Genomic DNA, 60,948 nt, shown 5'->3' on the forward strand with positions numbered 1-60,948 from the left:
AACCAGAATCTGAATCGGTCTGAGTCACTCCGCTTGAACGTGTTAAGGTCACTTCCTTCACTCCAGCTCTCCACGCTCCAGCCTTCACGTCCCCCCTACAGGCACAGAGATAAAGAAAATACACTTTAAAATCATAGAAGTGGTTACAGGGTGCTAGCCCCAACTCTTGTGAATGCTCAGTGACATTTTAAGCGTGACCAACGCTGGCCCTCAGAATCTCTACAGAATTAGCAGCTCTTCGCTCATGCCGTTGGGTAGAGTATTCGTTCGGTAGGGTGGACATACAAAGTACTACAGTCTGGGTGGCTTCAACAACAGAACCGTATTTCCTGTCATTTCTGGAGGCTGAAAGTCCAAGATCAAGGTGCTAGCAGCATTTCTCTGGAGGCCTCTCTCCTTGGCTTGTAGATGGCCACCTTCTCTTCTAGTCCTCATACGGTCTTCCTTCTGTATGTATCTGTGTCCTAACCTCCTCTTCATATGAGGACACTAATCAGATTAGATTAGAACTCACCCTAATAGCCTCCTTTCAACTTAATCAGCTATTCGAAGACCCTGTCTCCAAATACAGTTACATCCTGAGGTGCTGAGGATTAAGTCTTCAACGTATGAATCTGGAAGGGGACATAATTCAGCCCATAACTGGTAACGTGTATTTCCATTCTCCCACACACCCATGCCATAGCTTCCTCCAGAGAGGATATTTTTGCCCTGGTCTTACTTACTTCACCCCCTCAAAATGCATCGCTCCTCGGTCCCTGTCTTTCAGTCCACGTTTTCTACTTTCAAGTATTATGTAGACAAATTATCTGATGTTAGAAACTGCGATTTGATTTTTTCAATTTGTAAGTATATCAGTCTCCCAGGTAACAGAAACCTAAGGATAATGGCCTGGTACTGAAAGAAAACAAAACAAAACAGGACTAGCATGGCAAGAATTTCAGGAATTCTAAAGCTGGAAATAGGAATGTGTGAGGGAAGGTGGAGATTTGTGCTTGGTTCCAGATAAAGGCATGCATGGAAGGTCCCAGTGCAGAGCCTAGCACACGGTGGGGTCTGAATCCTTATCACTTCTCTGCTGCACAGGGGCAGATGTCCATAGATCTGACAGCCACCCCTGTCCAGCCCACCATCATCCTTCTGGACCACCGCTGCAACCTCTTCCTATGCCTCTCCATTTTCTTCATGACGCCCCCACACTTGCTCTCCAGACAGTCTCCAAAGTGATTTTGTAAAATTCTGAATGAATCAATGTCACAAACACCTCTCCACATCCCCTTAAAGTCCTTCAGCAAATTCCAGTTGCTCTTAGGAAAAACCTCTGCTTCTCATTATGGTCTTTGAGCAGGAGTCAACAGACGACAGCCCGTGAGCCGAAGCTGGCCGCCACCTGTTTCAGAGAGCCCGTGGCGGAGAATGGATTTCCCATGTTTAAAAGGTCGAAAAACTCAAAAAGAAGGTTTCATGACACATGAGAATTACATGAAATTCAAATTACAGGGTTGAGAAATAAAATTTATGGAAACATAGCCAAGCTCATTTATTTATATCGAGTCTTCAGCTGCTCCTCATACAACAACAGAGTTGAAGAGTTACCATGAGATCGTATGGCCCACGAAACCTAAAATATTTAGTATCTCACCAAAGTTTGCCAACCCCTGCCTTACAAAACCTAGGTCATGTGACACCTTCTACACTCCATCCTCATCCTGGGTGCCTCTCCACCACTCACTGTGCTTTGGCCACAGGAACCATCCATCTGTTCCAGACAGGAGGAGCACATTTGCAACCCCAGGGCCTTTGAATGTGCTCTTTTCGCTGCCTAGAATGCTCTGGCTCAGCTCTTTATTGGCCAGCTTCTTTTACTTAGGAGTCAGCAAACCTATCGTTTCTTCCCAAAGACTTTCCCTGAAGACATTCTTTAAAAGTAGCTCCCCACACCATCTTTTCTGTTTTGTGTGAAATTAAATAATTTACCTCCATTTGCAAGGCATTAAACAAGTCTTAACATTTAGCTTGTTGAATAATAAAATGGATTAGCCCTAACTGTCAGCAAAAATTTAAGCAAAATTAAGTCACAATATTTTAAAACTTTATTATTTCCTAAAAGTGGTAAGTGCCTATTGCCGTGATTTTAGAAGCTATAGAAAAGTATACAGACGGAAATAAAAAATCACTCCAGAATGCCACCACCTTTAGATTATTACCTTTAGTATTTGATACATATCTTTCTTTCATTTTTTTATATAGTTCTGTTCATTTAAACTGAAGCCACATGGGGCGCTTGGGTGGCTCAGTCGGTTGAGCATCCGACTTTGGCTCAGGTCATGATCTCACGGTCTGTGAGTTCAAGCCCCGCGTCGGGCTCTGTGCTGACAGCTCAGAGCCAGGAGCCTGCTTCGGATTCTGTGTCTTCCTCTCTCTCTGCCCCTCCCCCACTCATGCTCTGTCTCTCTCTGTCAAAAATAAATAAACATTAAAAAAATTTTTTTTAAACTGAAGCCATATACCTAGCCTGTGACTAGATTTGCCTAAGGCAACTCTAAAATATGCAAGTTTGTTTGGTGCTAACACATACTAGAGAATAATAATAAATTAATTCATGAATTAAGATTCAGTTGAATTGCATTATAAGGAAGGGTCATGGCTGGACACATATATGGTGTCGAAACTGGATTCTGTACTGTGAAATGTAAATGTTAATGCTTCCCCTCCATGCTTAGAGATTCCAAAGGGACAGAAAGAGAGGTGGGGGGAAGGGAGAGAGGGGAGAAGGGAAGAAAGTGAGGAAGAAAGAAAGAAAAAGAGAGAGGGAGGAAGGAAGGAAGGATAGAGAGGAGGGGGAAGAGGAGCTTTTTCTTCCTGAGTTTAATTATATCTTTACAGAAAATTACATGCCCATCTCATTTCTATGTGTTCTCTTTAAAGACTGGTACTAATTAGCCTTTGAGCAAACATTTTGGAAACAATCTCATGCAAATTGCTAAGTGCCCTTGATCTGGCCTGTCATAGGCCTTCAGATTCGCTTCTTACCAGTGCCAGCACCATTTCCTTTTGCTTGCTGTGGCAATTGCCAAACACCGTGGCAAATTCTCTGGCACTCCTTCTACTGAGAGGTGTGGTCCACACCCCTCTCCTTGATTCTGGGCAGACCCATGACCGCTGCAGCCAACCCAGTATGGGGGAAATGTTGCTATATGATTTCTGAGGCAAGACCAAAAAAGGCCATGAAGCTGCTTCTTGGTTCTCAGGATTTGTTTTTTTTGTTTGTTTGGTTGGTTGGTATTTTTTTTCAGAGGGGGGGGGGGTGGAGGTAGACAACCATTAGGTAAGAAGTTCGACTGCTCTCAGACCACCACACTTAGGTGCTCTGGTCAACAACCCAGCCGAGCTCCTAGCTGACAGCCAGCCTCAACTGCCAGCATGTGAGTGAGCCATCTTAGACATTCAGCCCTGACTAGCTATTATGGGGTGAATAATAGACCCCAAAAAAGATTTGTTTAAGTCCTCATGTCTGGAACCCATGAGCGTGACCTTTTTGGGAAATACGGACTTTGCAGGTATAACCAAGTTGAGATGAAGTCATACTATGTTTGTGTGGTCCCTGATCTAATGACCAGCGTCCTTGCAAGAAGAGGGAAATTTGGACACCGTGACATACACAAAGAGAAGACGACCCTGCGAAGAGACGGAAAGAGCGCCATGTGACAACTAGGCAGAGATGGATGGGCTCCATCTACGAGCCAAGGATTGCCGGCATCCACCAGAAGCTGGGAAGAGGCAAGAAATAACCCTACCCTGGACTCTTCAGAGAAAGCACGGTCTTGCCTACACCTTGATGTTGGACTTCTAGCCCCCGAGATTTGTGAGAAGATATGTGTCTGTTGCTTCAAACCACAGAGTTTGTGCCACTTCATGATGGCAGCCCTCATAAGGCACTACGCTAGTCCTCGAATTTTTGCAGCCTGGTCAGCATCTAGCTGCAAACAGGAGAGACTCCAAGAACTGCCCACCAACCCTCCGATTTCCTGCCCCCCCCCAACTGTGAGCAAAAGGAATTGGTTATTTTGAGACTCCAAGGTTTGAGATACTTTGTTCCACAGCAGCCATAACTGGGGTACCTGGGTACTCCCATTCACCCTTCGGGTTTCCATTTAGCCATCGTCCTAGGACGCCTTCTCTGACCTACTCAAACCCCCCTCGGAACTCCCACAGTGTCTCTTTTTACTTGCTCTGCTTTTCATTCTGCGTTGTATGAACCCATACTGTCCCCCAAAACAAGCCTTTCCTTTCACCATATTCCGGCGATGATGCATGTTCGCCTCGAGACATTCATTAGCCCACCCGCTTTGCCTCAAAGAATTCTGGTGCATTGTTGATTTTACTAAAGCTTCTGTGCAGGAGATAAAAGAGAAAGATGGCAATACACACTCACAGAGCAGATAACTAACACACTCGCCCATAGATTTTTTTTTTTTTTTTTTTTTAATTTAGCCTGAAGTCCTCCAGGGGCATCTTTACCACATACATTCTTAGGACCCTTCATATGTCGATGACCTATTAGGAAGAAGAGGTTCTGAGGGTTTCCCAAACTTACAAAATGGCTGAAGTCTTTTTTATGGAGTAGTTTCAATGGCTTGGGATTTTCCTGAATTTGATTTAACTACCAAAACTCATCATCATTATAAATCCCGTTTTTTAATTAAATTTTTTAATGTTTATTTATTTTTGAGAGACACAGAGACAGAGCATGAGTGGGGGCAGGGCAAAGAGAGAGGGAGACACAGAATCTGAAGAAGGCTCCAGGCTCTGAGCTGTCAGCACAGAGCCCAATGCGGGGCTTGAACTCATGAACTGGGTGACCTGAGCCAAAGTCCGGCGCTTAACCGACTGAGCCACCCAGGCACCCCTAAATCCATTCTAAGATATTGCAATCTTTCCCCCAAAGCTTTGGACTCTCTGAAAAAAAAGAGCAGGACCCTGGGCATTTCACCCTGGCTTCTTTATCATCATTAATAAGTCCTAGAGAGAGTTTCCAGACAGACCCTTGAAGAGTCTTTACCCCTGTGACTCATGTTGACGTTCCTCATCCCGAGCGCATCACAGAACGACTGAAAAGTTCCCGCAAACTTTCCGACTGCCCAAAGCCAAATACGACACCATTTGGAGCGCACCGAATACTCAATGTTTCTGCTCACTGATCTCATTTCTTAGTTTCAGGCATAGTACTCGTAGGCTACTAAGAAGTTGACGACCCCTGTACGTGTGGCACAGAGAAGGTGTAATGGAGCCAGAAGGAGGGCCCGATGGAGCCTCAGACGCCTTCACGCACGGTTCTGTCTACCTCCCAAACGACTACCAGCCCTGAGCAACTGCCAGGAACGCCATAGGGTCTGCCAACGCGTTTTGTCTGTAGATGATAAAGCAAGTGAGGGTCATTCTCTAGCCCCTGGGAAGTGTGAGGGAACGACCGGTGCAGGACACGAACCCATTTAGGAGCCCTGCTCCAGTGCTGGGCGAAGCCCACGGCAGAGGAGGGCTCCCTCGGTTCTCCATCGCGTTTCCTGTTCCTGTGCGTTGAGGCTCTGTGTGTGCTCAGCTGACCTGCGGTCCTTACCGGTACGGTCCTCCTTACCCATAGAGCTTCATTTGCAAGGACTGCAGATTTAACCTCCTCTAGGGTGGAGAGAAAATCAAGCATGGTCTTTTAATAATTGAAATATTGTTAACTATGATACAGATTGTGATGTTGCACTGTAATCCTGGTTGGTAACAGTGAGGTCTCTCGATGCTTGTATTTCTTTAGGCTCAAAGTCATTCATCCCTAAGCTGAAAATATACCATGCTCACTTGCCAACACACTCACATTTTCTTGTACACACACACACACACACACCCACACACACACCTCGTGTAACTCTGACTCCTCTTACGACTACACTCCTTAGTCCCCTTTATTCTACCTGCCTGGTTTCCAAAATAAAACAGGAAGTCACCCTGGATTCATTCCTCCCCCTCTCCATCAGCACTGGGCAGCTACCATGAGCTGCAGTCTACCCCTTTCCAACCCTGAACTCCATCCACTTCTCTCCCTACCTGCCGCACCCAGCACTATGCAGTTTAATCACCAAAACCCTTAGCTGTCTTTTCCTTAAAGGCACAGACCTACCTTCACATCATCTTTGTGCCTTAGGCCCTGACAACATAGTGCCTGGCACCTAGCAGCTCTTCAATCACGTTTGCTAAATGGATGATTTTCTCATGCAACCTCTTCGTGCATTTGCTAGAACATATGGCCGCCCAGGCGGTAGGACTGGCAGGCAACCAAATGGAGTCCAGGAGCGGTTTGAACCTACCTCCCTCCCAACATGATATAATGCCAGAAATGTCCCCTGGCAGAAGAGACATAACTCCTGATCTGATGCATTATGTTTCCAGGAGGCCCGTGTTTAAAAATCAAACATGGCTCCCCTAAGACAAGAATTATCAAGTCATATCAACGTATTTGGTCAATCGGCAAGGTTCTGGATGGGACATGAGACAAATGAGTTTTGACAGCCGATTAGGTCAAGTGAGATCCATGGCATAAGATGTTACCCCTTGGAAGGACAGGATCTGAAAGAAAAATCACAGAAATAAAACCCGGCATTTAGGCGTTGCCTCTAGAATTAGATGGATCAAAAGAGAGAAAAGCCGATCGTTCATGTTTGAGTCAGAAATGGAAAAGCTGTACTTCCTGTGTCGGTTCATCGCCTAGATGCTCTGGTTCCACTTACAACGGTAATTCTGTCTCTAGACATGAATCTAATAAGGCCATGTGTCTGGATTTCCCAGAATTTTTCTGACTCTGAATATGGACTTGTTCCCAAAAACGTCCATGTCCCATCTGCCCTCATGAGTGGGTCATTTCCATGATGTCAGCCGAGGGAAGGCAGGGAGATGCCTGAAGCCTGCTCATTGCTGCCACGTTTGACAACAATGGCAGACGGAGACTTATCCTCACCAAGAGAAGTGAGGGCTGAATTCACCTTTTAATTTACTGCCTGAGTCAAAATAGCATGAAATGAGAGCTAATAAAATAACCCAGTTGGCTTGGAAGTGTTATCTAATTTCTAAGAGTTCTCTAAACCAGGTTGAATCATCTCAGGATCTACCAGATGTCACTGGTCATTAGAGTTCCTGCGAGTTCACTGGGCTTCTACCCCCTTCACTCCCCTCCCTCTCCTTCCCCTTTCCTTCCCTTTTCTTCTCCCTCCCTCTGCTCCTCCTCCTCCCTCAGCTCTTCCCCCTTGTCCCACTTCCTCACTCCCTCCACACCTCCTCCCTCTCTCCCTCCATCTCTACCTCCTTCTCTCTCTTCCTCCTTCCCTGTCCTCCTCCCTTTCTGTTTTCTTTCTCTTCCTTCCTTCCCTTCCTTTCCTCCTTTCCTCCCTTCCTTGCTTCTGTTCCTCCTTCCCTCTCTTCCTTCTTACTTTCTTTGCTTTCTTCATTTCCTCCCATCCCTCATTTATTCAACAAATACTTGTTGAGGGCTTACCTCAGGTCAGATGCTACAAAAAAGAATGAGATAATTGCACAAAATCCCTGTTACACACACTCACACACTCACTCACACTCAGTAGCACACTCCTATTTGGGGACTGCCCTTGGCAGTTTCTCCGATGGAAACCGGTGTTGGCAGTTGGTGGCCCTGCATGCCCAATGCTAAGAGGCAAGGCGTGCTAAAGATCAGGGCAGGATGGGGAGGCCAGGATGACTGGAGGACACCTGGGTTTGCCTCGGGACTCTGCTTGCGACTTCATGAATGACCTTGACCAGGGATCTGGGCTCTGAGATCCTCACTGAAGAAAGGAGGTGCCTGCTCAAGTTCTCTCAGTTTCAACTGGCTATAAGAACTGACAGATCAGCTCAGTGTGGGAAGGGCTCAAAGATAATGAGGAACCAAGTCTTCCAAGGTCAGAAATGGGAAAATGGAAGCCATGAGAAAAATAAGTAAAGACCTGGTTCTCTGAAACTCTTGTCTATCAAGGAATATATGACAGATGTAAGCGAGTCTTATTTCCCCTAGCATAAAATATTCAAGTCGCTTTTCTGGGTCAGGCCTTTGCAGGAGCGACTTGAATGAGAGAGAGGCTAGAGTGGATCATGAAAAATTTCTGCAGAGAAGCAGCGCCACCTGCTGCTGTTCAGTGGTGCTGCACTTGATAAATCTAAATCAGGACCAATCTCCAGTCTGGGGCCTTCCTGAGTATGGAATCAGGAGCGTCAGTCTTAATCAAAAGCTGAGGTTTTCGATTTTGACAAGATCATCAGACTGTGGAAAGATTTCTCCACAGGTTAATTTTAGCCATGTTTTAGATTTACCTTTGCCTCAAACTGTTCAGCCATGCTACTACGTATCTTTCTTTATAAATCAGCTTCAATGATATGTGCTATTAAAAGCCATTTAGTCAAAATCTGACATTCTAAGTAGGTGGCTAGGTTCAAAGGTCCCAAGTGTCCTTCAGTTCAGACTCCATTAATCAATCAACCAACCAGTCAGATCTCCAAATCTCCCTCCATCTCTAAAATTCAGCCTCCTGGAGAAAATAGTGTTATCTGTTGAGTTCTATTGAACATGGGGCATTTTGTATACTGAGGGGTAGAGGCATAGGATGCATTCCTGACCTGTCACTGTAGAGAATTGTTATGAAAATATACAAACATAAGTAGCAATTATAAAAAGTAAACAAGGATTCTGATCAACCCCTGTCCCAGGGTAGAATGGACCATAACTGCTTTGAGAACAAATGCTTCAGGCAGACAGCCAGTGGGGCTTTTAAGAGTTTCCCGATCCGCAGATGCAGAATTACTAGGATCTGGATAACATTCAGGGATGATGGAAAAAATGGAGCCAAGCACAAAACATGGAGGCAGAAAACATGTTTCGAAGTTTTGGGCTAAAAATAAATAAATAAATAAATAAATAAAATAAAATAAAATAAAGTGCAATGTGCTTGAGAAATACCAGAAAGATTAACTGAACCTGAGTAAGACTTTTTAGAATAGTATGAGATAAGACAGGAAAGGGAAATTGAGACATGATGAGATATTTCGTAAATGAAAGGATACGGAGTTTGAGCTTGTTCCTGTAAGCAATCGAAAAGCCCTGGAGATTTCCGGGAAAGAAAATAAAATGATCAGGAGTATGTGTTAAGACTCACCTGGCAATCAGACACAGAATGAAATGATTTTCAGATGTGAAAAGATGCCCTGAAAGTGTAAAAAAAAAAACCCACAGAGGTGAAAAAGGAAATTTTTCAAGGCCACAAGTGTGAACCTAAACGCAGAAAAGAAATCTGGCTCTGTGATATTTTTCTGTATCAAAGAATAACTTAAAATTATTCTGAATATCAAACCCGGTGGGTGCCCACTATGCAATAAGGAAGAAGAAAAGGAGGGACACACACACACAAGCCAGAAAGGAACTACTATAGAGGGAAAAGGATCCTGACCCACAGCTTGAGAGAAGCAGTTACGATGTTAAGGCCGCAGAAACATCTAGAAGGCTAAGAACTGGAAAAGCATTGGTTAGACATGGTTACACATTGTAGATAATGCATAAATAATGAATGAATTACCTGATCGGTTAACTGTTTAATGTTTTTTCATTAGACAGGTTTGGGCAAGAAGGAAACTTGGAAATTATCTGCCTCTCGACACAGTAACAATTTGTGCTACATCCTCCCAAACAGCTTTCCAGTATCCGTGTTGTGTCCGGTGACGTGCGCACCCTCCCGCGCTAGGTGGGCCAGCCTGAGACTTCTGCGAACACTCAAAGGCAGGCATCAGATCTTACTCCCACACCTCCCAACACCTGTTCTTTTCCCTAGATCACCGCGATCAGTCTGGACTATTTTGCCAATGTCTTTCTGGAGCACTGAGCACACTGGTGTAGAAATGCTCTAGAAATCAGAGCGCTATCGGGACAGCAGCATCACCCAGAGCCTGCGGTACACTCAGTTTGGGTCTGAGCTGGACTCATGGCTAGGATTGTTCATTAGCTACTCCTGGTGAGCAAGCTCACTTCATCCTGTACATGAGCACTTGATTGTGCTAAACCTATGGCATACATCATGTCATTTCCTATGAAGTTTTTTTCTTTAAAAAAATTTTTTAATGTTTATTTATTTTTGAGAGAGAGAGAGAGAGAGAGGGAGGGAGGGGCAGAGAGAGGGGGAGACCAGGCTCCAGGCTCTGAGTTGTCAGCACAGAGCCCAATGCGGGGCTCGAACCCACAAACTGTGAGATCATGACCTGAGCTGACGTTGGACGCTCAACCGACTGAGCCACCCGAGGGACCCCTTTATTTTCATTTTTTTAATGAAGTTTTTTTTTTTTTTTCCTTTTAGACAACATTTCAGCTCAGGTCTAGCACTAGAATTGGAACCTGGTAAATATTTAATAAATATTTAATGTTCCAATTTAGAATTTTAAGTTTGGCTGTGTTGCTACTCCACCAACAGCAAAACTTTTTCATTTCTTCCCCTTAGGTTCTAGCTCTATCTCCCCATAAAAATCTGAGTATGTTCAGGGCAATGATTATGTCTTATTATGCCCATTTCACCAAAACCTGGCGTAGCAATTGGCATGAGCTAATGAATTAATTTGAAAAGCGTTAGTGCACATTATAGATGGATTGGATAATGTATTATAAAATGAATGTTCTATTCCCGTTGGAAATAGTACCTCAGAAAGATATTCGTACGATGCTACTAAAATTTCAGCAGGTAGATTTTCTTCTTGTTTGTATCATTTATTGAAACTATACGTGTACTTAAGAGACAATCTACTTGTACATCCACACAATGGAATATAATTCAGCAGTTAAAGAAAAAAGAACAACAAACTACCGATATGTGCTGTGTCATGAATGAACTCCAAAAATACTGTGCTCACTAAAAAGCCAGACAAAAGAGACCGCGTGTTATGTGATTCCTGTATATACAAAATATCCACAAAAGGCAAAAAGTAGATTCATCGTGGCTGGGGAGGTTGTGGGGGGGGGGGGGTGGATGCTGGACAACGAAGATTAGCAGTAAATGCACATATTGGGGGTGATGAAAATGTACTAAAACAGATTGATGTTGAGGGCTGCACAACTTGGTAAATTTACTAAAAAAAACACACACACACAAAACTTGAAGGGGGTGAATATTTGATATGCAAAATATGCCTTGATAATTTTTTTTAAGCCAGTTTAGGTCTCTGAAAGTTTTTCAACATTCTTAAGAAGGCTGCGTCAAGTTCCAAGCACACGGGAAATTCTTTCACGGGCAAGGTAGTTTGCCCTTGAAACCATCAGTGGACCCTCCATGATACCTAGACTGAAATTTCCAACCAGTATCTGTAAAACTATAGAGACATTGTCTCCACAAGACCCACATAAAATGTGCTCTGGGTTTCTGCGTGCCCCCCAACACCCACCCCCTGCCCCGCAGACCTTCGTGTGAGCACATCAGACGGATTCCCGTGTCAGATTTGCTAGTTAATGCGGTGGGTCCTGAGGAATGAGAGACAGCGTTCTAATTTTGATGAAAGGTAAGTGCAACATTTACCAAAAAAAAACCCTAAAAACAGATCTTTCCGTCTGCCCAATGTCACTGCTTCTTAGCATAATTCTTACTTGTTCCCCCTTAGCATGCTTGAAAGACTCCCTCTTCCCGCTTTGAGCTCCATTAGGAGGACTCCCTTCTATTATGCGTTGTGTGTATCCTGCCTCCCCGGGGAGACAGACATGCTTCAGGAAGGGAAAACTGGGGAGGAAGACCCCAAATCATCGTGGCACTGATGAAGAAAACTTACGGTGTTCGCAGTGATTTGTTGCTTTTTTCTTTTTTTCTCATCACATCACAAACATCTTTCCTTGGATGAAGACTCATGTTTTGTGTTGCCGGTAGCTCTCCCGTCTGGAACTCACATCATGTTGCTATTCTGGCTGGAGAGGGGTGTGAGGTGCTTAGAGCCCCCCACCCTCAGCCTGCCCGAGATCAATGCCTGAGACCCCTGGGCTCTGAGGAACACGGTTGAAAGGGTGATCGTCACAACATCCACATTCGTGGCTAAGTAGCATTCTGTTTATGGATGAACCGTGCCTTTTCAAACATATTTCCTCTGTGGGACCTAGAGTTCATGTCCAGTTTTCCTTATTTAAAAATTTTTTTAACGTTTATTTAGTTTTGAGAGACAGAGAGACAGAACCCGAGTGGGAGCGGGGGGGAGGGTGGGGGCAGAGAGAGAGGGAGACACAGAATCCAAAGCAGGCTCCAGGCTCTGTGCTGTCCGCTCAGAGCCCAACGCGGGGCTCAAACTCACAAACTGTGAGGTCATGACCTAAGCCCAAGTTGGATGTTCAACCGACTGAGCTACCCAGGTACCTCCAGTTTTCCTTATTGTAAATAAGACTGTAGTATGGGGCACCTGGGTGGCTCAGTCGGTTAAGCGTCCAACTTCAGCTCAGGTCATGATCTCGCGGTCCGTGGGTTCGAGCCCCGCGTCGGTCTCTGTGCTGACAGCTCGGCGCCTGGAGCCTGTTTCGGATTCTGTGTCTCCCTCTTTCTCTGACCCTCCCCTGTTCATGCTCTCTCTCTGTCTCAAAAATAAATAAATGTTAAATAAATAAATAAATAAGACTGTAGTAGGCAGCGTGTAACTAAATCATTATGCTCATTTAGGATATTTTCTGAAATAAACTCCTAAAAGTGTTCCTGGTGGCTCACATAGATGCACCTATGTATACAGATGGAAAAAACACACTCTTAAAAATTTTGTTCTGATGAACTCTTAGCAGAAGAATATGAGAGTGTTTGCTTCCTTAGTCATTGGATCATGCCCTTTTTAAAATTTTTGTGAAAAAATAAAATAAATATACAATAAAATCCCTGTCAATTTGAAAGGTGGAAAATTATATTCATTGTTCAAACTTACAGTTATTTGAATACTCATGAGGCTGGATAATTTTTCTATATTTACTGGCCACGTGTGTTGTTATGTTACTCCGTCTTTAACTCTTGGGTTTTTTGTTTTGTTTTGTTTTTTTCTCAAAATCTTTGAGAAGAAAGCTTTAGCTCGCTTTCTGCTCTTGGAGTTCAGGCTCAAAGTAGAGTTCGGAACCCAAGGACCAGCGAGGAAAGCAAACCGGAGTGTTGTGTTTCAGGTCAGAGGCAGTTCTGGATCATTCTCCATCACTTTCAAGCACTCGACCAGCACTTGAAGCACAATCAAATTTCTTGGGTACAGATAGCCCTTGGACACATAATTTAATAGAAAACTTCAAATAGTTCTCTGTGTCATTTCTGAGGAGAAAGACCAGCTCGGAGGTCTTGGAGGCCATAATCAGACAAGTACCTCTCTACTGAACGAAACATCAGGCTTGCAATAGAATCTTTGCAAGATAAATTTAAGCCACGAAGAAGTCTTGTGTAGAGTTAAAGAAGAGTCTTGAGAATGTGACAGGGTGGCTCACCTCTGAACAGTCCTCAGGATTCTATTATCATTGATTAGTCAATTTCCTTCCCTCCTTCCTTCCTTGCTTCCTCGCTTCCTTCCTTCCTTTCTTCCTTCCCTCTTTACCTCTCCCCACCCCTTCCCTCCCTTTCCTCTTCCTTTCTGCCTTCAGCCTCCTATTTAGGAATACTTATACAAGGTATTGTGGGATTTCAAAACAAGAAATAGAACAAGCTGTGTTCCCAAGGTGTGCACAGGACATGCATTCAGAAAATAATTTTGAAAGTAGACCTTTTCTGGGGCGCCTGGGTGGCCCAATGGGTTAAGCGTCCGACTGACTCAGGTCACGATCTCACCGTCTGTGGGTCTGAGCCCCGCGTTGGGCTCTGGGAGCCTGGAACTGCTTTGGATTCGGTGTCTCCCTCTCTCTCTGCCCCTCACCTGTTCATGCTCTGTCTCTCTCTCGCAAAAATAAATATTTTTTTAAAAAGTTTAAAAAAGTAGACCTTTCTTCTTGAAAGAAAAATCTTTCAATGTTTTCATACCTGTACTTTCTACAACCTAGTAAAAAGATACCTGACAGTGAATTATTAATGTTTAAGTTTTTGTATACACAAAAGTAACAAACATTTGCTTTAAAAACTTAAGCAATACGGGACGCCTGGGTAGCTCAGTCGGTTAAGCATCCGACTTCAGCTCAGGTCATGATCTCATAGTCCGTGAGTTCGGGCCCCGCGTCAGGCTCTGTGCCGACAGCTCAGAGCCTGGAGCCTGTTTCAGATTCTGTCTCCCTCTCTCTCTGGCCCTCCCCTGCTCACGCTCTGTCTTTCTGTTTCTGAAAAAATGAATAAAGCTTAAAAAAAAATAAAAAAAAAAACTTAAACAATATAAAACCATATTAAGCAGAGTAAAGGTGGCCCCATGCATGGACAGTAACATGGAAAAAAAGTCACAGGTGTTCCATTCCCCCCAGAGTAACAGCATGAGTGTGCCCTTGCAGACGTGTTTCCATGCACACACGCAACGGTAACATATACGTCACAAAATGGGGCATGAGTCTTCTCCTTTAGTCTTGAAATCTTAGCTAAAGCTACCCAGCTGAGGCTCATCATCTCAACAAAGCCACGCCTTGTAAATAGGAGCTTCCCCAGTTCCCTTCAGCCTCATAGAGTTAACCAGACTGGTCCTTCTACCCTCATCCCACCACTCCATCCATCCTCCAGAAGCACAAGGTCAAGCTCAGGGAAGGAAAAAGGGAATCACCCAGATAGTGAGCTGCAAGCCTGGGGAAAGGTGCTTTGGCAGGATCGGGGATGCTGGGCTCCAGTCCCCAACCCAATCCATATAGGGAGGGTTCGGTGAGCCCCTGTCATAAGGAAAGAGAGTGCCAACCTGCATGTTTACTCAGCCACAGGACCGCATGAAAGAGCCTGCTCTGTGTCCCTCAGCCTACGAGCACACAAAGATGTGAATCTGCTTTTCACTGCTCACCTACTGCTGCTCAGGGCCCACGGAGGCTGAACAAGGAGAGAGGGCTGTGCCAGGGGAAGGGCCCACCCACCGTCAGCACAGCAGGGCCCACCCACCGTCAGCACAGCAGCAGTATGTGAGCTGAGTTGCCAGCGATTAGGAAAATACAGCCGCAAATACTGAGACACCGTCATTGGATGGGTTGGCAAAACAATTTTTTAATTCAGAAAATCTTGTGTCGACAAGAGTAGGTTGGAAAAGGACACTTGCAGATGTTATATCTAGAGCTGCAAGTGTAAATATCTTCCTTAGAGAAAAATTAGTAGGACCTATCAAAACGGTGGACATAATGCTTTTTCACCTAGTAATCCCACATTTAGCACTGCATCTTATAAAACAAGACAAAATTATCCTTCCAACGTTGTCGGGAGACTTTGAATCCATCCAGATAAGGACTTGGAACAGAGCATGGTGGTGAAAATGAAGGGGAGAAGGACGTGAGAGACAGTTGATAGGATTTAGAGGCTGCCGCAGAGTGAATTTTTTTTTCATGTTGATTTATTTATTTTGACAGAGAGAGAGAGAAGCAGGGGAGGGGCAGAGAGAGAGGGAGAGAGAATCCCAAGCAGGTTCCACACTGTCAGTAGTACAGAGCCCCACACAGGCCTTCATCTCACGAACCATGAGATCATTGACCTGAGCCGAACTCAAGAGTCAAATGCTTAACAGACTGAGTCACCCAGGCGCCCAGGCATTTTGTCCCTCAAAAAGATATATGAAAGTCCCCCAGAACCCAGGAATGTGACCTTATTTGGAAATAGTCTTATGGTAGATACAGTCAAGTTTAGGTAAGGTCACACTAATTTCGGTGAGTCCCAAGTCCGGTATGACTGGTGTCCTCATAAGAAGAGGAGAAGAGACACAGAAGCAGAGGAGAACATCATGTGATGCCAGAGACAGAGATTGGAGCATTTTATCTACAAGCCAAGAAATGTCAAGATTATCAGAAACTCAGAGAAAGGAATGGAACAGATCCTTCCCTAGAGCCTTCAGACAGAGCATGCCTCTGGTGACATCTTGATTCTGGACTTCTTCAGATCTGTAAGAGAATAAACCCTGTTAGTTTAAGGCACAAGGCTGTGGTAATTTAAGGCAGCCCTAGGAAGCTAAAACAGAGACCAATCAGTGCAGACATCAAGAAGAGGAAGAAATCCAATAATATGATTGGAGAAAATAGGATTCAGTAGGCAGAGAGGGAAAGATTAGGGCCTGAGGTCCCTGGGTGGGTAGAACACCTATTTGAGAACAATGCTGGGAGTGTCTGAGCACAGCAAACCCCCTCAGGCATGAGGTTCCTCTTAAGAATGTAACAGACCCCACCTTTGCCCCCTCAGGTTTCTCTTCAGGAATTTGACAAAAGACCTAAGTACAGCCATAGACCCCTCCCCCTCCTGCAATGGAAAAGAGCCCATCAGGAATGGACAACCCAGCACCCAGAGCTATCAAGCCAATAAGGGCAGAACCTGAGAAGAAACTGGGGGAAGGGTTGGGGGAGGGCTCGCCAGAACCTTATAAAACAAGGACCCTTACGTATAGCCCTCAGGCATTCACTTTCCAATGTCCCCTTCTGTAAGGAGAGCTTTCCTACTGTTCTTCCTTTCTAATCTTATATTCTAATAAACTTTGGCCTGCTGCTCATTTCGTGTCCACCTCTGCATTCTTCAAAACAGCAAGACAACAAATCCGGAGTATTGTGGTAAAAAATCCTGCAACATTGACTTAGATGTATTTGGCTTGGGCCACTAGGTAGATGTTAGTGCCATGGACCGTGGGAATGGATATAGAAAACATGCAAAGAGAAGCAGCTGGGGCAGGGTATGGCTTGAGTCATGAGGTCAGTGTCAGTCAAGGCAAGTCACGGCCCCCGAGGCCTACCTACTTGGATGCGCCCAGTCTGCCTTTATAAAGAGAAGCTGAGGAGATCAAAAATAGCCTGAAGGTACAGGTGAGCGAATCTTGAGAAATATCCATTTGTTTGATAAACATCTGTATTCAGACTGAAAAGGCTTCATTCCCTCTAAAGTGACTGGAGCTTTACACTATGGAGCAGATAGTAGGCTCTTGGAAGAAATACAGCCAGAACCAACATGGGGAGTTCTGGAAAACAGGCCCATTTCCCACCCAGCCTTGAGTTGACTTTCTAGAGCTGATGTGGGCCCACTCTGGCTCTCTGGGCCCGCATGGAAGCCAGACGGCAGGCACCCCAGAGGGTGCGGAACATCCTGCAGGAAGAGCAGGTGGCGGGATGGGTGTGAGTCTGCCCCTCATTAGGGGACAGCCCCCCGCCAGGGTGCTTACAACTCAGAACCTCCATTTCTCGCCGTGAAGCAGCAGCGGGATGGTACACAAAGGAATGTGAGAACCAAGCTGACCTCAGTCAGTTCAAGCAGTTTATTTTACAGAGAAGGAAAAGCGGACACAGAGAAGTTAAGTGATTTATTCAAGGTCACGGACAAATGGGTCTCAGAGCTAGAACTGGAAAGTGCTCTTTTCATTACAGCATTTCTAAGGTCTCTTTCAGCCTTTAGATCCTATGCTTATAAAAGCAATTTATAAATAGAATGGGGTGATAGAAGTTTCTAAGTAGCACCACACAGCAAACATTGCTATTTAAAGAGAGAACTAATTAGAATTCATCAATCTCACAATTCCAAGGTCCCATATTAATTTTGTGCATTGGAGCAAAACCTGTGTGGCAGATAATTTGAAACGCAGGAGGTCGGTCAGTCAGATAGATTGCTTCTTCAGATCTTCAAGAACGTTCAAGAACATTGTCAAAATCCTGTCATTACAACTGTTTTGCATGTTGGATTTTCACTGATGTTCCCTGTCCCACAGCAAGTGGGTTGGCTGAAAATTTTCCCCAACATGCCACCGCCCCCCCCCGGCTCAAAAAAGGAAAACAAATGTAGCAATAGCAGCCTTGCCCTAAAGTCAATACCTAGAAATTGTGAAAAAATAGCCACGGGTTGCTCTCGCAGGTGAGGTATTCCCTGAAAATGAGCTTCCCTCAGGTCAAACTGAAGCAGGCTCCAGAGTCCGAGCTGGACTTTGTGCCTGACAAAGGAAGACAAGGCACTAGAGAGGACATGTCTGAGGGTGCATGCACCTGTCAGCTGTCACCTCCAGATGTGATCACAGCTTGGCTCCTGCTGGAAGCCGCCAGCTGTAGGGCAGGAAGCTCATTTTTTTCCGGAGAGAACAGGACAGAGGAAGGCAGTATTCTCCCTATCCCCGCCCCTACTCCTTTTCCTCTCTTACTCTTTCTCTTAGACCATTCAATTTCCCCCTCCTTTGCCTTTTCTTTGTCTTCATTCTTATTCTTCCCTCTGCTCTTCTTTCTATCTCATTCATAGTTTTCCCTTTACCATAGGTCTTTCCAGAATCTTCAACCCCAGCTCTGGTCTATTACTGGATGCATGGAAATGAAGTCACTTAAATCAATATCAGTCAAACATTTCAATGCCTTAAAAAGACTAGTCCTGTGGTAATGAGTAGGGCCTGTCCTTTCCTCCTAAAAGGCTGTAGTGAGTCTAAATGGTCATAAGCTGTCTGCCAGGAGATCACCAGAGCAAGGAGATACCTGGTTCCATAAAGGCAGCACCGTCTGGCTTCCCTGGTCCATGGATGTCCAAGTATCAAAATCATCAGAACTTAGTAACAGAAATTTCCAACTCCTTTCTCAGTTGAGGTGGAAAACTGAGCATGCGTAGGAAGTACCCCTTCTACTTCCAACACAGAGGGTGCGGAACATCCTATAAGTTGATCAAGTTATAACTCCAGTGGACTCCCTCTGAAGGTTTTGATCTAGAGAAACGACAAAACCAGAGGAATCTTGCAATCAAACCTGTTTAATCCTGTTTTTTGCATCTCATGTTAGCAAATAAGTGGTTGGCATAGAAATTGACGATTGTCTTCTAAAGCCAAATCTTTGGAATTTTGCCTGAAATCAATCATTCTTTTATTTGCCCAAACCCTCTACCAGAAATAGGTCATAAGAATCCAACAGACACCCCTTCCTGGTTTTTATGGACATCAATTAACAGCTCCACCGTGGTCAAGCCATTTAGAGACTTTCCACTGGAAGTACCAGCTGCTTCATCGGTTAATATGTCTGAGACTTCCACGGAGGGCTGGGAAATCTTGATGGAGCAGCAACACAGAAGGATAATTCAGACCCATTTCGATCCTGTAGCCCCTATACGTATTTTTATTCTAACCTATCCTGCTCATATTTTTATCCTAACCCTTGCCTTCTGCCTGGGAATGCTGTCTCCAGAAAGCTTACTAACCTAAGAAAGTGATGGTCTCCACTTCTCCTCCAGGCCACTGAAATCTGGATTTACAAAGGGCTTTTCATCCCTTCCGATAGTAATGCTGTCCTCTGTGTAGAGTTTTATAAGTTCACAGAAATACTTTCACAAGATAACACGGTTCCTATGTGATAGATGATGGGACCAGGGTTTTTATCCACAAATGAGAAAAGGAGGCTCAGGGAGGCCTGGTGACTCTCTGAAGGTTACACAGAAGAACTGGGACTTGAGTCCGGGTTTCTGGTCCAACACCAGGTGCCTCGGAGGCCTTTCCTTCCCATGATCGTGACTTTCCATTCTCCCTGTCTTGACACTGCTTGATGTTGACTATCCTGCACTCTTTTTATTTTATTGTGGCAAAATTGACAAACCATAAAATTTATCATTTTAAGCATTTTTAGGTGCACAGTTCAGTAGCATTAACTATATTCACACTGTTGTGCACATCACCACCATCCACTTACAGAATTTTTCTCCATCCAGACTGAAACTCTGTCCCCATCAAACAAGCATTCCTCATTCCCACCCCCCCCACCCCTGGGCCCTGGCAACCATTAATCTACTTTCTGTATCTATGAATTAGACATAGGTACCTCATATAAGTAGAATCGCACACTATTTGCCATTCTGCCTCTGGCTTATGTCACTTAGCATGTTTTCAAGGTTCATCCGCATTGTATCAGAATTTTAATCATTTTAAAGCTGAATAATATTCCATTGTATGTATACACAACATTTTGTTCACTCGTTCCTCTGTTGACACTTCTCTGAACTCTTACTTCATGCTTTGGGGAAATAGCACTTTGATTATCCTTTGAGAAATTTCCTCCTCCCTTTGGGTAGAGTCTACTGGAAGCTTTAAGATGTTCTGGGCTGGGACCAACCCAAGCACATGATTCTCCTAGCATTGAAACCTAAGCAACATGATGAATAGAATACAAATGGGATGGCTTTTTAAAACACAGCTATACAGGTGCCTGAGTGGCTCAGTCAGTTAAGCATCCGACTCTTGATTTCGATTCGGGTCATGATCTCGTGTTTCATGAGATGGAGCCCTGCACTGAGCTCTGCACTGACAACATAGATCTGCTTGGGATTCTCTCTTTCCCTCTCTATCTTGTTCTCTCTCCCAAAATACATAAATAAACATTTAAAAAATTGAAACACACCTATAACCAAGCAAAACAACTAAGTAGTGGTTTTGACTACTAGAAATGGTTCAATTCATATTTATTCCCAAACCCAGGCTTTCAGCTTTCCCTTTGGTTCTATGATTTGCACAATAGCCAGTATTAGAGTCTGCTGCTAGAAATCAGAGAACTCTAACATTCATCAGAACCAAATGAAGGGTACCCCACTTCCACAGCCTCCATTCTGGCTGTGGGCATGAGTTATTTTCCCCTAAAAAAAAGGTGTTCAATGTGTTTTTTATATGTATATATTATTTATTTACATAGATCTGTGAACACAGGATACAAAGTAAGGGGTAGGGAGAACGGAAACTAGGCTAGGAGTTTGCTGCCATGTATTTGCCCAATAGATGAACTCAAACTTCCTTAAAGAATCTACTGATCTTCATTTTCACTTATTTTTATGTCAAAACCTGGGCCTATGGTATAAGGACTTAATCGTCAGTATCCAAAGGCTTGCAACTCCCTGCAATCTGGTATCCCCAGATGACTTGGGGGGCATTGATATGTGTTTACAGAATGGTCTATTTTCATCAGTGCTCTCCAATACCAAATACGACAGTCATACTTCTGTTATTGCCTACCTACAAAAGAAAAAATTCTTATTTCTCTCAAAATGTTCATTCATTCAACAAATAATCGTTCAATCCCTGAAATATACCTAGCACTGGGCTGGGTTCTAGGCATCCAGCAGCTAACAGGACATATTCTCTATTCTCGTAAAACTCACCTTCTAGTGGGAGACAGATCAAAGGTAATTAACTAATGAAGTGAAACTCTGTAAAATTCTAACTCAGCTAAGTGCTCTGAGAAACTTAGAAGGAGGATGTCACCTAGTCTGGGTTGCAGATAAGATTTCCCCAGGGAAAGGGTGACGGAAATGAATTTCAGAAGATAAATAGAATAAATAGGCGTTGCCTAAGTGGAGCAGCAGTGGGCTGAGGGTTTGCGCAGAGATGCTTGGAAACATCCTGGCATCTCTGTCTCAGGAAATTTCAGTTCTTTCATTCTCATTTTACCTAATAGTTTTCACATGGATTTCTGTTTCAGCGCTTTAATGCACCATATCTAACCTTGAATTCACAACAGCCATGTTAGACTGGTTTGGACTGGGTCCCAGCTTCTGCAGCCCATTTCTCCATCCACTTCCTTCCCTTCTTCCACGCACGCACGGACCATCCACTGGAACTTAATAAACAGGCACAGCCCAGCGGGGCTGAGCATCGCCTGCGCTGAAAAATAAGAGATTAAAGAGCTCCAGGCTCAAGTCCCCGTGCTGGCTCATTTAACCCTGACCTTGTGCCTCAGTGCTGATAACCAGGTCACTGAGATAAGACTATTTTGTCTGCAGGCCTAGTGACAGCTCCCGCTCTGGGTAACCTTCCTGATGCTCCCAGCACCGGCTAGCATCAGGGCTCTGTCTTGCTTTTCCCTATCTTCCTGTTGGGAATCAGAGCCCCACTTGTGAGTGCCAGCAGGCACTCACTCTCTTCAACAACATGTCCAGAGGCCACCCCCAGCTTGCCAGCGTTCGGGAACTTCTACTATTTCCAAGTATAACTTCAGCCCCTGGTAGGACAGGAGCTCTTTGGCTTCCAGCTGTTTGCAGTGACTGCCCCCTGGTGGTTATTGTCACAGTGGCACTGTCACTTCCCAGCCCAGCTCTCCTGGGCATCCTGGCCCAGGAGCACCTGCCCTATTCCTTTTGAGGGCATGTAGTGCAGGGGCCGGGCTCTTTCTCACCTTCTACAATTAACCAGGCCCTGCCCCAGTCATACCAGAGCCCAGACTGAACCACAGCAGGGTCACCAGCCTACCCTCTAATCCAGAACTCTTCGTACTCCATCCACATCCTATAACTAGTAAATAAAACGAGTTATGTTGACGAGGATTTGTGAACTCTGACTCATATGTAAAAAATAATTTGTGATTAGAGAAGGATTTTATTTTCATTACTTGAGGAGCACTATTATCATCAGATGCATTTCCTTGGCTGGTCAAGAAGCATCCGTAATGAAGCCATCTTCAACCTGACGTCATTCACACTGTCTGCAGATTGATGGACACCATGAGCCATAAACCAAGAGTCCAGGATCCCTGATGATTAGATCAGCGAATATAGATGGATCCCAGATCTCATGCACTTCCCTTCCCTGAAGTCTACCAGGATTCCAGTGGGGAGGGTTATAGATGGCTTCAGTTCTCTGCTCCGCACTCGGGGCACCTGTCTCCTGCCCCAGGCTCCCCCACCCCACGCACGGCACTGAGGGCAGCAGGGAGGAAAACAGCATCAATTGTTCCCAGTACAGAGCAACCCTGCGGAAGGAAACACCTAGCTCAAAAGGAGCCCGTATTTTCCCAGCCATCTTTGCGATCATTGTACCAGCAGAGCATTTCAGTGTTGGTTAGCTCACACACCAGGTCAATGCTAAGGGTGACTAGCCAAGCTGGACTTTTCCTCTGTTCCTGCTCCATGGCACGATTTGAAGGGAAGACGAGTGTTTCCTAACATGTCCCCATTCCCCGCCACCTGACCAGAACGAAACCACTCAGCCATTTCCTTGAAATCTGCACAGGTGGCAGAGGCCAAGCCCAGAAAATGTGCCAGGGAACATTAGTCGTCACCCCACCTCACATGATGTCTCAGAATCTGTAACCTAATACAATCCCCGTAATCTTAACACTTCATCTAACTTAGCAGTACTCAGTGACAGAGATGCCTGTACAGATCGCCAGGGAGCCCATGATATGAACTCTGAGTACGGGCTGTTCTGACCATATCTGGGAAATACTTAAGGGTGGGGGAGACGGAGGGAGGCGGAAAATGTTTGATGATGCAGATATTTAAAAAAAAATCTGGAGTTGGCACATTAATAATACATACCAAAAAATAAAAAGAAGAAGGAGAGGGAAGGAAAAGGAGGAGGGAAAGGAATGCAAATTAGACAAAGCAAGGAGCACCCCCCCCATCCCTCCTCTGGGGTGAAGTGCCCACATGGGCGCTACACTCACCATGACAGTTGTCACCGCAAGCCGTCTGGTTCCAAAGAGTTTAATAATGTTTTGTTTTTAAATAATCAACCCCCACCTGCTCAACTTTGGCAAGCAGATGGCAAGCTCTGGACGCAAAGACGGGAGCTGTGGTTTCTGTTTCACCCCATGGTTGCCCAGTGCAGCTCATTGATGTCCTTCCGACTGGGGAGGATTTGGGGCTGAGGATAGCTAATCCAGCTCGGGTTTGCATTTTCTCTTAAGCTTAAAGCTGCTTGCCAGTTGCTTCAGCAGTGCCCAGACCTTGGTAAAGGAAGTCCCTCTGAGCCACCATGGGTAGTCCCAGGAAGCCTCAATGGCAGCCCTTCCCATCCACCAGAAGGCAGCCAGCAGAGAACCCACTGTGTCTGCAAGGCCTGATAAAGATCAGATGGGATTTAGGCATGGCATGTGCGCCCCCAAATCTGGCCAGTTCAGATATGTGCATCGTTTCACAGCTCAAATCGTGGGTGGTAGCTTTAGAAATATTTGCATTTTAAAATCTCATGCTGACATTTTTAAAGTAAACCCTCCTGGAGAAATGTAACAGTTTGCAAACGTAGGCTATAAAGGATTTAAGAAGTTGTTAAAAGAAACTTTCTCTTATAAAATATATGCTTTCAGGGATGTGATCATTTCAACCAGGAAAGCTATACCCAATCAAAAATCAGTCAAGAATAATATAGCTGAGCGGGGAAAGTCCATGCTATAAAATACATATCTAATAGGGAATCTAAAGGTTAACAGGAGATCAGAAATTCCTGGAAAAAAGAAAATAGGGCTGTGAAATTCATCGTGAACTGTAGCTCCACAGAAGCGAGTGAGTGTTCCCAAATTAAACAGAGACTCACAGGACCAGAATGAATTGCCTCAGTTATCCAATCTCAGTGCACTTGGCCTCTGGACACAGTTCGTTCACAGCAACCTCGGATTCCACAAAGAGACACAAGATGTATCTGTTTAGGAGCAATTCTCTTTTGCAAGTGCTCAGAAAGTCACCTATTCCTGAAGGATGGAATCATCCTCCAGAAAAGGGTGACACAACCACAATAATGTTTTTATTAAAGCTCCTTCCATGCTCAGAAATACATTGCCTTTTCTAGAATCCCAGTCTGCCTCTTTCCCACCAGTCCACTGAACCCTGTGCTTTTTCAGACCTTCCCAACATTTCCCCATGAAGGAAATAACAACTCCTGGTAATTCCCACCTTGTTTTATATGTTATTTACTTATATGAGCGTGTGTTACTTAATTTTGCCTCCTTTCTTTGGGTGTTCTTCTCATTCTCCCTCACTTAGAAGCTCTGTGAAGCCACATGCACTCAGAATCTGCTTTTTTGTTCTCCATTGTATGATCCTACAAATACATGGGCATTGAAAATGCTCTCGTTGAATATTATACGTATGACACATTAAAAATGAAATGTTTGAGATCTTGGCTCTAAGTTATTATTGTAAAGATTCCTTTCAGATAACAAACTTTGAGAAAAATATGAAGACTGTCCATTCCGTTCTACACTCGTGACCTGAACTTCCTGTCCACGGGATCTGGATAGACCAATCGAAGAGTTGGTAGACTCCTGGTGGGTTAGATCAGCTCCTTTTCTACAGATCTTCTTAAAATGATAACCATACCCACTGGAACATAGCGTTTTCATTTCTTTTCTAGATTAATCCTGGAGCCCCAAAGTGGGAAATTTATCCTAGGACTTGCATTTATCCTCATTCATGCTGTTCTGTGAGGACATAGAATCTTGAAGATCGTCCTGGGGTTTAGAAACCCCAATTACTCACAGCATCTCTTTTCCACTGGATGTGTTTTTCTCCCAGAACATACTCACCCAAGCACACCATCCCGATATTTCCTCACTTAGACGTGAGTGGGTTTGTTTGTTTTTTCCTTTAAGTGGTGGGAAACATAGGCAGTGGAGGGTATCAGGATATGCCACCCAAAAAACACGACTTTGGAAGTCACGCAGTGTCCCTTTGGCTGCAATCACGGGCATGCTGGGATTCAAGGAAGGAAACATAGACCTCACAGTGGGCAGGACTCTAAGATGATCCCAATTATTCAATCAAACAGGAACCTAGGTACTGCTGTGAAGGGATTTTGGAGAAGTAATTAAAGTCTCTAATATGTTGGCCTTAAGACAGGGAGATTAGCCAAGGATAATCCAGAGTTTTCTCTGGCTGGTTATAGGAGAGCTACCCAGAGATCTGAAGCACAAGAAGACTTTGATGTGCCTTCACTGTCTTGAAGAGGGAAGAGGGTATGTGGCAAGGAAGGTGAGTGGCCTCTAGTTGCTGAGAGCCACCAAGGAAAGGGTGAAGTCAGTCGTCAGCTGCAAAGAACTGAATTTTTCCAAGAACAAAAGAGTTTGGAGACATGTTCCCTGTCCCCACACCAGCGTCTCCAGAGGAGAACTCAGCTGGGCTGACGCCTCGACTTCAGCCTTGCCCTACCCTTCAAAGAGAACACAGTCACACTTGTAGAGCTGTGAACCAATAAAGGGGTGCTGTTTTAAGCTTCCAAAAAAAAAATAGCACGTTGGTATAATGATTATTTTGAACTGAAAGCAACTGAGAAAAACCAGACACAGGAAGAGCTCTCTGCCCTCCTCCTATCTATCCAAAAGCAGAACATGAATTCCCCTTTTTTAGGTGTCCCCTGCCCTCTCCCATACCAGGAAAAGAGCCGCCCTTATCACCGGAAATGGAGACAGCACCTAAGTGAGTCTCCAAAAACAAACTTTACTAAATAACCCTTATCTAGCATTAGTTTTTCCAGAATGTTTACCCTCCCGTAATTTCTCACCCCTAGAAGCTCAAACCCCCTTTCCTTCATTTAGACACTTCTCCACAATCTATTGCCCTTTATTTGAATGGTATATAATTTCCCCAACCCCAGTCTAACTGCTACTTTGGGTTTTCATTTGTGGGGAGGGAAACCACCCCCATGCATGTAAAATTAAAAATAAAATGTTTATGCTTTTTCTCTTCTTAATCTGTCCTTTGTCAGTTTAATTTACAGGCCCCAGGAACAGAACAGAAGAAGGCAGAAGAAACATTTTCCTCCCTAACAGAAATAAGATGAAAAACATGTTCACCTAATTTTTATTTCTTGGGCGCGGATCAAATTGAAAATTTTACATTTGCCATAATAGAACCAATGTAGGAAAAAAGAAAAAAAAAAGTGAGGGATGGCTTCAGAGGTTTTAAGAACTAAAGGTAGAAGTTGTAGATGACATGGTTCAAGCACTGGCCCCAGAGACTTTCCTGGCACATCATGTCACCACCCCCTCATTAACTGGCCAGCTCCTCCTACTAGAAGGTGTCATTTTATAAGATATGAATTTATTGCTTTAGTGAGTTTAATCCAAAACACTTGAGTCAGTACATTTCTGATTTTAAACTCCTATAAAAATGTCAGTTCATGTTCCCCACTGACTTGTTTCTTTTTAGATTGCTTTATGGGCACCTACTGTGTCTCTCAAGTTTTCAACTGTGAAGTATTTTCTACTCCTGCAGATCCCAGGCACGTACTTTGGAGAGCATGACAAAAATTCTAGAAGGTATTCCAGCAGTTATAAGGTTATAAATGACCCAGTCGTGGCCTTCCAGTCACACAATGTGGTCTAGTTTTCTGGGGAGTGATGTTCAAGGGGGTCACATGTAATGAGCTCTGAATACACTGGAACAGTGGACGGGGCCAGGTCGCATCTGTCTGGGTAGTAGGCTGAGCCCTGAGCCCTCACCACTCGGGCTATAACCCTCAGCCAAGAAACAAGAACCTGACCTCAGACTTTGTACATCTGACGAGCCAGGACACCTGGCTTTTGTGTTCTGTTTTTTGGTTTTTGGGGGGTTTTTTGTTTGTTTTAGTTTTTAAGTTCTTCTTTAAATTCCAGTTAGTTAACATACAGTATAATATTAGATTCAGGTATACATTGTATTCTTGATTATGGGATGAATGTGCCTACTCAGAGATCAGTAGAGTGGCATAATTAATACCACTTGGTTTGGGCGTCCTCATAAATAAGCGTGCTATTTCCCCAGGACACAAGACTATTCAAATTATCATATAGTGATTTTTATATTTTTTAAGCTCAGAAGAGCAAACTTGTATTCAGTCTCCACTCTGTCTAAGGCACTGATCTGCCCTAGGGATAAAAGAAATGTTGGCATGACAAATATGAAAAACCAATCCCTAACTTCAAGGACCTGGAACTCTGGAGAACGGAAGGGTGTTGGAACTTATTTTCAGAGCACTTTATGTGAAGCATAGAGACGATGCTTATACAAGCATCAAAGTATGTCAATCACTAAAAAAGAAAAAGAAGACTGGGACACCTAATACCCTTCAGAGCTTAAAAACTTAAATGTTGCTTACTGTACGGTTGACCTCTAAGGCAATCAAAATAGGATGTAAAAAGCTATCTATTTGTGCCAAGATTTAAATCACTTTTCCGAAATGGATTTGCCAAAACAAAGAGAGGTGTTTTCTGTAGCAACATGCCGAACAGTCCCAAGTAATCATTTTTTTTAGTTTTTTTTTTAAGGTTTCGGTATCTATCTGCCCCTTTGCTTATGATAGCAAAGCGTAACGAACAGCCAAAAGGCAGAAATAGCAACACTCACCTTATCATGCCAAGGGATGTCACATTCTTTCTAGAAACAATACGGTGCAAAGGTTCAGGAAGAGTGAGAGATCTGACCTCCAGCGATTTTTCCACTACTCATCATTTTGGATAGTTACAAGAAACCAAGAGAAGGGATTTTCTTGTCTAATTATTTCTAACCTTAAGTTCAGGGAGTTAGTCTTTCGAAAGATTAGAACGCACTAAACACATCCTGAGGAAAGGGTGCAGTACATTTTCTGCAATACTGTCCGGGAGATGTGAACTCTCTCCCTTCATTTAGGATATCAGAGGAGGGAGCAGGGGAGAGGAGCAGGTTCAGCGAGCTCAGCTCAGGGTAAATGCTTCAGTAAGCGCTTTACGTTGCTTCCCGGGGAACAGGGCAATATCCATTCTGAGGATGGAGCTCAGTCTGACTGCGGACCACTTACAGCCCAAGTCCGAGCCGGTGGCCTCAGGATCCCAGAGAGTTACAAATCACCCCTCAGAACTGCTTTCTGGTGAGTTATTACTGCAAACTGAGAGAGTGCATTTCCCCGAAGATACCTCCAATTCAGGCAAAAAGGACTCAAGAAGCACGTATTGCGGGTGCGCTTCAAACATCAGAGAAATAGTTCCAAAGCCCCCCAAAGGGATAAATAATGCTGAGCTTCAAGGTTTTACCTATCTTGAAGATTCTCACGTGCTTTCCTTTCTCAAGGAGGTTACATGAAAGTCTGATTTCTCCTATTTAGGAATTTGTGCCCTCCTGAGGCTTATTTACCCGCGGCCGACCTTGTGATCCGACACGTGGACACCCTGATGAGATGCCTCAGTGACAACATTTGATGCGGGCACTGAAATTCCACTCGGGCTATTGGCATGGGATGCAGCGACCCCCCCCCCCAACGAAGGTGACACAGAACCTGGGGCTGTTCCCCTACCTCATTCCTCACACCCCCTCACGGGGGCCCCACCTGGGCTTGGAGCCCTCCGGAAAACGGGTTTCCACCCTCTTCCACCATTCACTATTTCTGAGCTCAAAACATCAAAATAAAGCACTTCTAATTTTACATATGAACTCAAACTGTAATTAAGAACCTTTTTTCCCCCTTTATCTTGTCCTCGGTGGATATAGAGGCCAGCTGCTTACTATCTGTGGGAAGGAAGTCCAAAATAGTTACTAGAATTTGCAATTATCTTTCATTGTCCTCAGAATACCCCTATCTCTTTGACGCTTGTATATTTCTGTACCTCCTGTTCCACTTGGAGGAACTATTTGCTGTAAGATTTTTGGCAAGTCAGTTAATCTCTTTGTGCCTCAACTGTCCATTGGGAAATGGGGAGCGACACAGGGTGACCTCAAGATCCCTGGCAATTCTGCCTCGCTGTGATTCAATGACCCCCAGGGGTCCGTAAGATTCCGAGGAGGAGTTTTCAGCGCGTCGTTGGAAACTGAGTCACACTGGCATGGCAATTGTAAGACAAGGCTGGAGTAGAATGACTCCTGAGGTAAGAAAGATTGGATGAGGAATGCCATGAGGTGTAGCGTGGGAAAGTGTAACTGGAGTGAGGCGACGACATATCCTCCGCTAACAGGCAAGATCAGGCGAATTCCTGATGCTTGATGGGTGGCCGGCCGCAATCGGAAACTGGGCTCTTCCCAGAAGGCTGCTTATCATTTCTTTGGCAGAAGCCTCAGAGAAGTGACTCTGATGCTTTGCACAGGCCCTGGGGTGAGTCAGCAGTGATTGGGGTGCTGACTAACGTGGCAGCAGATACGGACGATGTGAATGCTCCCACCTGGTGGGCTAATGACCACGAGGACACCTTCCAGAAAGCTTGCTTTAGACACCCGCGAACAAAACGTTTTCCTAAAACTATGTTTGAAACCCTCATCTGAAAAGCCCCAGTCTCGTCCCTGGGATATCCTAGGGATGTCCCCCTTCAATGTAGGTCACAGGCAGCCTCAGTAACCTCCAAAAAAAAAAGGACATGGGAAATTCCCAGCAGAGAAGCAAATCCAAAGCCAAGAAGGACCATAGGCTGTGGAGTTTTCTTTTTAAAGTCCCAGCTCAGGCTTAGGGGAAATCCAGCATGGATGGCCGGAGGCTGGTGAGTTATCCTGCACTGCCTCTCACCCTCCAAGTGCAGGCAGAAGGAAAAGAACAGGTGCAAGGGGAAGGAGGTTCTCCTGGGCGGTGACTCTCTGGAGCCCCCTGCTGAGCAGACCGGCCAGGCTAGGGACAGGGCACAGGAGACCAGGAGGTGTCTTCCTCCCCTCACCTGACCCGGGGCAGGCTTCCCAGATGCTCTGCAATCAGGCTGCGTCTCCCAGATACCCGGGGATCTCAGCTCTCTTATGGCAACCAGAGGTCAGAGGGCCGGAGGCTTAAGATACCCTGGAGCATAGAGTACATTCGTCCCAATTACCACATGCATAAAAAAGCATCACTGGGAGAGCTTTGAAATATATATGCTATTATTTATAAGACTGTTCATAGCACGTTAAAAAACATAAACTCAAAGGGTACCTCATGATTCACATGAAACTCTCTCCATTATACTAAACAACCCCTCGCCTGTCCTTGTTCAACTGAGAAGCAACCATTTTTAAACAGTTCTGGTTTTAGGTCTGTCTATACTACAGAACTAATCGGTATGTGTGTGCCTGTGTTTCTGGCCTTATCAACTTCGAATAATACATAATCTTCCCACGAGGAAAGGTGTGTGCACTTAATACGCTTTGTACTCTGAGTTCACCTGCATTCCACCTTCCAACTTTTATTAATTCCATTAACATTTTGAGATCTTGAATGGTTACGTGCATCCCTTTAAATAATCTGCCTCGATCCTTGCTTCTTGATTCATCAATTTGTGGCATCTTCAACCCACGCTCTGTTCTGTAAGAGGAAGAAAGTAGATCCCCGCGGCCTAGCCTTGGCCACACCCTTTCCTCTGTGCGACTCGTCAGCTGATTACTATGATCCAGGCTGGAACCTTTGTACTCTGTTCTGTCATTTTAAGTTAGTTTTCTGTACTTTGTCTACAGCTTGACTTTAAAAATTGAAAACCAGTGAGAGACATTCATAACATTAAGATCATATAAACACTCATTGCAGAACCCAGCAATATGTAAGGCCCATGAAGATGTAAATGCAATTTTATATTTACAAAAATGTCCATCCAAAAAATAAGGGAAAAATGGATTCCCTTTATTTACACCCTTTCTATTTTCCCAGGTCATGTCACACTTCGGTTCACTTCGTCTTATCATCACTTCTGAATAGTTGTTATTTCCTTTATTCTAACGGGGAGAAGAGACATACGTGGACATTTTTACACATCTAAGATCTTCCAGCTTGTTACACATGTTTTGTAATCAGTGTTCGTCAGTTACCATCTCCGGTCTACTCTGTTCTAATTTGGGCCAATTACTTTCTAGGCCTGTTTTACTGCTGATAATTTGACATTTCTTTTCATTTTGTTCCTCAGCAGTTCTTCTGTTTGTTGGATTTGTTTTTCTTTCTCCTAAGTTACATCCCAGGTCACACCCAGAAGAGTAAACAGGAGAAACACTCTGAGTCATTAGCTTATTTTGCTTGGATTCTTGAGTAACAGGTTAGCTGGCTATAACATGTAGGCTCAAAATAATGTTTCCTCAGAACTTTGAAATCTTGCTCTACTGTCTTCCAAAATCAGTATTTTATTTTTTTGAGAGAGAGAGAGAGAGAGAGCACAAGTGGGAGAGGGGCAGACGGGGGGCGGGGTGGGAATAGAGGATCTGAACCAGGCTCTGTGCTGACAACAGTGAGTCTGATGCGGGGCTCAAACTCATCAACTACAAGATTATGACCTGAGCTGAAGTCGGTGCTGACAGCAGAGAGCCCCTTGCAGTGCCTGAACTCACGAACTATGAGATCAGGACCTGAGCCAAAGTCTGAACTCACTGAGCCACCCAGGTATGCCCAAAGTCAGTATTATTAATGAAAAGCACATGATGACAATCCTATGCTTGTATTTTTGTTTTTGGGTTTTTTTTGTGTGCGTGTTTGTTTGTTGTGTTGTTGTTTGTTTTTTGGTGGGGGGGAGGTTTGTAGGTATCCTGGCAGGTCTCTCTGCAAGGCTTATGCTGAGAATTTTTAAATTTCAACAGAATAATCCTTAGCACATGGTGAGTGTTTTTCATCGGAAAGTTATTTTTTAATTATTTATTTGCTTCTCTACCTTTGTTCTCTCATCTTGGACTAATTACATTGACAGCTTTCTAGATCTCTGCTCCATCTTCTGTTTTTCCCTTTCTGTCATGCCCTCTATTCTGAGCAATTTTCTCAACTTTATCTTCCAGATCGGTACGTAGTTTTCAGCCAAACCAATGATTCAACTCTATTGATTTTTCATTTTACTTCATTTTATCGCCAACGTTTAATTCTTCGAGGCCTCTTCACGTCCGTTGCCCGCTCCTTGTCCGTAGTAGCCCGCTGCTGTGGACAAATGTGCTGTGCCCTCAGATCTCTCTGAGACGAATTCGGTGTTTCCCATCTTCTTTCTTGTATCTGTTTCTCCCACGGTTAATTGCTCTTTCCCACACCTTAGTATTTCTCTTTAACCAGATATTTGAGGATCCTTGATTGACTGGTGATAGCTCTTAATAAAAAGCATGCTGGTTGATTATTATAGGTAGTCGGCAAAGTTATTTTTTACGGTTTGGCGGAACATTTACCCCTAACACCTGTCACTGAATGGTGTTAACTAATTGGTGTTAATTAACTAACTACATTTCTGTGTAAGCGGGTCAGAGACAGGCTTCTTTTCAGGCTGTGAGGTCAGTTCAGTATGTGCCCTCCTATCAAAGGGAGGAGAACGGTACCCGGATGGTGAAATTCTTTGGTGGGTTTCTCTCTAGGTGTTGCCTTTCCTGTACCTCCTCTGGGCTGCGTGTGAAGGTCCTGAGTTGTCTCAGGCTCCGTGCCAACAAGCACGCTGGAGGCCTTCCCCAGGAAGGTCTACACTGGCGTTTGAGCACCTCCTTTGTGTCTGGGAGGGGCCAGATCCAGGAGGCAGCTGCTGCTGAGACGTGGGAAGGAGACCTGGGAGGAGGCTCAGAGTGAGAGCTTTTCTGAAGTGCCCTCTGATTCTTTGACACTCAAAGTGCAATCGGGCCCCACCCCGGACCATCTGAATCTGAATCTGCCTGTGAACCAGAGACCTCAGTGACTCAAAGGCACGGCTAGGCACACTCAGAAGTGCGGCTCTTCGAAGTCCTTGCTCCTGCCCCCTCATGTCCTGCTGTCATCCAGGCCACCTCCGTGAGCAGGAGCCTCTGGGGCCGTGCCAGAAGGAGTGGCCCTACGTCCCCTCAGCTTCCCCCGTGCGTGCTCCACTCTGTCCTTCACCACGATCCACTTTCCCTTTTCGGTATGTATTTCCTGTGTGTGCAATAGTGTAGCAAACACCCAAGCACCCGTCACCCAGCTCAGAAATAAAACTCAACAGATATAATTGAAACCCCTGTGCCTCCCCTTCCGGTGTTTTCATTATCAGTTCTGAACACAGCACACAGGGGAGCTGGCAGACACACAGCTGCAGAGTCACCCCTCTGGTGGGATTCTGTTGTGGGGCCAGCACAGACCCAAAGGGTGCCCTTAACTGATGTGGGGCCTGAGACAGTATAGGATGGTCTGGGAGGGGAAGGTCTTGGAGCTAAAGTGACCCGTGGTAGGCTAGAACGAATGAAAAAAGGCCCATCAGGTGCTAAGACATCATAGCCACTGGCGTTCACAACGGAGAACTGGGCCCGTGTTGGGGTGACAGAGAACAGCATCTGGTCAAATATGCATTAATGAGACTGCCTCATGAGCCCAGAAGAAGCTTCTAGAGATCCAAAGAGACCCAAAAGCTGGGAAATGACATCCAGAATGTCTGTCAGCAAGAAGCAGGACCCAGAGCCCTGACAAGATTTGGAATCAAGATGTGGCTTAGGTCTCAGAAATAAGGATGAGCTTGGGCTAGACCAGGTATAAGAACAAAACTGTGGGTTCTTCGAGACTGGAGCTGCTGAAATTCTTCCTGTTGATTCATGGGATTGGTCCTAGACTTAACCAATGAAGACGCCGGGGCCTGAGCTGGAGAACAGGGCAGGTGAGAAAAGGGGAGGCGAGGGGAGGTGGAAGCTGGGAACCAGATATCCCACACCATCGCTTGACCTCAAAGGCGTTTATGTTTTCCAGCATTTGTGAACACGCTGACATATCCAAAAAACTACACAAAATGGTAAAGACTATTCTGTCCCCTGGCCCTGACCCAACCCCCACCCCCATACACGATGAAACAAACACCCCAGAGTATCAGGAAGACCTTCACTGCATTCCTGGAAATTGTTTCGAGCACCTTCTGTGTGCCAGGCACTGTGTTCGGATCGAGACTTCAGTGGAAAGTCGCACCTGCAGTGGCACCTGCCTGGGCTTTCAGCAATTATCTGGGCGGTCAGATATGCAAACAAGTGGTTTCAGTCTGTACAGGAAGGGCTGTGCTGGAGGAGTTCCTGGGTCACATGGCCTAGTGGGGCCAGGGAGGGGCAGGGGGAGGGAGACATGGAAAGGAGACACAATGCGATGTTTTCCATGAGCCATAAGTATGTGGCTGTTTCCAAAGCAGAACCCAAGACAAGTGTGAGATGGTCAAAGATCATGGCTTTGGAGACTGACAGCCCTGGGTTCGAATCCTTCCTCTGCCCCTTACCATATGTATGACCTTGAGCATGCTACTTTAATCTCTGTAAAGCTCGGTTTTCCCCTCTGATCATTAGGGGATCCAGAAAAAAAGGCACTAGAAATACCTTTATTACTTTGTATAAAGTCCATACCCCTAAGAGGATGAGGATAAGGAAGAATAAAGGACAATTCAAGAAAAAGGTATATGTCATACTGTCTACTAAAATTGCTTACCATTTATTCTTTTAGGATTAGTAGTTTGTAAATCTAATGAGATGCATACATGAAGAACTGTAATCAATTAGACACTACAGTAGAAATGGATCAAACTATTTCCTCTTCTTGTTCCAAATTCCCTCCAAAAGCAGTCATTATGTTATTTTTCTTTGTCCTTATATAGATGTATTTAGTGGGACCTACCATATAAGCCTGCTCTGACAAAATTCCATATTATGCTTATCATCAACGTTGGCTTCATCGATATTGATGTTGGTGCCTGGGTGGTTCAGTTGCCTGAGCATCTATCTGACTCTTGATTTCAGCTCAAGTCATGATTCCAGGGTCATGGGATGGAGCCCTGCATCAGGCTCCATGCTAAGCATGGAACCAGTTTAAGATTCTCTCTCTCTCTCTCTCCCTCTGGCCCTCTCCCCCACTTCTGCTCATTCTCTCTCTCTCTCTCTCTCTCTCTCTCTGTCTGTCTCTCTCTCTCCCTCTCAAATTAAAAAAAAAGAAGCAAAAAAAAAAAAAAGATTGTCTCTAAATTACCAAGAATTCAATCAAAACAATGAAAAAAAAAAGTGAAGACACAACATAGAGGAAACCTGACAATCCCTTGGCTCCCTTTTTGTGCCTTCCTGTTCAGAAGTCTTCTCTTCTTTGACTCCACAGTGAAAATAGACAGCATCTCTTTGACAGCAGATAAAAATACTAACTACCGAGGATAAGGTAGAGAAAATCCGCTAAGTCAAGATGTGGCTAGAATTCATGCTGGTGAGTCTGCTCACCACGTTGGATGACTGATTCTCTACAGCCGAGCATTGACCGTAACAGCTTTCTCTGCTGGCCAAGGTCAGTGCTTAATGGTGATTGTTTTGACTTCAGTGAAAAATTCGTAAGAGTCTTTGGCTCCCTCTCTGCCTATCCCGGAACTCTTCATCCCCCCGAAAGGGAGGTTCAGCTCTCTGATGAGCCAGCAGTTGGTCCAGACCAAGCCCGACTGCAGCTTCTTAGCCACTCGGTGGACACGGCCCACGTTGCTTGACCACACAGTTGCTGCCAACCCGTATTTAACACTGTTCGCTCTTTGAATCACTTCCTCCTCACTATCGAAGGGGACGACACATGTCACTGGACCAAATATCTCTTCCTTCATGCAGCAGGATTCATCCTTAATGTCTGTTATGACTGTGGGAAGCATAAAATATCCTGCTTGATTCTTGGGGGGGAGACTCAACATATCCACCCCTTCACCACACAGAATTCGGGCCCCTTCGGCACGGGCTTTCTTGACATAACTTCTGACCTAAGTGGGTAGAAACCATGATTAGCAGCACCTTACCATTTGGTTTTACACAAAGCAGCAGAAAATTCAATATTTTTGAATCATCTACATAAAACGTGTAAGGTCATTGCTAAGAACTCTAAAGCTGAGGGGCACCTGGGTGGCTCAGTCGGTTAAGCGTCCGACTTCGGCTCAGGTCACAATCTCACGGTTTGTGAATTCAAGCCCCACATCGGGCTCTGTGCCGACAGCTAGGAGCCTGAAGCCTGCTTCAATTCTGTGTCTCCTTCTCTCTCTGCCCCTCCCCCACTGTGCTCTGTCTCTCTCTGTCAAAAATAAATAAATGTATAAAAAATTTAAAAAAAAAAGAACTCTAAAGTTGACTACCTTATTGCTCAGCTGCTAAGCCTGAGGGCAGAAGTGCTCTGACCATCATTTGGGCATCCAGCCCTCATACGTTAGAGGAGAGGAGTCATTTATTTAATGTATACGTGCTGGGCACATGGATAAATGCTTTTCAGACATTCTCACTTAATTCTCTCAAAACTCTATTAGCTATGTATTATTATCCCCTCTTTGCTGACAAAATTGAGCGTCAAAAAGGGTAGATGGTCCATACAACGAATAAACAGGAAAGCCAGAATCCACACTCCGGTATAATCGGTAGTTAAATACACAAAAGAATAGTTGCTCACTTTAGGGAGGGACTGTGTCCACTGCAGAATATGGGAAGTTGAAGGGTGTATAAGATTTCATTAATAGCCAAGATAGCTAGGCTTCCAGAACAAATAATTTCTAACTTCTAGTCTCATTACCAATTATATTCTAAAAATATATCTAGGCAATAAAGTATAGCTAACTATAATGGGAAATAAATTATGTAATAAGTAAACCCAGTGACTCGGGGACAATGACAGATGTTTACTAATAATGGTTGTAGAAATGACTTATTATAAAATGATACGTATGGTTATGTCTGGAAGGGTTGTTGCGGTCACAACATTATCCTGCCCCTGAAGGGTATGATAAGCATAGAAGCCGTAGAAAAATAATCCCCCAAATTAAAAGCGTAGAACAGCAGTGAGGTGGTCCATCAAAGGCTGGGTACGTTGAAATCATACTTTGGCTTCTTACTTATCACCTATCTATCTGAGCATTTTGCCCCAGTATCAGATTAATATTTCATCGTAGAACTGTATTCAACATAGAGCTATGTGTTCGCTCTGTAAAAATAAAAAGGTAATGTTGTTCTATGATTCGTTTCGCTCTAGTTTATGGAACACTTAATAAGCCATGAAGTCAAACACTTTCAAAAAATAGAACATTTGGAGCAGCTCTGCATTCCAAGCTGCTACACCATTCCCCCCCCAACCCGTGCAGGGATCTCAGTGTTCTTCCTGAAAAGCTCTAGTCTAGTTTGCGGGTGGAGACTAAATGAGGTCTGGACTTCTCCTTCCTCCTTCCCGTATTCTCTTACTCCCCTTGAAGCAACCCACCCAGATTAACTAAAACGTGTCAAAGGTTGCATCCTGCGTGAACAGGAGAAGTTGAGGCAAAGGTCCCCAGGGGCCCCTGCTGGTCACAGGACCAGAACTTTCTTCAGTGATTCAAACTCAGAGCGTTCTGGCTTTAGATTGTCTTCTCTACCCAGAATTTCATGATTATCTATCTCTTAGAGGTTCTTGGGTCTAAAACGTGAAAGCGTCGGTTTTCAAACTGTGAACTTTTCAAGATATTTAATGTATAAGATGACTCACACTAAACTGAATTTATTTTCTGGGGAAAGTATTACTGGATGATAGACTATCTATACTAGAAGCTCAGGAACTGAGATTTTCAGTAAAATCTGAAAAAAGAAAACAACATTGTGACTGGTAATATGCCATAAAATGTAATAGACTATTATTACGAAACTTTTTTGAGAACAGAGAGTAGTTATTACTTCATAGCTTTGCATGTAAATCAGAGCACAGAGGGCAGATGGGTGTGCTGGGGAGCCCAAGTGTTCAAATCCCAGGGCCTCCACTTACTCGCAGAGAGATTTCAAATGCTCTGTGCCTCAGTTTCCCCTCTGAAAAATAAGATTAACATTCCCACCCATTCCTAGGATTCGAGAAAATCATGCATGTGAAATATTTAGCGTGACGCCCAGTACGCAGTAAGTCTTATGGATGCCAGCTGCTCTCGGTGCTGTTGGTGAAGAAGGAGATGGTGTAACACACGATCTGATGCTTACTGGCTAAGAGATTCAGAGATGCTCCCACCCTGCAGGTCGGGTTTTTTTAACCTGACAAAAGAAGACAGGAAACTGCCAAAGTGGACCTTTGTTAGGCCTGAAGCCTGGCCCTGTCGGGGGAGGGCACCAGCCAGGATCCCCTGCGCTTCCCCCAGCCTCACTGTCAACACTCAACAATTCCGTCTCCAATTACCCGCACCTTTGGGGAGGCTGGCATATAGCCAGATTCTCCAGACAGTCAAGTGGAAAAGAATTCAAGGGGGTAAAAAGAAAAACAAAAGTGAAAACAAAAAGCAACACCGTGCAATAGGCGAAGAGCCTTTTCTTCACACCTGGAGGACAGAGTCGCCTGCAGCTACCTATGCATCCCCTGGGTCTCTGGGAACCTGAAAAGTCACAGGTCCTCTTAGGAGCATGCTGTGTCTCTGTGGGTTCTGAGTCCTTTGCCATTACAGGACAACCTCGACATGTTCTAATGGGATTCTTCTGTCCCTGAATCGCCACCTATCGCGACAGCCACATAGAAGTAAGATGGACACAGACGCTGCGGGGCTAATTTGCAGGGGACAAAGACCCCAGACGCTGCAGGGCTAATTTGATTCGGAGAAGATATAGACAAACTGCAGAAGAAAACAAAGATGGCAGCCAGACCTTCCTTAGCACGCAGCCCCCCAGGCTTTCCAGTGAGAGGCGAGGAAAGATGCCCACCAGTGGAACGTGTCCGCTGCCTCCTCCGTCCCGGAGGGTTTGGCATACTGGACTGAAAAGAGTCCCACCGGAAAGGCCACATTTACACTTCCCTAGCTGCTCCCGTGAGCTCCCCGTCAAGGGCAGAGGTTACCCAGGGCCTTCGCACAAGAAGTGATCTGAAAGCACCTGTCAAGGGTCCACCTGGTGGGAGAGTCAGAGAGGGACACTGTGATTCCTTGCATCTGGGCACACTTGCTCCACGTGGAGCAGCGACGATGGCAGACATCCAGGAACCCTCTGAGCCCCCGCAGGATTGCCCTAAGGGTTCACAAGGGGAGGAAACGTAAGTCCACCTGAGGGGCGCTCTACACGAGGAAGGAGGGACCACAAACACGAGAGACTCCATAGACAGCAGCAGGTCGATACGTGGTGGGGTAATGGGAATAACATCTTTAGTGTGCTTCCCTAGAGAAATGAAAATAAAATAAATTGGCCAATGATAAAAAACTATTTTTTTTAATTTTTTAAGTGTTTATTTTTGAGAGAAAGAGAGAGAGAGAGAGAGAGAGAGAGAGAGCGCGGGGGAGGGGCAGAGAGAATCTGAAGCAGGCTCCAGGCTCTGGGCTGTCAACACAGAGTCCGACGTGGGGCTCAAACTCACAGACTGCAAGATCATGACCTGAGCCGAAGTTGGGCACTTAACTGAGCCACCCAGGGACCCCTTTTTAAAAACTTTTTAACTGTGTGTACAAAATCTTTCTCCTTAAAAGCAGTAGGGTCATGGAACTTTCTAAAATGAGTGCAAAGTAATTAACTTTATTTTATTTTAATAAGGAAAGTAGCTAAGAAATTATTTTCTCTAAGGATCGAGGAGAAAATTAAGAGACGTTGGCTGAAAAGTCTGCAGTTTGGCTAACGGTAATGTGCTAACGTCAGTTTCTTGGTGTGGACAGTTGCACCGTGGACATGTAAGACGGTAACAAAGGGAAAGCTGTGTGAGTGGATATAGAAACCATCTGCCTTCTCTTCGAGATTTTTCTATAAATCTTAAGTTATTCCAAAATAGAAAGTTTATTTTTTTTTCTTAGTTATTTGACGGAGATAGAAAACATTCATGAGGGTAAAAATATTCGGGAGTGTTCGAAAACTTCTGTTTGAAAGATAAATACGTGCTTATGTTTGAATGCGGTCAGGAAAAAACTGGTAACTGTACCCGTCACCATTCTCAGGGTTATTCATGGAACCTCAGTAACTACCTTGAAATGATAGTAAGAAAACAAAATCCAACTGCCACGTTAAATAAATGCCCGTCTTGCCAGCATAATTTGGTTTCACAGAAGATGGCATTTCTGGGCGGCCATACTGGGCCTAAAACCTTGTCAGTGGCTCAAGTCTTGAAAACAAACTAAAGATCATGTATGCCTTAGGTTAGGGTTCTTGCCCTTTGTCCACAGCTTCTGTGGCTACGCTAGAAGCCATGGGGATCTCTCCCGCAGAACCATTTCACACATTCTCCCCTCCTCACCCTGCTTCCTGCTTCCCTGGAGAAAATAGAAGAAATAAGAAGAGACCCTCAAGCTACTACACCCTCCATTATGTGCATCTCTGCTTCACAATATTGTAAAAGTCAAAGTTAAAATGCAGTTAATCTGCCACATCTGTGCAATGTCAAAGATTTCCAGAAACTTAGGTAAAGGCCCTGTCCCTCAGAGGCTAACTGATGGGAGCGTATCTTCCTTGGTGGCCCTCAGTCACCACAGCTGAAAACAAGGTCCCCTAGCCCCCAAATTCTATGACTTCTTTTGGGAGTCACATCAAGTAATAAGTTAAAATGACCTTAAAGACCTAAATTCCACAAACCACCCAAAGACCATCGATGGCTTCTCCCACATGGACCACCACTCACCTTACCAATTACGAACCACCTAATTAGGATCATGCATGCTGGCCCTTCCAGAATTCCATCTGCTGTAAGCCAGAGGCAGAATCCTTTCCACTGGGAACTTTTATCTATGGAAACTCCTGCCTCCCTTAGTCTACATCATTCTTATTAGTGACCCTTATGTTTTGAAATTTGACTTCCTCACTCTTGATTCTATCTCCATGCTGACTTCCTAGATTCATTCATTCCGTGTAGATGCTGCTTTAACTTGGACTACATTTGTGTATTCATATCTAATATTTCAGAGACCATTTCCTATACAGGTCCGAATGCTTGAAGAATAAGGCAGTAATTAACAACATTTCAAACCATGGATGTGTGCTGTGTCCTACACTGAGCTTATGCCCAAACTCACATTGCACAGATGTACTTACTTTTTCCAAATGAGCTTTACTTATCAGAGCTCCCATGTTGGCCGATGGATCGGAGGGAATGCCAACTTTCCACATTCTGGTAGCTGCTACAAACTTCTTCAAAAATTCACTATAGATGCTCTTCTGGACAAAGATTCTGCTGGTACAGAGGCAGATTTCACCCTGCCAAGAATGACATATGAGGACAATGACAAGACACCCTCCTTCGTGGATAGGTCAACGCGGCAATTGTGAGCACCTGGCAGTGGCCAGGCACTGGTCTAGGCAACGGGAGATGGTGACAAACCAGACAAAGTCCCACCATGAGGACCACAGAGTCTTGTGTGGAAGACAGACAAGAGCACAAGTAAATGAGCTCAATCAGTAATATAATTTCAGGTCACGACCAAAGCAATACAAGAAAACTAAGCAGAGGCTAGGAAGAGAAATTAATGGAAAAATACAGCTCTTTTACTCCCTTTTAGTAGAGGGAGTCCTAAAAGGCTCTTATGAAGAGGGAGTATTTGAATTCACACTGACTGGGGTGAAGGAGCTGGCTGGGGCTGGATGTTGAGGAAGACAGTTCCCAGCAGGAAGTGTAGAGGGGCTGCTGGATGCAGGAGTGAGCTTACAGTGGTGCGGTGTGCGAGGCAAGGCAAGACAGTGAGCGTGAGCAGGGCTGAGCGGGAGTATAGGCAGGAATGGGGTCGGGGAGGGTAGGAAATGAGGGCAGGAGGTGAGGAGCAAGGCAGTATCATGCAGTCTCACAGGCTCACAAGGAGCTTGCACCTTGCTCCTGGCATCATGAAAAGACCGTGGAAGCCTTTGAGCTTTAAGCAGCAGGATGATGTGATGGGGTTCACGTTGTGAAAGGATCCTCCCAGCAGCTGTGTGGAGAATAGAATGGAAGGGAATTCGAGCAGGATCAGAGTAGAATTAAGAGAGTGTTCCAGAAGTCCAGATAAGTGGACGTAGCTCGGACCAGGGCAGGCCCAGTGGACATGAGAGAAGTGGTAGGCGTCCACTGACGTTCCCAGACTCGAAAAGGGACATGGGACCCCAAAAGTGCAAGGAAACTGGTATAGATCCTCTGCAGAACAGACAGGTTTCAGGATGTATCCTAATAATTGCGGGGCGCCTGGGTGGCTCAGTCGGTTAAGCGTCCAGCTTCAGCTCAGGTCATGATCTCTCGGTTCACGAGTTTGAGCCCCACGCCTGGAGCTCAGAGCCTGGACAGCTGTACTGACAGCTCAGAGCCTGGAGCCTGCTTTTATTCTGTGTCTCTGCCTCCCTCTGTCTCCCTCCCTCTGTCTCTGCCTCTCCCTCATTTATGCTCTGTCTCTCCCTCAAAAACCAAAACCAAAACCAAAACCAAACAAAAACATTTAAAAAAAAAACAACTGAACCGACAAGACTGGTTGATGGGTTATTGAGACAGAAGGAAAAGGAAGGGTAAGAATCAGGGTGGCTCCCAGGTTTTTGATGGAGCCGCAGAGCAGATGGTAGTGCTCTTCCCTGGGAAGGCGAGCCCACGGCAGGGAGAAGATCAGCACTGCAGGGAAAGGAGAGGGAGGGAAACCGGAAGTTCTGCTTCGCACAGGTAAGGCTCAGACGCCTAATCGTCACCCAAGCAGAGGCACTGAGCGTCCTGGGCTGAGGTGCTAACAGGTGCCTGAATGAAAAGTCATCCTTACTCTCATTTGGCTACGCCATGCAATCGTTCGCAAACACCATTCTAGACACATCAAAGCATTATATAGGTTTGACAAGTACACATACGCATGAACAACTATTTTTGTCACATTTATATTTGTTTGACCTTCACAACAATCCTAACAATAGAACGTTTCTAATTATCTCGCTGGTTGTGCAAAGATGCACTGTCCAAATTAAACACTCACTGTTTGGGAGCAATAAATTCTCTCTGCCAGCCAGGATCACGGTTGGAACCATCTGCCCACCTGGCTTGGGAAATCTCCCAACACGAATGCCCTCCGCCATGTGCGGGAGGCAGGGGAGGGAGTGGTAAAGAGATCTGAGGGGTTAACCAGTCAGGGTTTTCCTGACTACTTAGTGCCGGGAAAGCATAGGTGAGACTAGCGTCCCTAATGGCATGACTTGAGAGGAAATAAGAGAAGGGAAATCTTATTGATTGGGTGCCCATTGTGCCCCAGGCACAGCGCGGGATGCTTTCCTCATGATACTCCTGTGGTGTACTAGCTTTTCCAGTTCAGAATTAGGAAATGAAGTTTGACCAAACACAGGCCCAAGGCCCCCAGGCACAGGAAGTTTCAACTTCAGTTTGAGTGATGTTGAAGTCCGCGTTCGTTTCTTCCGAGTCCCACGGCGTGTCTTAAGTATGAGTGTGCCCCACTCCAAAGGGGAGTACACACAGTGGAGGTGTTTCGAAGGAGCCCGTTGTGTCCAGTTGAGGAGGAAGTGCTCACTATGTGGGACTCATCTCTCGGCCAAGGAAAAAGAAATCAGCCCCTCTATTTTGCCTAAAGTCTATTTGTTGTCTCGAATTAGCCAGTTGGGTTCATGTCCTTTCCCACTGGCATTTAAAATACACGCCCCCCCCTTCCCCCCAAGAGGAAGGCTGTCTGAGCACTTCAAATTCTTGCACAGTCCTTCTGTGCACTGGGAGTGCATTTGCCACCATGCAGAGGCCACTGAACACCCCCTCAACTATGTCTCAGGCCACGGTTTGTCCCCCCACTGCACTGTTGTCACTAAGCCACCCAAATGCTCGATTTCATTGTTCGTTTTGATCCTTGTTTGTTTTAATGATTAAAATAGCTGTATCATAAAATTGCAAGTCTATTTTCTCAAATCTGAAGTTGAAGTCTATTGATTCAGAAACACTCTATACACACGGATATATCTGTATATAGAGGTGCGGACAGAGATACGTAATCAAACCACTTTCTCTAAGAATTACTGCGAGAGAAATCATTACAATTGTAATGATCCTGAAAAACCACCGTCAAGAATGTTTTTCGCTCGACACTCATGAAAACCCTACTAGAAGTCATCATTCTTGCTTCCGTGATTTTACAGGTAAAGAAACAAAGGTTCAAAAGGCTTTGCAGTTTATTCAAGTTAAATAAAGATCTATCTCATTCTACTCATCCTTCTATGACAGTCCTCTTTCATTAATTCTTTGCCCTCTGCTAATTTTTTTTTTTTAAAACAGACCCTTTGGAGAGGGGCGCCTGGGTGGCTCAGTCGGTTGAGCGTCCGACTTCGGCTCAGGTCATGATCTCGCAGCTCGTGAGTTCGAGCCCCGCGTCGGGCTCTGTGCTGACACCTCAGAGCCTGGAGCCTGCTTCTGCTTCTGTGTCTCCCTCTCTCTCTGCCCCTAACCCACTCGCATTCTGACTCTGTCTCTCTCAAAAATAAATAACCATTAAAAAAAATAATAAAAATAAAAATAAAATAAAAACAGACCCTTTGGAGAAAATCATTCAGTATTTTCGTATACCTGTTGAAGGTCAAGTGTGCCCCCAAAGCAGGTACAGGTGTCCTCTTCGTGATGCTTCCAGTCTGGTCTGTCTGGGCTGGTTTTCCTAACCCTTTGGGATGCCATCGAAGAATTTGCTAAAAACCGTCGCCTCCAGAAAAACAACTGCTTACACAATTTCAGGAGATGAAAAGTTGCCACGACTCCATGACACCCATGACTCCAACATAAGAAAGGTGCTGTAGGCTTGGTTTAGGCATTTATTTCTAAGTGTGTGGTGCATTTAGGATGCTTTGGGGGAGCAAAGGTTCACTGGGGATAGGACATTGAGACAGCGAGAAGAGAATGAGAGTGACTCTATGAATTAAGGGAGAGAAAAGCTTGGAGAAACAAAAAATCAATCATTTTGCCCATGGCCAGTACCTGACAAAAAGCTGTGACTCAGAGAGAGGAGCTTGCTAAACAGAAGCTGTGACTGTACAAGACCACAGATGGACATCGAGATAAAACAGACAGCGGAATAACACAATGTAACAACCTCTTCTCACTGAAATAGCACCAGACTGACCCGCTCACTCCTGGCTTTGTACTGTGATGAAAGAGATCCTGTCTGACAGGGTCACAGAGTTTAAAAATAAACAAACCAAAAATGAAACGAGACCAAATAAAAACAAACAGAGCAACCCAGAGGACGTACCTGGTTGGCAAAGCTGGACCTGACGGTCGTGGGAATGCACTCCTCCAGGTTGGCGTCCTCAAAGATGATGGCGGGGTTCTTGCCCCCCAGCTCCAGGGACAGCTTCTTGCAATGGGGAGCACTCAGCTGAGCGATCCGCTCGGCGGTGGGCTGGCTCCCCGTGAAGGAAATCAGGGGTACCTCTGGATGGGACACCAGGGCCTCGCCTACCTTGGGCCCCGTTCCAAACACAATATTTACCACACCTGGTGGAACACCTGGATGGGACACAGTGACAGTTACACTAATTCTTCTCGGTATGTTGAGAACTTCTGTTACACAGACATTCTCTTGGAAAGTCCAATAGCTTGAATGGGTGGGAGGAAATGTCTACGGCCGCCTCTAGTTTAATAACAAAGCTCCATGCGCTTTGCCGTAGAAAAACGAAGAGTAGAACATTCTCTCTCTCTCTTTTTTTTAATGTTTATTTATTTATTTTGAGAGAGAGAGAGCCAGCCAGTATAGAGAACCCCAAGAAGTCTCTGCACTGTCAGCGCAGAACCCCATGCAAGGCTTGATTTCCCAGACCGTGAGATCTTGACTGGAGCCGAAATCAAGAGCGGGACGCTTAACTGACTGAGCCACCCAGGCGCCCCGAAGATTAGAACATTCTAATTAATTCATTCCATAATATTGACCAGGCATCAGGGCCTGAGGACGCAGAGATATCCCCAGGCAGGTCAGGCCCTCTAAGGTAGAGAAGCCCTGCTCTTAGCTGGCATCCAGAAGTCACAACGCAGTGTGAACACGTTAAGTAGAGGGAAGAAGAGATTAGACTATCCTGGCCCAGGGACGTGAGGGAGGCTCCTCTGGGAAGGTGAGTATTGAGTTAAAGGTCCTGTGTCTCATAATATGGACATACCATTACACTCCTGGACTGACGTAAAACACCAAGGACACCCGAACACGGGTGCCCCAATCTTTCTATCATGAGACCCTACCTTCCTACATTTGCGTGTATTTTTTTTTTTTATGTGTTTATGGCTTTCCTTGTTTATTACCTATCCAACACTGGAAGGCACACTAAGGGCAGAAATGGTGTCTGTGTTTTGCTCCCCACTCTGTTCCCCGTGCCATGGCCTAGTTTGCCATATAGATTAACACTGCTAAATGCTCACATTCACTGCGGGTCAGTTATTGCTGCAAGTGATTTACATCCATCCCATCTCCCAACAACTGATGATGCAGGTAGGATTTAATATCCTCACCTCACCCAAACTGAGGCAAAGTGAGGTTAAACGGCAACCATTACGAGGCAAAACCGGGTGTGGAAGATTAATAAGCAATTAAGTGAATGAATGAACAAATACTTAGCATACATTATCCAAATCCAAATATCTTTACTTTGTTTGAAAGCTTTAAGTGCCCAGAAAGAAAATCTGTGTGCAATTGTGATGTGTCCAGGAAGCTCTTAGGTTTGCTTGGAGGTAGCTGAATGTATTGCCTGTATTTCTTCAGCCTTGAAATGCAACAGAGGCAGAAAACCTCCAACGTGTAAGGTTCTTGAACTACCCTGCTGCTAGGATCTTTTTCCGTCCAGGTTGGCCATTCTCTCCTTCATAGAAACATACTCCATGGGATTACAACCATCTCTTCAAGAATATGCTTTTAAAGTATAAATAATAAGTTCTCATCAATGATCCATTATCATCGCGAACACCTTCCCGTAGAGCCAGAGTCTTAGATCACTTGAGGGGACAAACGAGGCCCCATTCAGGTGAGCCTCAGGGACAGGTGTGAAGAATCAACGTGGCATCTGACAAAGCATCACCTCTAATGGCCCCACCGTTACAGTCATGTGCACACTTATCGAAACCTAGTCTGGCTCGATCCTGGATCACAGGTCACTGCCACAGAGGGCAGACCCAGGGCCAGACACCGTGTGAATGCAGGTGAGCCCTGCGTTGGGACAAAGAGGAGGTTCAGGAGGGGGGACCCCATGGAGGCTGATGGGAGAGAAACAAGGACAGGTTCCCCATCGTTTGCAGGAAGGGGTCTTAATCTCCATCAATTATTACTGGGCATGTGAATATTTGCCCAATATTTTCTTTCTTTTTTCTTTTGAAATGTTTATTTATTTATTTTGAGTGACAGACGAGACAGCATGAGCCGAGGAGAGACACAGAGAGAGGGACGCAGAATGCAAAGCGGGCTCCAGGCTCTGAGCTGTCAACACAGAGCCCGACGCGGGGCTCGAAGCCACGAACCCACGAGATCATGACCTGAATCGAAGTCAGACACTTAACTGACGTATCCACCCAGGCGCCCCTGCCCGATGTTTTCTGATTGGAGTTTGGGGGCAAGAGAAGGTGGGCTGTTGGTCAGGCTTTATAAATCCTGAAGGCAAAAATGGATCAAATCCCTTCTAACGTTTACAATAGCATTTTAACGAAGAGTGAAGAAAACTTAGAAACACCACACATTTATAACCCAGGAAAGTGGGCTCATTTCTTCCAGGCCAATTGCCTTCTACACAACGGCGCGAACACTTTACATTTCCTTGAGCTCTGGTGTTAATATGTTAAGAGCTACATACTGGCCATTATTTCTCAGTACCAATTTGCCATTCGATGGAGGCAGTAATGAAATTTTTCTAGGGACACCCGCCCTCTACCCTTAAGATATTCTGGTTATCAAAGGAAGAAGGCAGCCAAGTCGGCAAATATCAATTCGAGAAACCTCAGAGTAGGTGGCTAACGGACAAGAAAGGGCACAAGGTCCCTCCCATGCTAGGATGTGGCAGGGTGGCAACAAGCTTAAATTGGGCAGAACAAAAATAGGAAGGCCAGGGGCGCCTGGGTGGCTCAGTCGGTTGAGTGACCGACTTCAGCTCAGGTCATGATCTCACGGTCTGTGAGTTCGAGCCCCGCGTCGGGCTCTGTGCTGACAGCTCACAGCCTGGAGCCTGCTTCGGATTCTGTGTCTCCCTCTCTCACTCTGCCCCTCCCCCGCTCGTGCTCTGTCTCTCTCTGTCTCAGAAATAAATAAACATTAAAAAAAAAAAAAAAAAAAAATAGGAAGGCCAGAAATCCACTTTCAGTAGACCCTCCAACAATGAGGGCAAACATTTGGTGCCCCCAAGAAGAAGCGAATACTCTAGGACTTGCAAAGAGTTACTCGCTGCGTGCTTTTTTAAATGATTGCACTTCACAGGAAGGTCATCTGCCAAGTCTGTTTGAAGTCTCAGGACTAGAGGACTGACTCTTTAAATATCCAGAATGCACCAGCAGGTCATTTTAGCTTTCTTTTTCTTACACCATTAAAAGTGTCTCTTACATAGTCTCAGTGGAGAAACTGAGGGCTTAAGGCAGGTGCAATTTGAGGGGCGCCTGTGTGGCTCAGTCGGTTAAGCATCCAACTCTTGATGTAGGCTCAGGTCATGATCCCAGGGTCATGGGATCGAGCCCCGTATCGGGCTCCGCGCTGCACATGAAGCCTGCTTAAGATTCTCTTTTTCCCTCCCTCTTCCCATCTCCCCTGCTTGTGTCCTCTCTTTCTCTCTAAAATAATTTTTTTTAAGGTGATGTTTGAGCCTTATGCTCTCAGTGGGCCAGAGGAGGGAAGTTCAGCAAAGCCAGCCCCGGCTGGGAAGGAGAGAAGGACCACGTTGGTATAATCAGCTTATTTGTTCACAAGAAAGAAGATCAATGCTGTGCAAATACATGGATACATAAACCTCTCATGCAGACCAGGTTCTGGGTGTATGGAAGGGAAGAGTACTGAGGGAAAGGAATCATCCTAGATCAAGACGTAGTTGACTTCAAGAGAGCACAGTTCTGGGAACACAGCTCTGTGGCCCACTCCCCCTCCATGCGTTCCCTCCCCGACATGGATCACAGCAGAGCCTAGGTCCCACTTCTGTTCACCCGGGGGACCTACAGTCAACAGGCAGGGAAGAACTGCCTTGGACGCCCGCAGACACTAGGCACTTAGTTTTGCAAAGAAGGGCATTAGAATGTGATCCCTCGTGGAAGGAAGGAATGACAGACAGGTGGGGCGTGGGAGAGGTCGCCATCTTTCTATCACACACCCTCCAGGAGCCTAGGGCATCCATAAATGTCACCTCAAAGACTGAGGATGGAGGGCCTCATTCCTCTGTACAATACAAGGGAAATGGGCAGCTAGATTAGGGTCATAAGGCCACAGTTCAACCTGCCATCTAAACCTTGGAGTCAAGAACTGGCTCAACTTTAGAAGCCAATATGTATATTTTTGCTTGGAGAGATGAGATATCCAGAAGGGGGAGGGATGGGCTCTTTCCAACCACCTACTTTACAGATATGGGTGAGCCCAGCTACCTTCTCTGTGGGCTTGAAGGACGTATGCACAGCGGAGACTGACAGAAAGACAGACTGTTTCCCACCATCACCCATCATCCCAGCCCAGAGTGTGTATGGAGACCTGAGATGAAGGACCTAATAGCGAGGGGCTTTCCTGTGGGTTACAAGCTGGGGCCTCCCGATGGTTCCCCTCTAACCCTGTGCCCACGCTGAGTTTACCCCAGAAGGTAACCAGGAACATACCTTGAATGTGACCATTACATTATTCACAAAAAGAGGGCAACGAGGGGCACCTGGGTGGCTCAGTTGGTTGAGTGTCAGATTTCAGCTCAGGTCATGATCTCACAGTTCATGGGTCTGAGCCCCACATTGGGCTCTGTGCTGACAGCTCAGAGCCTGAAGCCTGCTTTGGATTCTGTGTCTCCCTCTCTCTGTGTGTCCCTCCCCCACTTGTGTCCTCTCTCTCTCTTTCTCTCTCTAAAATAAATAAACATTAAAAAAAAAAAAAGGACAAGGAACCATATTGCATCAGCTTCCACATAGTGGCTCCAAGTGCTGGGGAAACTGAGGGATATATATTCAAATCTCTTGAAAATGGGCTATTTTGAGCAGTTACTCTATAGCCATACAGAAAAGTGCCTAACAGTAGCCTTATTTTCATCAAGGTTAACACGTAGTCCAAACAGAAGATTTAAATTGACCATTGAAGACACTCTCTGGGGCCCGCTGCTGTCGGGCTTGAGGCTCCCCGATTGTACAAGTCTCTGTACTGCCTGCCCCCTGCTGGCGGAAGGGTTCCTGCGGCAGCTCGGTACACGGGGCCAAGAGAGGAAGCAGTGTGATGAAAGGGGTTTCACGGGAAAAGCTCAGGGAGACAACAAGCAAAGATGTCGGTGGAATCGATCTTGCTCTGAGCGGATTTCCATCCAAAATAACTTTTCAAACGTCAGCGACGCGGAGGTGGCCGCAGCCCGCAAAACTCGCAACCCCAAAGCCGATCCCGTGCCTCTCGGAACCGCAGCTAAATCACCTGCTGTCTCCAGGAGTTTGCACATCATCCAGGCCGTCACTGACGTCAGCTCGCTGGGCTTGGCTATGACGGTGTTGCCGGCAGCAATAGCCGGAGCCACCTTCCAGGTCAGCAAGTAGAGTGGCAAATTCCAGGGGCTGATCAGACCAGCTGCAAGAGGACAGAAGCACCTTCAGCAATGGCATGCCCCTCAAAGCAGGCTGGCCACACTGGGTTTCTTCACGTGGAGCTCCTCCCTCCTGCATCAAAGTGAAGCTTAATCTTCTAAAAATCCCCAATTCTGCTATTGGTAGCCACCTTCAGGAAAAGAATTCTGAAACGTATCATATGCCATTGTGCCTCTTCAAACTATAAATCGATACAATTTACTCTTTTCTTGATGTCGTAACAATTGTATTGATGAACAAACAGCAATATAAGTTCTAGGACCAAGAGGCTGTCACTTGTCACTAAACAGTTCCAGCTGTGATGAGTTTTGAGATTTATAGTCCGATGTTCACATTTTTTTAAACCTCTCTCTCCATCATCAAACTGTCTAGCTCCTACTTAAGGTTTTCCATCACTGTTTCTAATCTGTTGTGGATTAAGACATAAAGTCTCAAGCTTTTTAGAATCATTTGTAAAATAAGAACAAATCAGTAATGAGCGTGCCCTGTGGGGGCCTCCTACTAGTAAGGCCGATGAATTCTGATGCATAGACTGCAAAATCCATTTTGGCGAGCCAGGGGATTTTTTAATAAAAAATTCTCTCTAGGTTCTCACCTGTATCATGAGCAGATGGGGTTGCTAAACAAGTGATAGAACCAGCATCTAGAATTTGTTCCCATGCGATACCGAAACCATGTGTAGGCTTCCAACCATAAAACACACACACACACACACACACACACACACACACACAACCTACCTTATGAATAAGTAAATGGATTCATTTTATTTTATACTCTTCCCTCAAACCTGTGCTGTGAAAGTAAACATACACTCTATATTATTATATTTCTCGTTGGAAAATCTTTTCTTTAGGGGATAACAGTATTTTTTCAGCATTGTATATCATCATGCTTCTTAGAGGAAGGTTTGAGCTTCTCCTAAATTCCTTCAAAATGTGATTTCCAAAGGGTTCAAATAATCAAAGTGGTAAAATATCCCATTTTCTTTCCTTTTAATTTATTTTATCCTGTCATAAAATGTAATAAATATGGGAGGTTGGTGGGTTTTTTCCTCGGAGGAACAGTGACATCTAGTGGATATTTTGAGACATTGCTCATATTTATATGGCCTCCAAAAGGAAGCAAGAAGCGGCCCATTCAGTCAAGGCTCACTTATCTGGCACTGTTCTAAGTGCCCTACACTTACTAATTCATTTAATCCATGTTAAAATATATAAGTATAAAATTAAACTATTCTCCCAGTTTTTCAGATAAGAATCGTGAAATATACAAATGTTAACGAAACTGACCCTGCACATATCCAAAATCCACAAGACAAGCCTCTCTGGAAAGAAACTTTTTTTTTTTTTTTTTTTTTTTTTTTTTTTTTTTTTTTTTTTGGTGTATGGGGGGAAAATCTTTGTACGTGAATTTCCTCTCGGTATTATTCTTTTCCTGGTAATTTCCCAGGAACGATGTTTTCCGAATAAGTGGGGAATTTGACACAAAGAAAAATAACCTCGAAATAGATTTTTGAGGCCCATTAATTTTCAGTCCAAGTAGAAGAAATCAGCTCTTTCCTTTTTCTGGGTCTGTTCCCTTCGATCGGTGCTGCAGGACCGACGGGGCGTCCCTCGGCACCAACCCAGTGCAGGCTTTCACCCAGCAGCACCTACCGATCCCCACGGGGGCCCGCAGGGTGTAGTGCAGACAGTCTACGTGGTCCATGTGTGTGCACTCTGATGTGTGGTGCAGGATGGAGGAGGCGAAGAACCGGAAGTTCTGCACAGACCGGGGGATGTCCATGGTTCTTGCCAACGTTACGGTTTTCCCTGTAACAAGTCAGCAACAGGAGGCACAGTCAGTGTAGTGGAGACACCACCGCACCTGCATCCTAACTCACGCTCACGTAGCTTGGTGCCTTCCAGCCCCGGACCCCAGCCCTTGACTACACGGACAGCTGATCATGGTTTCATAAAGCTGTGAAATAATTAGGTATGACGTTATAAGATGGGGGGGGGGATTAAAACGGAGTCAAATAATCTTTGTTTGTGGGTGGGGGAAGGGTTGAACAATTGATAGCGATCATGAATTCACCAGATGCTACCACTCCGCTCACATCAGCTGTTTCAATTCAAAATCACCCTGCCTTGTGCAGGCTACAAAGGGGTTGGAGTAATGGGTGTTAGGACAGCTGTATCTGCACGACACCATAAAACCCCTCGGACAGACATACGCTGTACATGAAATGTCCCCCAGCACGTGGCAGAGACCTTCAGATGGGCACGTGACAGAGCGACAAATGGCATCCGGAGGTTGGCATGTGACGCTCACTCACCATGTGCCCCATGCACGACCTAGCTCCTGGACGGAACAAAAAAAGATTCCGGACTTTTCCTTTATTCTCTTTGGCAACGGGGGACTCCCCGCAGCAGGAGCACCAGCAGGAAACATCTCCTTCTTAAGGGCATAGACTCAAGCTGCTTCCTAAGTTTAAGCTGATATATAGCACACATACCATTTTAAAAGATCTTGGGTTTTCCTAACAGACGTCCCTGCAAGGATTTATGGGCATTTACTCCATTATCCACACCTCTGGGACGGTAGCTGCTTTGGGAGCGGAACGCTGACCTGTTGGACTCTTTCTGAACAACTTGACTGTAACTGCTCTTCAATTACCCGCGCTTAGAACCCCTCTGCCTAGGATTGGAGAATTGCAGGATCAGCCCTCCTCTTCCTCTCCCCCATATCCGTGCCCTTTGCCAAGCATCTCCGCCGTGCCTTCCACCAAATGGACAAAATGTATTTGCTTTCCTGCCCTGGAACCTGGGCTCAGCTCTGACTTGCTGTGGCCATCAGAATGGGGCAGACGTGGGCCAGATGCCAGACTCCCAGGTGGTTCTGCTTTCCACCTCTACCTCTGCCATGAGAAGCGTCGTGCAGGCTAGCCTGATGGGAAGAAGGTGCCCTGAGTCCCATCCATTGTGGTTAAGAGGCAAGAGGTCCCCTGCCCAACCGGAACGAGGGTGTGAATCTCCAGCGTCTGAGTAGTTGTACGGCACTTGCCATAAAGCACTGCTAAGAGGCGGCTGCACTCACCTTGGTCTCTGGATTCCGCCTGGGCCAAGTCCTCCAGGGATTTCTCCAGCAGATCCGCCAGCCGGTGCAGCACCTGTGAGCGCTCCTGGGGGCTCCTGGCCGACCAGCCGGGAAACGCTGCCCTGGCGGCCTCCACTGCGGCTTCGATCTTTGAGGAGCATCAGGAAGACAATCACCTTAGGACTGTTGCTCCTGAGGTTCGAGGAATCCAGAAACCACAGCTCCACGCATGCCTAATTTTTTTCAGCCTAGTTTCAAATATGCAACACTTGCTAGTGCCGAGTTACCTGCAAAGTGGTGTTTTTGTGACCGGTGAATCAGGGCACCACAAAAACAAAGAAGAGGGATCCGTTTTGACCAAGGTGTGCAGATGTGGCAATCAGATTATTAAAAAGAAGCTGTTTGAGGGGCGCCTGGGTGGCTCAGACGGTTAAGCACCCGACTTCGGCTCAGGTCATGATCTCGTGGTTCGCGAGTTCGAGCCCCGCATCAGGCACTGTGCTGACAGCTCGGAGGCTGGAGCCTGCTTCAGATTCTATGTCTGCCTCTCTCTCTCTGTCCCTCCCCTGCTCATGCTCGCTCTCTCTCCCTCTCTCTCTCTCTCTCTCAAAATTAAATAAACATTAAAAATAAAAGCCATTTTAATTTTAACAGATGCACGTTTTCAATCATGTCAAAATACACATTTTTTTAATATCATAGGGAGGGGAAACTCATCTAGACATGTAGAATCTCTAAACTTTTAATCCAGCTCCAACACATCTGAGAAAGTCTAAAATTTTGCTTGAAATCATATCTACAAGCTCTTTCCCCTCTGAATGACTAATTATAATAGCCATTTACTAATTTTTCTATATAAAGGAATGTTAGACACACAAATTATTTCATCTAACCTGTTCTAAAATTCTAAACCGTGCCTATTGCTATGCCCATTATGCAGATGAGGAAACTGAGGCACAGAGCGCTCAAGTCACTTAGCAGAGGTCACACAGCCAATAAGTGGCAGTATCAGGATTCAAACCCAGATCTTTGTGGCCCCCGAGACCATGGCTGGCCTTCTGTGGCACAGCCTCAGTCCCTGCCCCTGCCGGGCTCTGCCCAGTAAAAGAGGCCTGTTGGGGAGGAGGATATCTGTGTTTGAACAGATAGTTTGGAGACCTGGTTTTGGAGCCAAATCCAAAAATATACAGGGGAAGGTACGGGCAAGGCCAATTCATGCAAGGTGAAACGGGTCTTGGGCTGCCTTTGTCTGCCCCTTAGCAAAGTCTAAGCAGTATCTTTTCCAGAGACAGCAAATCTATAGCCTGTGTCTCACCCCTCTCCCCTCTCACACACGAGAAGACTATAATAACTCACAGCGTGCTTCTACCCCTGGGCTCAGACCCAGCCTCAGAATCCTTTTCCACAGGCTTCAGGTCACCACGAGCGTCTTTCTCATGTCACATGATCTGACAATTCTGCTGCCCTCTCCCCCCAAACCTGACGTACATTCCTCCTTTGCTTTCTTTATGCAAACAGAGTCCCTCTCAGCGGGGCTGAATAAAGGATAAAATGAGTCTCGTTTTAATTATACATTTCTGGGGAAAAAAAATGGTGTTTTCATTTCAAAAGCTGAATCTCTAATGTGGACCCGCAGAAACGATGAAGGAAGAATGTGGGCACCAGAAGCTGCCGTCCGGCCGAGGCCTGGGTGCCCGCCAACAGGAGGAGGGTTCATTCCTGCTGTGGTCAATACAAAACGTCCTCTTCCTGAGGTTGTCAGTGTAAAAGCTAAGCTTTTCGCTACGCAGAGAACTCAAGTACAGTCATGTTTTCTAAGTTGTCTTAGAATACATGTGAATATAACATGAGCATACGCTAAGACTTAGGAAGCATTTACTATTTGCCAAACACTAAGGGCTTTACATATACCAGTCTGTTTAATCCTTAGAACAACACTATAAGGTGTTATTATTATCCCCATTTTACAGGTAAGGCGACTGAGGAACACGGAAGTTCAGCTCTAAGTCAAGACCACACACACTAAGTTGTGCAGCTGGTCTTTGAAGCTAGGTGGTCCGACCCCAGTCTGTGCTGATGACTGCAAAGCTATCATGTAAATGCCACGATACGTGTGTGTGTGGCCACTGATCTAAGCATCAGAGATGAGAATGTTAGCTCACTGTCGTCTGTGGAATAAAGGACGATGATAAAGTCTTATTTGTAGGCTGTTACGACTCATATTGGGGATAATTCCACTGTTAGCAAAACCAGCAGCACTTTCTGTGAGTGACTTTCTGTAAAATCGGGCATGTAGTTTGTATGTGGACCGTAGTTTTCAAGCCAGAAAAAGCTGGGACTTATGGGGATCAGAGAGAATATTTGCAGGGAAATCCAAAATGTTTATTCCTCTACCAGCAGGTGCTTCCATAGTACATTCTGTCTTCTGAAAAGGCATGAGCCGTTAGCTGCAGAAAATATTTCAACTGAACTTGTCATATTTGTCGTTTTTAACTTCAGTTTAGAAAACACCCTGAGACCAGGAGGACTGGAAAACACAAAGCTGGATTTCCCACATCTATCCCAGGTCATTTGAAACAAACAAAATTGTGGGTTACAGTTTAACCAATAGATTAGCCAGTATTTGCAGACTTTAATCCACAAGTCTAAAGGTTTTTTTAATGAAAGACAGATTTAAAATATTATTAACAAATGAGAAATAATAGCTTAGTATAGATGAAGACTTGTTTATATATCTTTATTAATATATGAAGGTTACAATTATCCTTTAAATAATCTAGTTCTTTGTGCCTTAAAAAATAAAATCCATTAGGCATTAGATGAGCATAGGTACATCAGCCACATTTATCACCCCAGACACATTTACATTGTCAATACAATAAGTGATAACTAATCAAATGTATCTCCACCATTTTATAAAATTTCTCAAATAAAATTAATTCAACATCAATAAAAAAAATTTAATGTGTGTGCCATTAAGCACTTTGAGTAAGAAAAAGGATGGTATTAAATTTAAACACAAAACTATATGGGAATTTGATTTTGCATTTCACCATTCAAATGATCAGTTTTACTTTACCAGATATTTTAAAAACATAAGGAATTATTAAAGGATAACCTAAAATAAATCCCTGGGTTTTTACTTTTGCTTGTTTTTAGAGAAATAAGTTTTTCAGAAAACCATGAATACAGTGGCAAGTTTAGGCAACACTTGGTAGAAAAAAGGAAACAGTAATACTGATCATTCTTAACAACTAATAGTTTTTAGTAGACACCTATTAAGGAATGTCTGAGAAATGCAGCCGTGTGTTAAGCTGCCTAGACTAATAACTTGCTTCTGCAGAGTCACCTGGGCTTTGTTCCGTGCACAGATATCACCCCTTTTTTTTAAAGAATATTGTTTAAGTTTATTTATTTATTTATTGGGGGGAGGGGCTGAGAGAGAGAATCCCGGGCCGGCTCCATGCTGTCAGCGCAGAGCCCGATGTAGGGCTCGAACCCGAGCACCGTGAGACTACCCTGAGCTAAAATCGGAAGCTTAGCCGACTGAACCACCCAGGCGTCCCAGGTAGCCCCTTTTGAAAGGTCACATGACACTGCTTCGCTTTTACCTTAGCACCTGTTTTCGCTAACCAAAAGAAACCCGAAGAGGATTTTCACTTTTAGGAAAAGAGCCATTACCATAGTCTGTACTTCTTTCCCAAAAGCAAAGTTGCATGACACGAACTTTCAGTAAGTGGAGGAGACTCTGCACTTTATGCCATTTCCACAGGTGTCGTAGGAAGGCTCTCTTTTCGGATTGCGGGGGAAACCTACATCCTAGGAGTCCGATTACAAAGCAAACCTTCCCAGAACTAAAATCTTCCTGTCCGCCGATGTTTAACAACTGGGCATCTTTTCCCAATTCCCCTTGCTCCTAGAAAAAAGTAAGTGACGTGTAATCATCAAGACACCAAGTACATTTCAGTCTCCCTAAGTGAACTACTTACTCACCTCTTCGTTTCCACTGTCTGGCACCCTGCAGTATACTTCCCCCGTGGATGGATCATAAGAATCGATATATGAGCTACAAGGTACAAACTTTCCATTAATGAAGTTCTCCAGCGTCAGAAGTGCCTTTGTTCCGGCCATGGTGGAGACAACTCCTGTCTTTCTCCCCACCGGTGAGGGAGTCTCCCTACCCTGAGTTTGCCTTGTCCTCACCTCCAGCCCCGACGTCCTCATTTACCAATCAGGGAATGTGGGAGGCGTCCTGACACTCAGGAGCCTTCCAGTCTCCCAACTCTAAGTGAAGAGAGTTCTGGAATATTTCACAGACTTCCGGTACATTTTGAGAAGGGGATAATAACCTGGTAAACTAACATCAGCTTATGTGTTCATGGCCCTTTGGAATGTCAGAAGGTATCTGTGTACCTCCTTTTATTGCATTCACACTATAAGCTTTATTGCTCAAACACTGAGGGCCAGACCCTGAAGCAAGTCCTTGACACGAATGTACTCATTTATTCCCCACAGCAACCCTATATAAAGTGTCATTAAATCCCCTCTATTGTAGAAGAAACTGAGCCTCAAAGAAGTCAATTTGTCCAAAATCGCAGTTAGTAAGGAATGACCATTAATCCGTTTTTCTCCTAATCATGTTTTTCCTCCACACATCGCTGCCCTCACCCCACAGAGGTAACTGAAGACAGACCCCCTCTCTCCATCACTCATCTGTGTTTCTCTTTACCTTGCCTGCCTTCTCTCTGACCGGTCCCTCCATCCCAAAACCAGCAGCTTACCAGCCAGATGTGCCATGGCAATAAAGACACAAGCCAAATATATGCATGGTGTGTGTAACACACAAGGGATTCATATCTGTGATGTGTGTAAGAATTTCTATAAATTGGTGAGGGAAATGAACAGCCCGATTGAAAAAAATAAGCAAAGGCTAAAAAAAAAAAAACCCCAGATAACAACAATTCGTAGCAAAAGGGATGCGATACACGATTGGCTAATGAAGGTATGAGAGGTGCTCGGCCACACTGTTAATCAAAGGACGTGAAGGACAGAGAGATGCCCTGTCTCCCCAGTGAGAGACAGTACACATCCCCCGTGGGCAGCATGTACTCTTCCGTGGGCTCCCAGGGTGGGAGGGCTTACAACACACCTGGGAAGGCAACCAGGCAGTTGTCAACATTTTTTTTGTGTGTTTATTTATTTTGGGGAGACAGAGAGACAGAGCACAAGCAAGGGAGGAGCAGAGAGAGAGGGAGGCACAGAATATGCAGCAGGCTCCAGGCTCCGAGCGGTCAGCCCAGAGCCTGAGGGGCTTGAACTCACGGACCCCAAGATCATGACCTGAGCTGAAGTCTGACGCCTAACCCGCTGAGCCCCCAGGTGCCCCGGAAGCGTCAACATTTTAAATGTGCCCACTTGGAGTCTGGTAAGCCTAGGAATCTCTCTCACAGAATTTCTTGCTCTGGTGCAAGTAGCTGAGTCACAGGACATCTGTTTGTATGGTCATTTAAAAACTATGGGGCGCCTGGGTGGCTCAGTCGGTTGAGCGTCCGACTTCAGCTCAGGTCGCGATCTCACGGTTCGTGAGTTCGAGCCCGATGTCAGTCTCTGGGCTGATGGCTCAGAGCCTGGAGCCTGCTTCTGATTCTGTCTCCCTCTCTCTCTGCCCCTCCCCCATTCATGCTCTGTCTCTCTCTGTCTCAAAAATAAATAAACATTAAAAAAATTAAAAAAAAAAACTGAAAACCATAGAAATGTCTACCAACTGACGAATATGGTAATTAGTTGTGACACCCACAGTAAGGAATATTATGTAGCCATTGAAAGGATGTGGAATTAGGTGAAAAAAGAGAGCTAGTGGATAATATGTCCTATATAATCTCATTGGATGCCTATTTGATTGAGGGGTTGGAAAGGGCAGGGAGAGTGAGGGTTTTTTCCTCTTTTTACTCCATACAGTTTTAAATTTCATGAATACTTTGTGATGAACCTTTATCAATATGCCACTTTTGTAGCTAAAATTTTGTCAAATGTGAGATATCAATATTCTAAATTCATTGGTCATTTGGGATGTTTCCTGGCTGTGCACAACCTTAGATCCTTAGGGCTTCCCTGCTCCCCCCTTGTTGGTCTCTAAATAATCTCCAAAATTCCTGCTAATCAGTGATGCAAAGCAAGAGGCTCTTCTTTCCCTAAGCTTCAGGCCTCTCTGCAGATCTAAAGGTGACCTCTGATGATGGTCTGATGAACAAAGGACCAACCTCCTGGTGTTCTCTCATTTGCAGCTCAAAGCCCCTGCAGAAACTTGGGAATTACTACTCATCTTATTTAATTTAGCCACGTTCTCGAGGCTCCTTCTCCTCACCCAGTAAGAAGCAGGGAAGCAGGGAAGAAGTTTAAAGGCAAACATTTTTCTTCCCGGCCTAAAATTCTTAACGTTCCTTTTCCAGGTGACTTTTCTTTTATCTTGTGTTATTGACGTGGGGTCATTTCGAGGTGCTTCTGTTGGATACCTGGTTACATATAAATAGAAACATACGTGCAGGGACAGATACAACACTACATGCAGCCAGCGTCCATTCCGGAACCCAG

General features: G+C 45.1%; 1 protein-coding gene across 1 annotated transcript; it reads right to left on the reverse strand.

Moving 5' to 3' along the window:
* Positions 1 to 35,662: 35,662 nt before the first annotated feature.
* ALDH8A1 (aldehyde dehydrogenase 8 family member A1) lies at positions 35,663 to 59,526 on the reverse strand. The gene is made up of 7 exons (XM_007078588.3): positions 58,351 to 59,526; positions 54,358 to 54,505; positions 52,935 to 53,090; positions 51,110 to 51,259; positions 45,761 to 46,017; positions 41,622 to 41,783; positions 35,663 to 36,400 (listed from the first exon to the last, which is right to left on the reverse strand). The coding sequence occupies exons 1-7, from the start codon at positions 58,579 to 58,581 to the stop codon at positions 35,948 to 35,950; spliced, it is 1,557 nt and encodes a 518-aa protein (XP_007078650.2). The 5' UTR covers positions 58,582 to 59,526; the 3' UTR covers positions 35,663 to 35,947.
* Positions 59,527 to 60,948: the final 1,422 nt, after the last annotated feature.

The sequence above is a fragment of the Panthera tigris genome, chromosome B2, assembly GCF_018350195.1.
Source record: "Panthera tigris isolate Pti1 chromosome B2, P.tigris_Pti1_mat1.1, whole genome shotgun sequence".
NCBI classification, from domain to species: Eukaryota; Metazoa; Chordata; class Mammalia; order Carnivora; family Felidae; genus Panthera; species Panthera tigris.

What these genes read in the sequence shown, in the direction of transcription:
- ALDH8A1 (XM_007078588.3), bottom strand. Translation starts at nt 58,581, where the DNA reads ATGAGGACGTCGGGGCTGGAGGTGAGGACAAGGCAAACTCAGGGTAGG. An exon ending in GCGGGCCCCCGTGGGGATCG is followed by an intron (nt 51,260 to 52,934) that starts GTAGGTGCTGCT and finishes GTCCTCTTGCAG; the next exon opens with CTGGTCTGATCAGCCCCTGG. An exon ending in GTAAAGCTCATTTGGAAAAA is followed by an intron (nt 36,401 to 41,621) that starts GTAAGTACATCT and finishes CTACCCACTTAG; the next exon opens with GTCAGAAGTTATGTCAAGAA.